Source organism: Sphaeramia orbicularis, chromosome 14 (genome assembly GCF_902148855.1).
Source record: "Sphaeramia orbicularis chromosome 14, fSphaOr1.1, whole genome shotgun sequence".
Classification (NCBI taxonomy): Eukaryota; Metazoa; Chordata; class Actinopteri; order Kurtiformes; family Apogonidae; genus Sphaeramia; species Sphaeramia orbicularis.
In genome coordinates this window covers 1,281,348-1,349,851 of record NC_043970.1, presented here as the reverse complement: position 1 = coordinate 1,349,851, position 68,504 = coordinate 1,281,348, and the positions used below count along the sequence as shown (strand labels likewise).

General features: G+C 39.3%; 1 protein-coding gene across 1 annotated transcript; it reads left to right on the top strand.

Annotated features, from left to right (window-relative positions):
- Positions 1-16,911: 16,911 nt before the first annotated feature.
- LOC115433208 (Krueppel-like factor 8) lies at positions 16,912-44,666 on the top strand. Its single transcript, XM_030154494.1, is given in 10 exon segments — positions 16,912-16,944; positions 22,904-22,990; positions 22,992-23,072; positions 23,074-23,178; positions 23,282-23,309; positions 23,312-23,352; positions 23,355-23,517; positions 32,571-32,682; positions 39,831-39,970; positions 42,528-44,666. Coding segments are annotated over 10 exon segments (972 nt in total). The 3' UTR covers positions 42,710-44,666.
- Positions 44,667-68,504: the final 23,838 nt, after the last annotated feature.

Sequence of the window (68,504 nt, the reverse complement as noted above, 5' to 3'; positions counted from 1 at the left end):
AGGAAAAAAAATGCCAATGGTGCTGAAATAAATTTCCCTGGCTCCAAAAAAAACCCAACAGACTGTTTCCTGCGTTAAGCGGAGGTGTAAGGAGCGTGACAGCTACTGAAGGATTCACTGCTGGGATGTCTGAGCCACAGACGTCTGCTGGTCTGTTTATAGAGGTGATGATTTGAGAATAATACACTGGTCAACAGATGTATCTCAACACAGCGTTTTTTTTTTTTTTTTTTGCATTTTTTTTTCAATTGGAGAGAACAGAAGAGTTAATGTCTTCATCGCCCTCAGCTGTTCTTATCAGGAGGGAGGATTTTAGCACAAAGGAGTCACAAACAGTTAAAAAAACAGTTAATGGCATCTCGTCACGTCGTGCTTTTTGATCAGGACACCAATAAAGCACTTGATTATCGACTGAAGGCTTCTTTTAATCAGTGAAAAGGTCATTGTGTCGGCTAATGGTGGCCTTTTTCATGCTAACAACATAATGATAGTGCAGACTGGCCTACTGTCTGAATACAAATGAAACGGACTTTAAAAGAGAGACTGTTGTTGTTTGGGAGCTCTGCTTCCAAACAGCAGATGTATAGATTATGTAATCAGTGCAGTTGAACTGCTGTAACCTGTGACATATTGGAGACTCTATCTTCATGTGTGTTCTGTGCAGTGTACACACAGCTGGACACAGCTGGTGCAACAAGTTCAGGAACATTCTCACAGGGTTCCACACATGGACGTATGCTCTGAGCTGGGAAACATGGAAGGTGGAACTGTCAGACAGAAGTAGGCAAAGCATGATGGGAGAAAAGATGTCAGGTGTTAATTAACCCCGAAGGGGAGGCAAGGGCTATTGTTTTTGATTTGTTTGTTTGTTTAGCAGCAAAACTATTGGTTGAATTCATTCCATATTGGGTTTACAGATTGCCAGTGACCCAGAATAGATGTGGTTACATTTTGGGAAAAGTAGGTCAAAGTTCAAATTTTGTATGAATTTTTCAAATCTTTTCTTTTTTTCCCCATTTACTTATGATGAGTGAAATGTGTCTATGTTGTCTGTGTCTATGCTGACATCAGAACACGCATAGACATAATGACATCAGCTGGATTGATGCCAAAATAAGCTACAATATGTGTAAGGGGCGGGGTTTGTTGTGCCTGGGTACTGAGTGAAGTTCTGCAGGTACTAATAGGACATTTGTCATACTTCCAGTGCCAATCAGCCAAACTGGTTACACTCCCAAAGGCAGAAAGGGTCTATTTATATCTAGATTTATTTGTGGTTACCATAGCGACCCTTAAGTTGGTCCTTAAACTCCTGTTGGATGTCCTGGAACAGACCTGGACTATCAGAAGTTTCCATTGGTTTGTCGTGTAGGTGTCGTTTCCCTGCTGCCATACTCAGTTCAGTTAGTTCAAACTATGAGTCAACAGTTGAATCGACTGTGAATCAGTGCAATCAATGCATGGACCTGATGTTTAGATGGAAAGCACTGGAGCTGATTTTGGTGTGTTTGTTTTCTCCCACAAATGTGATTTGCTCCTTGGACCTTTTCGAATGATTTTCAGTCAGAGTTAAAACAACCGTCCATTTGTCACCATTTGTTACAATGTAGAAAGTCAGTAAAACAATTTAGAGCTGAAATGATGAATCGATTAGGTGCTTGAAGCGAATGCAAAAATTCTTGATTCGATTAATCGACTCAAATTGATTGAAGGGAAATATTGTATTGCAGGTTTCCTGAATTGAAGCTTCTTTGTGCATCACAATAAGCGTCCGTGTGAAACACAACAGTGGAACCAATGTTTAACAGCAGAGAAATGAAGGAAACAAAGCTTTGATTCAGGAATATTGTGGTTGAATGATTTTTTTGGATCACATTGAGTCGATTAATCGGTTCAGCTCTGAAACGATTCAATGCTAACATTGTTCCGTTGGAGGACTGTGTACGACCTGACTCCTTTTCATTCGTCTGATTTTATGGTGATATTTTATTCAAAATCATATTTATTGACACAGGGAGTGGAGACAGACTGGTTTAGATGTGATGGAACACACATCAGACAGGTTTAAGGCACATCCAGACCTGAAGAAGTCTGTTGGATTAGAGACCAAACGTTTTCAAAAGAGTTAAACCGGTCCAGTTGAACTGAAAACTACCAAGAACAGTTATCAGCAGTTTGCTCCTACTGTTTAGCTTCAGCACTTTCTTTGTTTTTAACATTCCCAGATTATCAAACCATAACTTTATGTGCTCGATTTGGAAGACAAACAGAGCCTCAAATACACTTCTGTGTAGGGAACGTCGGTCAGGTTTTCATGGAAATCCTCGTTGACCATAGAATGCTTCAGTTTCACTCCTCTGCTCCTACCTACCTGCTACAGGTTACCACATTAGCATGGTGTTCGCATTAAGATGGAGCTGCTGGAGGCTAAGGTCAAAACCAGTGCTGAGCAAATTACTTTAAAAAAGTAATTAGTTAGTTACTAGTTACTTTTAGTAATTGAATTAGTAACAGAATTACTCCTTCATAAATGTAATTAGTTACCAGGAAAAGTAATTATTGCATTTCTTTTTTTTTTTTTTTTTTTAAACCTTCAAATATGTAAAAGAAAACTGATTTTTGAGCGTGTTTCATGGGCCAGTTTCATACAGTAGAACAGCAGACAGGTACTTCATTTAACTACATATTTATTGGAGTGTGAACAAAATTAAAGACATCCCTGAAACAATAAAGCAGTGTCATCTGAGGCCGGCGGTAGGCATGGGAATTTTTACATCTGAACCTCCTCGACAAAACCATGGTGTAGTTTTGGGCTGTCATCATGTGGATTAACCTACCGTTATATTTACTGTAAACTTCTGCATCTGTTTTTTTAAAAGGGCGGTCACAGAGACGACTCTGACCAATCAGTGGTCTGCAGTGTTTACACCTTTTTAGTATCTGGTCCCCGGTCCTGGAACCTCAGCGGAGGTGATACCAAAAAACTAGTACCAGGTACCAGATTCCAGGTCCTTTTTCATAATGGAAATCCAAAAAGGCCGAATTGAGTTGAGTCGAGCCGAGTCGAGCTGATACCACGTAGTGGAAATGCAGCATAAGACTCATGAATGAGCTGAAGAATGTGGTCCAAAGTTCAGGTTCCTGTGTCCTCACACCAGTGAAATCCAGAACCAGACTGTGATCCATGGACACATCTGAGTGGACGTTTGGACTCGGGGTTGGTCTTTACTCTTCAGGTTGATTTACTCATGTTATTTATTGTGTAATTGACTGTATCATGGTCCTCTTAAATCGAGTTTAATTCAGTTTAGAATCAGAATCAGAATAGTTTTTATTGTCATTTGACAGCACAGTACAATGTGTAGTACATGAAACGCAATTAATAATTATTAATTAATTTTGGGATGCACTGATACCACTTCTTTCCAGACCAAGTACAAGTACTTACATTTGAATAGTTGCCAGTACCAAGTGCCGATATGAGTACTTAATAATCCCATTCCAGTTGTTGGTTCCTTTTGTAAATGTGCTTTATTGTCGTTGTCATTAGTCCGACTGGAACAAAGCGCTGCTACTGACATTTAATGTGTTGGAATGAGCGTTTATCAATTAATCCACCAGGGGGCACCGCTCTGAATTAACCATACTGGACAAATACCACGTTACTTTCAGTCAGCATTACTTTTGTCACTGTCAGTTATTTTGTTAAATCTCCACACTGCTGACATTACTCTTCCTCCTCTACCTGCTGCACTGAACTGTGAATATCACGCTGCTGTAAGTGGTACTGGTGCGGTTGTATCAGAGTACTTTAACGAGTATGAGTACAAGTACACACGCTGAGTATTGGACCCGATACCCAATACTGGTATTGGTATCGGTGCATCCCAAAGTTATAATAGTTTTGGATTTTTCATTATAGTTTAGTTTTATTTAGTTTTGCTTTTTTTTTCTCTAATTCAGTTAGTTTTAATTTGTTTTTAGAGAAGGTTTGCTAGTTTTTATTAGTTTTCCTTATTTCTAAATGCTTAGTTTTAGGTTTTTTGTTTTTTTAATCTGTTTTCTTCTTCTCCGTCGTATTCAAATAAATCCCAGACAGGACTCTGCTGCTTTCTCCCAACTTTAGTCTCCATGTTTCCAGGTAGAGTGGGGACCAGAAATGACGGACCGTTAAATATCATATGGTGACAGCAGATAAAGTTGCTTGAGGGAAATAAATCAATTTCGCATCAATCCAACATTGACAAAGATGAAAATGAAGGGAATTTTATCCATAATTTTTATCCGTTTGAGTTAGTTTTGTAACACACAATACAGTTTCAGTTAGTTATCATTTTTTTCTTTTATTATACTTTTTATTTATTTCAGTTAATGAAAATATTTTTACAATTCTTTTTTGTTAGTTTGCACCAAGGTTAATAATAACCTTGGTACATCTCTAGTTTAAATCACTGTTCTTTTCATTATACATATGAGGATCATGTCAAATCAACAGCCATGTGGTCCTTGAATATGTGCAGTGACTTAAATACAAGTGAGGCATTGACCAGAGTGAAACTAATGCTTTATATAAACACCTATTTCCATTTTGCATTAACCACTTTAGCTTTTTCTGTGTTGTTTAAGCTCTACAATGCCTATATTCCCCATGTAATTAATAACCCATCTCTGTGTTTTAAACATTTTAATGTATACAAATAAAAATAAGATGCCACAGACTGTGCTCATGAAATTCCAGTGCGTTAGCATCGGGGCATTATCCACTAGGAATAGAAAAAGAAGAATGTATATGTATGGGAATAAATACAGAGTAACTTTTAGGCAAGTGTGCAGACAGATGTGGAAGGCTAATGCCATGGAAACAAATGGTGTTTAAGTAAAGACACTGTGGAGAAAGGTCAACTCATTAAGCCTATAAATGTTACTGAAATAGTGTTAATTATATCCATAAACATTTTCACTGCAGAGGCCTAATTACAATCATCATGATCTGCACACTTATTGGATCCTGTCATTTACCTCCATCTATTCATTTTTGAGTGTGTTTTGGTTTTGTGTTTGATGCTGTGTTTAGTAGTTAGATTAGTCAAAATGAACAACTTTGTGCTAAAAGTTCAAGCAGCTGATCAGACGCTTTATTCTGTTAAAGTGGAAAAACAGAACTCCTCCGACTCATCAGGTTCTGTTCAAAGACATTCTGCAACACTAAGATTTGGAGAAAATCAAATTTTCACTCAAAGATAATGTAAAGTTATTTATTCAATTTGGCAGCCCTTTGTAGATTACATTAATATTAAGTAAATAGGCAGACCCCCCCTTTTTTCTTTTTTTTTCTTTTTTTTTTACATGAAGGCAAAGGTTCTAATAGTTTTGGATTTTTCATTATAGTTTAGTTTTATTTAGTGTTGACTTTTTTTCTCTAATTCAGTTAGTTTTAATTAGTTTTTAGAGCAGGTTTGCTAGTTTTTATTAGTTTTCATTTTTTTCTAAATGCTTAGTTTTAGTTTAGTTTTAGTTTTTTTTTTAATATCTTTTCTCTTCTTCTCTGTCGTTGTATTCAAATAAATCCCAGACAGGACTCTGCTGCTTTCTCCCAACTTTAGTCTCCATGTTTCCAGGTAGAGTGGGGACCAGAAGACAACTGGAAACCACAAGTGAACACAAGTGACGGACCCTTAAATATCAGATGGTGACAGCAGAGAAAATTGCTTGAGCGAAATAAATCACTTTTGTATCAATCCGACATTGAAAAAGATGAAAACGAAGGGAATTTTATCCATACTTTTTGTCCATTTTAGTTAGTTTGTAAACACAATACAATTTCAGTTAGTTATTGTCTTATTCTTTTAATTATAGTTTTTATTTATGTCAGTTAATGAAAATGTTTTTACAATTCTAGTTTTTGTCATTTTGTTAGTTTTCGTTAACGATAATAACCTCGCATGAAGGACATATTTAGTTTTACTTGAATTATTCCAGTTCTCAATAATTCTTAAAATTAGAAAATAACAAGTGTTCAGAGAATGCAAACCTCTGCCAAGCACCCCGAACAGTGTGCACGTGTGGATCGACTATTTCTTTTTAAATTAATCAGTTTTAAGGTTGTTCCATACAGCAGAAAAATTACGGTCAACCATGGTAATACATTTTTACAGGTAATTTAACATTGATAAATGTCAATGTCCACAGAGTCCACATTCCACAGTGGATGTGGACAATTTTGTACCAGATACAGACTTGTTCTAAGCTACAGGTGGATCCAATTGGAGGCTAATCAGAGTTTTTGAATTTTCATGAATTTTGGAAAATTTCTCAATGATGACAGATGGAAAATTGTAGATGTTGTGACCTTGCTGTGACCTTGAACTTTGGCCTACTGGGACCAAAATGGACTGGGTTGGTCCCAGGGCCTAGGCCTATCTGTGGGGAAGATTTGGGAAAGATGGGTGGAAGAGTTTTCCCCTAAAGTTGCTAACAAACACGCAAACAAACAAACACACAAAGCAAAGTGATCACAATACCTCCTGGCGGAGGTAAAAATTCACGCAATGTCCCTTCTGTTGCAGAAGCATTCAAATATTAACCCTTAGTGGTCTGAGCCTATTTTGTCCGTTTTTCAGTCCTTTTGATTTTGCCTTTATATACTTTATAAACAAATGTTTACTATACCCATGTTTAGGATCTGTTTTTCAGCACAACTTCCTCTATTTCATCTGTCTGTTATTTTTTTCACTTTAACCTACGATAAAAACATAAAAGGACAATAAACACAAAAAAATATATAAAATCCGATATGAAAAATGTATATAATTTATTGCATAAATAACACACAGATGCTTAACTAACCTTTTCAAAGACTTTAAAAGTGAATATTGGTTCCAAATATTAGGTATAGAAAATTAAAATTGTAATAAATTAAACTATACTCAAATATTTGACATAAAAGCAGATCTTTACATAGGGTTTTTCCCCTAAAAGTGCAGTAATCAAACACGGTTATCATGATCATTAGAATTTAAACGGTAATACTAACCGTCTGCAATTTTACCGTAGTTTATCATTATACTGTTAATTGTTACATCCCTATTACTCACTATAATAAATTAAAAAATAATAAATCAAAGTCTGGAGAAAGTCAAAGGTTTTTTGGGTTTTTTTGAGGTTTTTTTTTCTGATCAGTTGGTTTTAAATCCACTATTTGATTAAGCTGAAAAATATTACTAAAACAAAAAAATATTTTTTCCAGTGAACTGATCCATTGAAACTTTGCTTCAGGGTACGACTCAAACCAGTTACTAAGCAGCTGGAGTCAACACACGGCAACAAGGAGGAGCCTCACCCTTCAGTGGAGGGTGGAGGCAGTTGGTGTTACACTGGGTGGGGTCACTGGGAGGGAGGGGTGGAGCCGTGTGTGTGTGTGTGTGTGTGTGTGTGGGCTGGATGGGTGGGGCTGCATGCTTGGTGGTTAATATCTGTCCCAGCTGTTGCCCTTCCTCTGACTCTTCATTGTATCGCACACACACAGACGTATACGTGGATCTGTTCCACGCACTAACATTGTGGACGTTGAAGCCAGACGTTCCCAGCAGCAGGTGTGTTTTGTGTGTGTTTGTGTGGAGGAAATCGATGCCATCCTTCTCCTTTCTGTCGTCATCTCCTCTTCTTCTCCATCCCTGTCCTCATCACTCTCTCTCCGCCCTCCACATAAACACAACATTCACATAATGGCATTGTTTGTCTCACCTTGTGACCTATTGATTTCTGTTTGGAGAAAAACAATAACTGATGTGGACTGGACTCCAGTCCTTTAGCTTGACTGACTCTGTCATTTTGTTCCTCTGGGTTTAGTTACGATCATTTTCTTTCTTCCTTTCAACATGAGATATTCCAAATTAAAACCATTTAATTGCAGTGGAGGTTAGGGCTGTGTATCGGCAAGAATCTGGCGATATGATACAAATCACAATGCTAGGATCACGATATGATATATCACAATATATCATGATACTGTTAAAAAGGTAGTTTTTTTGTTCGTTTCTTTTTTTTAAATGATTATTTCCTTAAAGAATTGAATTACACCAGATATCTGCACAAATACTAAACACATTTTTATTTGATCCCAACAGGATCTAATGTTCTATCACAAAACGTTCCTGTGTTCAAACTGAAATTCTGTTTTACAGACATTCCAGTTTCAGATCCTGTTCAAATGTTCATATTCTATTAGTTCACAACTAACATCAGAACAGGATTTGAGTTCAATCCCAACAAAGGAACTCACATTATTTAATAAAAGAGCCTTAAATATATAAATAAAATATAAAAAAAAAAAAAGAACCTCCACAATATCTGCATTTGAATAAATGCCTAAAAATATCTATGCAGTACTTTTTAATACCGATACAGAATTGTGAAATGAAATATCACAATATATTGCAGAACCGATATTTTCTTGCAGCCCTAGTGTAGGTACAGTATCATTCATTCTTTTCATATTCAGTTGAGAATCCAAAATTGGAAAATGAAAAAACTCGTTATTCCATTATTCATGTACAAATCAAAAATAAAAAAAAAATTAGTTCTTTGTCATTCTTTCGATTGTTCGCACAAATTAAAAATTAGAAATAAACAAATGGACCAGATGTGGGGTTTCATGTTGACATTTCTGATATCTGATTTGGTTTGACCCAGAAGTTACTATATTAGACTAAACACCACCTGGAAGATCCTGTCAATTTTTTCAGTTGTCGTGTCGTCCTCCTTCACAGTAGTGGGTTTGTTTCCTCTGAATAACACCAAATTCTCCATTATGGCAGAATGCATTGGACAGAATACTAACAAACCCACCACTGTCCACAACAACACACCAACAAGTCAGGAACTAACAGGTCAAACCAAATCAGATATCAGAAATGTCAACATGGAACCACACATTTGGTCCATTTGATAATTTCCAATTTTTAATTTGTACGCACAATTGAAAGAATGAAAAACAACTCCTTTTTTTAATTTTTGATTTGTACAGGAATAAGGAAATAAGTCATTTTTTCATTTTCCGATTGTGGATTCTCAATTGAATATGAAAAGAACGAATGATACACAGATTGTGGTTTTGTGGTTCAATTAATCGATCAGATTCTCCAGTTTTTTGCAGTTTTCTTCATTGGTTGTGATGTTGGGTGTGTTCAGTCAGGTGTGTTTGGCCTTGTGTTGTTTCTGTACACGGTGGACGGGGATGTGCTGAATAAGAACATATAAGTAATGACAACTCCAAATGTTTGTTTGTAAATGTAAATATTTTCATGTAGTTACACTAAAAGTATAATCTAGCAAAAAAATGTGAATAACCTGAAATGTCTTCAGAGAACTAAGTACAATTTTAACAATTTTCTGCCTGTTACTCAATGTTTTGTGTGTTTGTAGATCCACTGTGATCTGTAAGTTATAATGTACATGTATAAGTCGTAAACTGAGACAGAATATTGTTAAAATTACACTTATTTTTTTCAGTTTGTTCATGTTATTCACATCTTTTGAAAGGATAGTTTATAGATGTAACCTTTTCATAATGTAAATTAACTTTCTTTGCTCTTAAACGTAGAGAAGAGTTTGGAATTGACATTATTTATATAATTATGTTCTTATTTTACCGGTTCGGCCCACTGCAGATCAAATTTGGCTGAATCTGGCGCGTGACCTAAACTGAGTTTGACAGCCCTGTCGTATAGGGTCAGACATGTCTACTGTCTGCAGGAGGCACTGTTCTAGGAGGCTAAATACACTCCATGTACTTAAAGGCATTTTACAGCTTTAATGAACTGAAATCATGGAGACAAATAGGAGATCTGGAGATCACACACGCACGCACGCGCCACACACACACACTAAGCATCTCTTCCATGTGATGGAGTCTTGACAGTAATGGCTGTTAGCAGCTGTTTATCATCCCTCTGTGGAGGACACCAGTGACTAAGATAAGATAAGATAAGACTTTATTTATCCCACCATCAGGGAAATTTCACAGGTAACAGCAGCAACAAGACAGGTAGAAAAACCACACGAGTCAAAATGAAAAATATAAAGAGAAAACATTTAAAATTTGGTATTTATATAAATAAAGAATTTGAATTATTTGTGTCAGTTGTCCCATGTGTCATGTGACAGTACTGACTCAGACCTGTTCATACATGGATTAAACAGATCAGTTATTGAGTTTAAACACAGACACTATTGAACAGGACATGGGTCCATGTGGTTCCACTGGATCTGGACCATATATGTTCAGTTCTTAATAGGAGCTCTCACCTGCTCTGTTCACCTGGATGAGAAGGTTTTCGTGTTTTTTTCTGATTTGTAGTTGCTCATCTGTGACACGATTTTCCTTCGACTAACGTACTTCTAAGACTCGAGGTTATTATTGTTAACAAAAACTAATGAAAAGATGAAAACTAGAATTGTAAAGACATTTTTGTTAACTGAAATAAATAAAAACTAGAATTAAAAGAAAAAAACGTAACTAACTGAAACTGTATTGTGTGTTTACAAAACTAACTAAAATGGATAAAAATTATGAATAAAATTCCCTTCGTTTTTCATCAGTGTTGATATGAAATCGATTTTTTTTTCGCTCGAGCAATTTTCTCTGCTGTCACCATATGATATTAAAGGGTCTGTCACTTCTGGTCCCCACTCTACCTGGAAACATGGAGACTAAAGTTGGGAGAAAGCAGAGTCCTGTCTGGGATTTATTTGAATATGACGGCAAAGATATGAAAAAAATAAAACTAAACTAAAACTAAGCACTTACAAGAAAACAAAACTAATAAAAACTAGCAAACCTGCTCTGAAAACTAATTAAAAGTAACTAAATTAGAGAAAAAAAAGTCAAAATTAAATAAAACTAAACTAGAATGAAAAAGCCAAAACTGTTAGAACCCTGCTTAGACTCACTCAGTTTTTTTGCCTTTCAATCGATGCTACACGATAGATGGAAATTTTTTTCCCCAGGTCTCAGTGTTTGTAGCATGAGAAAGATAAAAGGACAAATATAAAATATATAAAAGGTAAATAGGATAGAATAAAAACTACCATAAAATATGAAAAAAAATAACTTCTTAATATGTACAAAATTTCATAGTATACAACAACAATACAGCTCAGATGTATGAATGAAACATCGTTCATTTGCCGCTGTTTTTAAATATAAAAATAGAAAAGCAGAGTTCAACGCAGTGACCTGGGTTCAGGCCGTGGCGTTGGCGCTGCTCATGTTTGACCATAACAGGACAAAGAGGATCCTGAACATGAGTCTGAACATGAGTCTGTGAACGCTGCAGCTCTGCAGTGCACACCAGGGCTCCGTCCACACTGCAGGTCCTAACGCACAATTCAGATTTTTGGATGAAATACGATTTTTTTGTGTGTGCTCGTTCATATTCCACATTAAATGCGACTAGGGATGTAACGATTACTGGTATAACGATAAACCACAGTAAAATTGCAGACGGTTAGTATTACCGTTTAAATTCTAATTATCATGATAACTGTGTTTGATTAGCGCACTTTTAAGGGAAAAAACCTTATGTAAAGATCTGCTTTTATGTCAAATATTTGAGTATAGTTTTAATTTATTGCAACTTTGATTGTACATACCTAATATTTGGAACCAATATTCACTTTTAAAGTCTTTGAAAAGGTTCGTTAAGCATCTGTGTGTTATTTATGCAATAAATTATATAAATTTTTCAAACTTGATTTTATATATTTTTATGTGTTTTCTGTCCTTTTATGTTTTTATAGTAGGTTAAAGTGAAAAAAATAATAGACAGATGAAATAGATGAAGTTGTGCTGAAAAAACAGATTCCAAACATGGGTATAGTAAACATTTGTTTCTATAGTATATAAAGGCAAAATCAAAAGGACTGAAAAACGGACAGAATAGGCTCAGACCACTAAGGGTTAATATTTGAATGTTTCTGCAACAGAAGGTGCATTGTACCAATTATTGTATTTTATTTTATTTTTATTTTTTAAATACAACTTGGTTAAATTATTTCAGTGTGTGTATCAGTACTTTTTGAACATTTTGAGCACAATTTCAATAATACTGCGATAATAATGATAATTGTGATAATTTTGGTCACAGTAACCGTGATATGAAATTTTCATGTGGTTATCATATATCATCCCTAAATGCGACTTCTGTCAGTTTTGAGTCTGAACTGAATGTGACCCTGAAATGACCCACATGCACTAAAGAGGTCCCGAAGTGGCCCACATGCACTAAAGAGGTCCTGAAGTGACCCACATGCACTAAAGAGGTCCTGATGGAATACGAGACCACACAGACACACACTGTGTTTATGGAAGGAACACTCCTGGGATGCAGAACTGTGACGTTTGTCGCATTTCAATGACGTAAAGGTCGGATAAATGCAACATGGCAGGTCAGACTGAAGTCGCATTGAAAATATCAGATACACATCGGATTTAGGACCACATATGAAAGTGGTCCGGGTCAGATTTAGGACCACATATGAAATTTCATGTCACGATTATTGTGACCAAAATTATCACGGTTATCATTATTATCACGGTATTGTTGAAATTGTGCTCAAAATGTTCAAAAAGTACTAATACACACACTGAAATAATTTAACCAAGTTGTATTAAAAATAAATAAATAAAATAATTGGTACAATGCACCTTCTGTTGCAGAACATTCAAATATTAACCCTTAGTGGTCTGAGTCTATTTTGTCTGTTTTTCAGTCCTTTTGATTTTGCCTTTCTATACTATATAAACAAATGTTTACTGTACACATGTTTGGGATCTGTTTTTTCAGCACAACTTCCTCTATTTCATCTGTCTATTATTTTTTCACTTTAACCTACTATAAAAACATAAAAGGACAGAAAACACAAAAAAAAATATAAAATCTGATTTGAAAAATATATAATTTATTGTATAAGTAACACACAGATACTTAAAGAACCTTTTCAAAGACTTTAAAAGTGAATATTGGTTCCAAACATTAGGTATAGAAAATTAAAATTATAATAAATTAAAACTATACACAAATATTTGACATAAAAGCAGATCTTTACATAGGTGTTTTCTCTGGAAAAGTGTGGTAATCAAACACGGTTATCATGATAATTAGAATTTAAACGGTAATACTAACCATCTGCAATTTTACCGCAGTTTATCATTATACCTGTAATTTTTACATCCTTAATTGTGATATATCGTATCGTTATCCTAGTATTGTGATTTGCATCGTATCATCAGATTCTCTCCGATGCACAGCCCGCCCTAACAGTCATTCTAATTGTCTATTGGTCCATGTGATAGCAGAACAGTAAGCCCATCAGTGCTGTGGATAGTGTGGATGGAAACCCGGTGGTGAGGTGCAGTGGATGCGTCCCCTCTTCCTCTGCATGCCTTCCTCACCACTGCAGTCACAGATGCTACCCGCTTCCATTCAACTTAGAGATCACATGAATTAATTGCAAGGAAAAGACTGGATGACCCATTTTATGGTGGAGCAGTCGAACTGAGAAGTGCCGGGGGTGGAGGGGCGAGGGGTGGGGATGGGGCGGAGGGGTGGGAGAGTGGGGTGTGGTGGGTTTTACTCTGCAACACGACGAGCTCAGCAAAGGCTCATTTCATGTTGCATTCAGGCATGTTGAGTTGATTGTTTTAAGGCGGACTGTTGTGTGTTTCAACCCTTTGTTTGACTCACAGTAACGGTCCAGTTTGACCTCAGGGAAACCAAAAGGGTTTGGAAGCAGGGTCTCAAACTCATGTTCTTTCAGGTTCCACATTCACACTAAAAAAAAAAAAAAAGGTATTATTCCAGCAGCAGGGGTGCTGAAAAAATACTGGAAAATAACCATCTCATAAAAATACGGTAATTTTCCATAATTCAAATACAGTTTTTTGCCCTAACTTTACATGAGATTTTGCTTTTTTTTTTTTCCTTTTTAATGTTTAAAGAACATTTTCATGTATTAAAACAACCAAATTACCTATAAATAATAAATATATTATATATATATATATATATATATATATATATATATATATATTATATTATATATATATATATAATTTTCAGTGAGACTCAGTTGTCCAATCCACTGATAAAAACTGTATTTGGACAGTTTATCAGGTGCTTATACATGTTATACATTCACAAAAATACATTTATTCACCATTTTGTTGTGAAACCTCCTGTAATTACACAAGATATTTGTCAATTAACAACAAGTCTGGTTAAACTGACAGAACAAATACTTGTTTTACGGTTAATTGTCAGTAATTTTATATCGTTTAATTAATTTATTTATTGTTCACAGTATTAAATTTTAAATAAACAGTTTAATCTCATAAATGGAAAAGAAATATTTGTGAAATTATGATACATTTGCAAATGTATTTTAACTGTATTTTTCTGTGAAAAAAGAAAAAAAATTCTTTTAAAAAATTGAAATTTTACGGTTATTCACAGTTAGTTTTTTCATGTTATTTTACATTTGACATGTAAAATCACAGTCTATTTTTATAATTTCATTGATATTTTCCTGTATCTTAAAAATACAGGAAAAATCTGTAAATAAACAGTGAAAATTCTGTTACAAAATTCTGTCCTCACGGTTAGTTTTATACCGTTAAATTCTAATTATCATGATACCATGTTTGATTATCGCACTTTGAAACTAATGGTACTGCACGTTTCCTGGAGAAGCAGCAGCGTTCCAGGTGCTATCTATTTATCTGTCTGTCTGTCTGTCTGTCTGTCTCTGAAAAAGAAACTCAAACAACTCAAACTTGATCTGTAAATGGTCAAACATTGGCCATAAGGTTCCATCTTTAATGCACATGTGTATATTTGATTGTTTATATGTTAATATTTGAATGTTTCCGCCAACAGAAAGTACATTGTGGCTATTATTTAATTTTATTTATTTGGTTATTTGTTTGTTTGTTTTTCAAAATACAACTTGGTTAAATTATTTCATTGTGTGTATTCGTACTTTTTGAACATTTTGAGCACAGTTTCAACTAAAAAAGCACTTGGAGAGCGCAGATCACTGCCCACCCGATCACTACCGAAATTTAATCATTTGTTCCTTGTGCCAGTATCAACATTTCCAGAAATTTTCAGCCAAATCCGTCCATAACTTTTTGAGTTATCTTGCACACAGTCAGACAGACAGACAAACCAATGCCGACAAAAACAGAACCTCCTTGGAGGTAACAATACTGGGATAATAATGTTAACCATGATAATTGTGGTCACAATAACCATGATATGAAATTTTCATATCGTTCATCTCTACTTATGTGACAGACTGAGCATCAGGAAAGACCAGAACACTGACCCTGGCATGAATGGAGGCTTTGACCACATCAGGTCCAAACAGACCCCACCAGGTCCAAACAGACCACACCAGGTCCAAACAGACCCACCAGGTCTAAACAGACCACACCAGGTCTAAACAGCCACACCAGTCCAAACAGACCCCACCAGTCCAAACAGACCCCACCAGGTCCAAACAGACCCCACCAGGTCTAAACAGACCACACCAGGTCTAAACAGACCACACCAGGTCCAAACAGACCCCACCAGGTCCAAACAGACCCCACAGGTCTAAACAGACCCCACCAGGTCTAAACAGACCACACCAGGTCCAAACAGACCCCACCAGGTCTAAACAGACCACACCAGGTCTAACAGACCACACCAGGTCCAAACAGACCCCACCAGGTCTAAACAGACCACACCAGGTCCAGACAGACCACACCATGTCCAAACAGACCCCACCAGTCCAGTTGAACACTGTCAAAGCTTCCATTTCTTCTAAAGGGGTGGAATCCCTCCAATCTGTTCAAACATTTTCTCCACATCATGTTCATTCAATACGCTAACCGCTACTTAACGGTGCTTGTGAATCTAGAGCGGCAGAGTGAACACCAGGCCGTCATCTGGGCCCAGTTCCGGTTCCGTGCGGGCAGCAAACGTCGTACCCCCTCAAATACAATTTCTGAAGGTAGGGGAAAGGAAATGAGGTGCACAACAACGGGAGATGAGCAGAGTCGAACTGGTTCCATGTAGTGGAAATGTGGTGATACAGGAATTAGTAAACAGTCTTAGTTTCACTTTCACTGTACCCCCCCCCCAAAACCAGGCCGGTATCATCTGTTATTATTATTTGTACATACTGTATATGTTCTATTTTCGGTGCAGGATGGAAATATAAGACAGTTATGTGACACACCTGTATGTACTCTTTTAATTCCCTCAGCCAATGAGAATCAATAAACAAAATTGATAATGGAATCGGAATTGTTAAATTCTTTTATCAGTTCCCATCCCTAGTCATATCCAATGACCATGAAAAGATGAAGAACTGTATTTGACACCAATTATTGACATGGATTAATAGGATTAGTGGATCAACAGGTATTAAACAGTTCAGATCAGTAGATGGTTGTGGTCGTTGTCTGGGTCTTTAAGGGTTAAAAGAACAAAATGAGTGACTTTAATGTTTGGAACCCAGTGTATAATTTTACCCTCGATTCTGAACTGGACGTGTTCGTCTGCTCCCTGTGGTTCACTTTTTTCTTTCCTACACAGATTGTTCGTCTTCCTTTTTGAAGCCGCTCTGCTCGTCCTCAGATCAGAAGTTTCTCTCTCTCTCCGTCTTCTTCTGTTTCTTCTGTGTCTGTGTCAGATCACAGAATCTGCACTAGTCCAGTGAGAGAACCACCCCCACCCCCCCACCCCTCCGCCTTTATTCACTCTCTTCATTTGGGGGATTTTGCTAAAGAGTTGTGGGTTTAATCTGAGTGACTGTGGAAAGAGAGGAGAGCGAGGGGGCGAGCGAGTGGGTGGAAACGAAGGGATGAGGCAGAGGGATGCTGAGGGAGAGGTGGAGGTGAAAGGGTGTGGTCATGAGGGAGGGAGGAGAAACAAAAGGGAGGATGGGGGGGGGGGGGGGGGGGGGGGTGAAGTAATGGAAACATGTGTGGAGCGCCAGGGGAAGAAGGGATGAAGGGAAGGGATGGAAGGGTGTTGGTGGTGGGTGGGGAACCAGTGGAAAACATGGAGTCAGCTGATAGCTCCCAGTTTCCATGGCAACGCTAGGCCTTTCCCACCCACCCACTCTGTTTCTGTCTCATGGCTTTCTCTCCTCTGTCCCTCATCCACTCCCTCACTTCTTTCACACTTCATTTTCTTTCAGTTTTTTTTTTTTTTTTGAGGTTGTGTCTAATCACATTATGGCCTTTTTCCTCCTCTGCTGACATGTGGTCTGTTTTTCACTTTGCCTTTCCTCATTGCTTAATTGTTCTTTTCCTTTCCTTTCCTTTCCTTTCCTTTCCTTTCCTTTCCCTTTCTTTCCTTTCTTTTCCTTTCTTTCCTTTCTTTCCCTTCCTTTCCTTTGTTTTCCTTCCTTTTTCCTTCCTTTCTTTTCCTTTCCTTTTCTTTCCCTTCCTTTCCTTCTTTTCATTTCCTTTCTTTTCCTTCCTTTCCTTTCCTTCCCTTTCTTTTTCCTTACTTCCTTTCTTTTCCTTTCCTTTCCTTTCCCTTTCTTATCCCTCCTTTCCTTTCTTCTCCTTTCTTTTCCTCTTTCTTTTCCTTTCCTTTCCTTTCCTTTCCTTTCTTCCTTCTGCACCTTTAGCTCAGATGGTTTTTGTCAACAGCCCCAAAACTTTGAAACTTAAAACTAAATGAATCTTTGTATAATTTCCATTCAGCGTCTTTTAACTGGACTGTATGTGTTTGAGCGCAGACCATCCAATTTATTTAAAAAGAAAAAACTGATCATCTGTTTATCCTCCTCAGACCCAGCTGTGGGTTTTCTGTTCACATTTGTGGACAAGAGTTTCACAACTTTATACAAAAAAAAAGAAAAAGAAAGAAAACTGTCCACCACAAAGGACATTCCATAAAAATTTTAAAAACTGCATCTGAAAAAACTATTGCATCATGATGTTTCCAATAGAGGCACTGATTACTAAAAAATCAAAAAAGCTGGAACTTTGCTGACATTTCCTGGTCGGAGGAGGTTAAGTAGTAAACAAAAGGTGTATTTAAAGAACTAGTGACAGGAAGATGCATGTTCTGCACAGACTACATTGTGCTGCTGAAGAGTCCTTCTGGAAAACCGCTTAAAATCTAAAAGTTGCTGCTAAAGGTCAATATAACTGATTATTTGTCCATTTGGGATGAAGTGCATAGTATCATATCATTGTATAATATGTATTATATTAAATGATTATGAATAATGTATGACGATATACAGTGTATATCATGTATCTTGGGCAGAGGTTTTTTTTGATATGTCTAATATTTTGGAGCGTCGTGGACTGGGTCAGTAGAATAGATGGGGTAAGTGCCAAGGTTATTATCGTTAATGATGACTAACAAAATGACGAAAACTAGAATTGAAAAACATTTTCGTTAACTGAAATAAATAAAAACTGTAATTAGAAGAAAAACAATAACTAACTGAAACTGCATTGTGTGCTTACAAAACTAACTAAAATGGATAAAATTATGGATTAAATTCCCTTTGTTTTCGTCTTTGTCAATGGTGGATTGTACGAAAGTGATTTATTTTGCTCAAGCTTTTTTCTCTGCTGTCACCATCTGATATTTAAGGGTCCGTCACTTGTGTTCACTTGTGGTTTCCAGTCGTCTTCTGGTCCCCACTCTACCTGGAAACATGGAGACTAAAGTTTGGAGAAAGCTGCAGAGTCCTGTCTGGGATTTATGTTGAATACGACGACAGAGAAAGAAGAGAAAAGAGATAAAGAAACTAAAACTAAACTAAAACTAAGCATTTAGAAAAAAATGAAAACTAATAGAAACTGGCAAAACCTGCTCTAAAAATGAATTAAAACTAACTGAATTAAAGAAAAAAAAGTCAAAACTAAATAAAACTAAACTATAATGAAAAATCCAAAATTATTAGAACCTTGCCTTGGTGTAATACATAAACTGTGTGGGAAGAGTCAGTTGTATTCTGTATTTTCACATAATATTCAAAGGTTATTGTCGTTACATATGAACTTAGAAATACCAAATACGTTTTAATAGGAAATTTAAACTGCAGAAAAAATATGTCAAATGTTGTGTAAATGTTACTTAAATATTGTCCATTAATCTAAGTTGGAAAAGTATCGTAGTGAGCCCACTGGTCGTAATGGGGGCAGTTCGTGCTGAGTCATGTGACACACTGGTTTAAACCAGGGCTCTCAAACTCATGTTCTTTCAGGTTCCACATTCAGCCTGATGTAATCTGCAGTGGACCGAACTAGTAAAATAAGAACAGAATAACATAAATAATGACAACTGAAAATTTAATGAAAAACTATAATGAAAGTCCAAAACTATTAGAACCTTGGTAAGGGGGTGGGGCTATGTAAGTTGTACTTCATTCTCCTTTTAGATATGTTATTTTTTTCTTTCTTAGTCTTTGTTGTTTTAGTTGTTAAATTCAAAATAAAAAACAAAACAAACAAATAACCCTGCACGTCCACCTGCAGGACATTTTGGTCATGTGTTGTCGTCACATGGTCCGTCCTCCAGCTGAACTGTGTGACCCAGTAAAAGGCGTAGCACAGACCCCCACCCTCTGTTCCTCACCCTCAGTCCACTATGCTGAGCTGAACTGGACCCGGGCCAGGTTCTGGACCCAGGCCAGGTTCTGGACCGGAGGCTCGCTCGCTCGCTGCTCTGCCCTCCCTCCCTCTCTCATTACATTTCTGCTGTCTTCTCTCTTTCACTCGTCCTCTTCTCTCTCTTTTTCTCAGGCTGTACCAGTCTCTCTCTACCCCCAACCAGCCCCCCCTCTCTCTCCCCCGTCCCCCCCCTCGGGGTCCCACACAGCAGCCATTGTTCCCTGTTTTGTTTAAGCTACATTGCAGCGGAGTCCTGTTTGTTTCTAGAGCGAACAGGAAAAAAGCTGGAAAAAACTGGCCTTAAATATAAAAAAAATCCAGTTCTATGATGAACACACTGACTGAGATTTAAACTGCAGCTGAATTAACATGTGCTCATCTCATTTTACAGCACAGTAAATTCACATTTAAGTTTTTCACAATTGTCCTGAGCAATGCTATATTTGATGGCATAAAAACCACTCCTAACCACCACAAGCCTTTGCAGCTGCTGTGGAAGACAGAGCCAAATCAGAGCTCTGCTACAGCTAATTCAGTGTCGTGTCTCAATTGTAATGTTCCGCTGAAGTTATCCCATACACTGTACATAAATACACAAGGAGACAACATGTCTATCACCCCCTGGTGGGTCTCTGCAGCATAGATTACACTCCTGCTCCACTCATGTTACTGAGTAGGGATGGAACCGTATGAACATTTCATATCACAGTTATTGTGACCAAAATTATCACAGTTATCATTATTTTCGCGGTATTGTTGAAATGTGCTCAAAATGTTCAAAAAGCACTAATACACATACTGAAATAATTTAGCCAAGTTGTATTTTAAATAAATAAATAGACACAATGTCCCTTCTGTTGCAGAAACAGTCAAATATTAACCCTAGTGGTCTGAGCCTATTTGTCTGTTTTTCAGTCCTTTTGATTTGGCCTTTATATACTATATAAACAAACGTTTACCATACCCATGTTTGGGATCTGTTTTTTCTCAACGTTTTCTTAATGGTCGGTCACTTCTCGTCACTTGTTTAGAATCATCTTCTCATCTCCACTCTACCTGGAAACAGGGAGACTAAAGTTGGGAGAAAGCGCAGAGTCCGTCTGGGATTTATTTGAATACGACGACAGAGAAGAAGAGAAAAGAGACGACTAAACTAAAATTAAACTTAAACTAAACTAAAACTAAGCATTTAGAAAAAAAACAAAAACTAATAAAAACTAGCAAACCTGCTCTAAAAGCAAATTAAAACTACTGAATTAGAGAAAAAAAAAAGTCAAAACTAAATAAAACTAAACTAGAATGAAAAATCCAAAACTATTAGAACCATGGAAAGAAACAACTATGACTATTTAAGTCCTGAAATCCCAAAATAACTCCTCCTACTTTGCAGTTGGATATAAATACAAATCTGCTGTACCTTTTGGCAGTTTTTTGCTGTTGCCCGAAAATGCAGACACAGACTGCTGGCAGTGATTTCCAACTCAGCTTTACAGATCTGGAGAAAAATGATGGACTTGGCTGCTGTTGGCTTTTCAGACATGATGCACCCTGTATCAGCATTGTCTTGGCATCCTCCCTGTACCTTTACCAGTCCAGCCCATTTATACTATGGCACTCCACCAGTGAATGAGGCTTAAACAGGCTTTCATACACCAAATCTGAGTCTATATGATTCTACAAAACCTAGCTAATTTCTGGGAGTTACAAGGATTTCATATGGGCAAACTATTAGGATTTTGTCATTTTTCTGTCATGAGAAGAAAATATCAGTACAAGTCCGGTTTTCAAGGTTCTAATAGTTTTGGATTTTTCATTATAGTTTAGTTTTATTTAGTTCTGACTTTTTTCTCTAATTCCATTAGTTTTAATTAGTTTTTAGAGCAGGGTTTGCTAGTTTTTATTAGTTTTCATTTTTTTTCTAAATGCTAGTTTAGTTTAGTTTTAGTTTTTTTTATCTCTTTTCTCTTCTTCTCTGTCGGTCGTATTCAAATAAATCCCAGACAGGACTCTGCTGCTTTCTCCCAACTTTAGTCTCCATGTTTCCAGGTAGAGTGGGGACCAGAAGACGACTGGAAAACCACAAGTGACGAGAAGTGACGGACCGTCAAGTGTCGTATGGTGCCAGCAGATAAGACTGCTAGAGCAAAATAAATCGATTTTGTATCATCCTACATTGACAAAGATGAAAACAAAGGGGATTATTATACATAATTTTTATATGTTTTAGTTTTGTAAACACACAACACAGTTTCAGTTAGTTATCGTCTTTTCTTTTAATATAGTTTTTATTTATTTCAGTTAACGAAAATGTTTTTTCAATTGTAGTTTGGGTCATTTCGTTAGTTTTCGTTAACGATAATGACCTTGCTGTGAAGACGTCATTAGATTTCATTCTAAGTGTGAACAAAGAAGTGTTGAAAACACAAAGGTGTAATTTATTCGGTAGTGACAACAAGTCAGCAAGACCTGTAGAGCTGCAATAAAGTAATAGAGCAGATTATAAAGAGTTATCCTTTAACCCTTTCATGCATGAATTATGAAAAAAAGTATATTTTTTTTAGATTGATTTTAATACTCAAAATTAGGCTAAAGTTGAAATGCATTTTGAATTTAAAAAAAAAAAAAGAAAATCTACATGGTTTTATTAAGAAGATATTCAAGTGTCCGTATGTGGACACCATGCAAACAAAGGGATAAAAATGTTAAAAATCAATAGCAACATTATGAGAGTTTAATGCCTTTATAGATAAACAAACACATAGAAGAGAGAACAAACGGATGTTCCATGTTTAGAGGGAGAATCCTCCTGTTGGTCTGAATCCTGGATCTGGATCTGGGTCTGGGTCTGAATCCTGGATCTGGATCTGGGTCTGAATACTGGATCTGGATCTAGGTGTGAATGGATCCATCAGAGGAGTCCAGTACCTTAGAGCTGGGATGAGGACACCTGAGAGTTTTATTGGAACTGGTGACAGGTTATTCCTTTATACCCACAGATCTGAACATTATCAGACATGTACAGATGAATAAACCTTTTCAGTGAGATATTCAGTCTATTTTACCTCCGCCAAGGAGGTTATGTTTTTGCCGGCGTTGGTTTGTCTGTTTTTACAGTTCCAGTTTTCGTCATTTTGTTAGTTTTCATTAACGATAATAACCTTGCCGGTTTTGTGTGTTTCATCAGTGACTCATCATTGTCTCTTTCTCTAGCAGGCAGATGTTGGGGACAACTGTTTGCAGCCGACAGATCTTAAAGTGAAGACGGAGATGCCGACTTGCAAGACGGAGCCGTCGTCCCCCCCAGCCGTGTCCCGCCGAGGATCAGACCGAACCCGTCGACCTGTCGCTCAACAAGCCTCGCGCCTCACCTCACCCCACCTGCTGCAACCAACACCACAGTCAAACCCTGCACCCAGCAGTAATGTGAGCCAGCCAGCCTGTCAGCCACACCGGTCCCCACCACAGTACAGTCCATAGGCTCCATGGTAACCGCTAACACCCACCTCTGTCCTTTGTACTGTTTTTTTTTTAAACATTGTGTACGGCAGGTGCACAGGGATCAGATCTAAGCCTCCCCTCTGCCTCCAGGTCTTATCTCCAGGCTCCATCTTGGCCACACGGGCGCCGGTGGTCAGCAGATCCTCCATGTCATCACAACCACATCCCCTCCGTCAGCATGCCCAGTAAAGTGGGCCAGTTGCAGACCATCCCTGTGGTGGTGCAGTCGCTGCCGGTCGTCTACACGGCCATGCCAACGGACGGCGTTGCCACAGCGGCGATCACGGTGCCGCTCATAGGCAGCGACGGACGCTCAGAGGGGTCAGGTGAGTCGAACAACAAACACCTTCAGATCGACACTGATGGTGGACAGTACAAGGTTAGCGCTGGTGCTCTTAGTGTTCAGTATTATTTGTACTTTAAAAATTAGCTCAGACATGTTCCATGGCTTGGACCATCCATGTTCCTTCAAAGTTTTCAACAGTGAGTTCAGGTCTGGAGGTTGGACTGGACCTGACGGGTCCTGCATCTGGTGGTCCGTCATCCACAGTGGGTTCAGGTCTGGAGGTTGGACTGGACCTGACAGGGTCTGCATCTGGTGGTCCGTCATCCACAGGGGTTCAGGTCTGGAGGTTGGACTGGACCTGACAGGGTCTGCATCTGGTGGTCCGTCATCCACACCTTCATGGACCCAGCTGAGGACAGGAGCATTGTCCTGATAGAAAAACCAGTCCAACTCAGAGTCTGGGAACATTGGCACAGCTCAAGTCCAGTAGTTTTACACAGTTACTGTTGGATTACAGTTACTTTTGTGGTACTAATAGTACTGTTTTAGCCTGTTGGAAGAAAATAGTGATGGATACAGTAGTGGTTTTTATACTTCTGCTTCTGAAATAAGACATGGAGCAGGTGTTTATTAAGTAGAATAAGGTGTGTTTGGGTTGGAATTCAACAGACTTTCTCTCTCTCTCTCTCTCTCTCTCTCTCTCTCTCTGTCTCTCTCTCTCTCTCTGTCTCTCTCTCTCTCAAGGAAAGTTTTAGGAGAGGAGGAGAGACCTTCACCTCTCAGACCTTTGACCAGTAGTGTATATACTGAGGTTTTGCACATATGTCACATGATCACGTGGTTTGCTGTTTACGACGCTGTATTGGTAGGCAAGCTTCCTTGGATCGTACAACGTGTTAAAGGATGGACCTGCTAAACTCCTGTGTGCCGTTTATTCCTCAGCTTTCACCAATTATCAGTTCTGCATACAGACCGCTGGGTTCCATTGGTGGCAGCGGTGGTTCTGTTCTGCCGACGTCTGTTTAGAGTTATTACCGCGGTTAGCGTAGCTTCTCAGTATAGTTAGCCTGCGTGCCTGTTGCGCTTAGTAGCATGGAAAAAAAAGAATTGTCATCATGTGGTACAGTGATGCAGACCCCTATGAGATAGCCTTCCCCATGCGGTCCAGTCAAATTATGCGGCCGTGAAAGAGAAGATGGGATGGGCTTTTGGACACAGACAGTTAATGGAGCGTTTTACAGCTAACATATCGGCTCGTTCACCAGTTCTGGGGCAGAGCCTGGAGGTGTACGGCTGATGTGAGCCGGCTGGAGCTGGTACTGGTGTTTTTGTCTCCGAGTTGTACGCATCACTGTTGTAAGTAAACACTGAAACTCATGTATGGTGCCTTTATCACAAGCAGACATACTCACAAATAACAAAACACGCAAACACCAGTCCAAAGAAAAACACGATATAAAGCAACAGCTGTGACTTTCTGGATCCAGATAGTGTGCCTACCAGATGGCGGGTGTAAACAACAATCACATGACCATGACGTCAGCTGCAAGTCCCAGTAGCAGACCATTGATACTGACCAGCTTCAGTAGTTTGATAGTGGACGCCAACACCACAACCTTCTAGTAAAAAATGCTCCCTTTGCTTTTAAAGTAAACTTTTAAAGTAAACTTTAACAATAGTGGGAAGAAACATCAGTGTTCAAGATGTCACTGCATTGTGATTCAAGGATTACTGTTGATGCTAACCACGCTAACCATGCTAACCAGACAACCTGAACAGAGGTACCACTGTTAGTCTGGTACAGTTCATGGACCCAAAGCTGCTGCTGCTGTAGAACTGTGAACGCACCACCGTCTCCTCATTCAGGTGCATGTTTTGGCCTGATATGGCCTGAGGTGTGGTGTTGACGTCTGTCCACCTTTGGTTTCAGACGGGTTAAACATTGTTATATTTATATTACACTTGCGTGACATGTCACCCATTTCTTCTGTCCTCCATCAAATATTACAGGATGGACCTGTAATTTGAACCTGCAACACTTCAACACAGGCATTATACACAAACATACGAATTATTAATGCAAGTTTTCATCTTCAGTTTAATGATAACTAATAACAATGAAGAATACAGTGTAAGACATGAAATATATTTTACTATTTACATTTCTTCCAACAATTTGTGAAGCCTGGCAATATCATCTGAATTATTGTACATTTTACTACTAAGAGTGTCCACATCTGAATCAGACAACATTTTTTACAGCATCATATTTCTTTAAAATCATACTGAAAAAGGATGGTGAAACTGGAAATATCAGCGGACAGTTTGCTCTGTACCAGTACATATCTGTAAATGCTACAGCAGATAATCAGGTAGAAAAGCTGACCCAAATGTGGGACTAGAAGTACTAGTAATGAGGAAAGTATGAGTATTGCTCAGATCTTCACCCTCGTATCTCACATGTTCCCTTATACGAGTAGGTTCAGTAACAGTAGCAGTTGTTGAATAACTGATTTTTAGTCACATTTTAACTTGAAGCACTTGAAGCCTTTGCAGGTCATTCCCGTTAAACAACGGTGAGTTGGGGTGTGGGGGGGTAATTCATCCCTGAGTAAACATGAGGGGAAGCTGGACATTTGTTCAGGCGCTGTGGTAAAACAGGCCTCCACCCCTTTGACAAACTGCACTACAGTGCCTCAGTGAAGTCCGTTTAGTTCCCTTTAGTTTCTAATCCAAACCAGTGCAGTGTCCACTCAGGAATGTAAACAAGGGAGGCGACAGCACTTGGAAACCTGTGGAAGAATCTGCAGCAATAAGATCCTTTTCTGTTTGTCATGCCAGGAGTTTTTCTGTCACAGCGATGTGATTTACATGTTTCACTCTCTCCACTTGAGTCTCAACCTGCCTCCGTCTTTTCTCTTCATGCAAATGTCCAACAGTAGGACATAAATGAATCTGCAGCATTTATGTCCTTCATACTTGTTTCTGCCAGTACTTTATAATATGGATTGCTTGTTTTTTTCAGTACTGTTTTCTTTTTTATAGTTGTTGTTTTGCTATTTTCTTGTGGTATTTCTTGTGTGTATATTCGGTGATTGTGCTGCTATTGGAAACTCATTTTCCTGGTTTTGCCAAAGCATCAATAAAGGTCTATCTAATCTGATCTGATCTGATCTGATCCGATCTAATCTGATCTAGTTTAATCTAATATCTGCACTGATCTGCCTTGGCAGAGGTCTGTGTTCTCCGACTGCTTTTCTAGTTAAAATTGCACTTAAGACATTTAAAGTTGTTCATGTTATTCAGATTTTTAAGGAAACGTCGTAGATGTAAACATTATCATAATATAATTTTACTTTTTTCACTGTTATTATTTTCCTGGTCCAGCCCACTGCAGATCATATTGGGCTGAATGTGGAACTGAACTTTGTGAGTTTGACACCTGTGTACTAGACAGTCTGGAGGACATTCAGAGGCTTCAAACATCCTCAGTCACAGTCTGTTCTGGTCAGCTAGTCCTGTTTTTTTGTTTTTTGATGTGATAGAAAAAGAACCACAGAGTGAGAACGTCAGCCAGAAAAAACAAAACAAAGTCAAAGTGGAGTGAGAGGAGCAGACAGGAAGTGTGAATGTGGTGCTGGTGGTTCTACACCTGCACAGGGAAAAGGCAGGAGGATGAGCTGCAGTGGGGAGTGGGAGTGGACACCGGGGGGGGGGGGGGGGGGGGCTGTAGGGCTGGAAGGGTGAGGAGGAAGAGAAGGGTTTCAGAGGAGATGGGTGACTTTTTTTTTCTTTTTTTTTTTTTGCCTTTTAAGTAAAGACTGTGTGTTTGTGTGTGTATATATGTGTGTGTATATGTGTGTGTGTGTGGGTTCTTAATTGTCTCCAGAGACAAAAAAGAGCACTTCTTTAGGTGACTCTCACTTGCACACACACACGCATGCACACAAACACACATTCGCACGCACACACACACACCCTCAGCCACTCCACCCCTCTCACTCATACACACACACACACACATGCACATACGCACGCACACACACACACACCCCCCTCTCACTCATACCCCCACGCACACACACACACACACACACACACTCTCTCTCTCTGCAGGCAGTGTGGACTTTGAACAGTATGGCCACCACATTCCATCAGATCCAGCGTTAGGGGAGGGGAGGGGCTTTACAAACTGCACAAATAAATAACCCCACACACTCACATGTGTGTGTTTTATCAGTTGTGTTGTTTCTGTCAAACAGCAGCCGGTGAAGTTTTCAAACTGTGTAATTAGGAAAAAACAGGCACAGACTAACAAACAGAAACGGACTGAATTATGGATGAATAATCGGATACAAATGATCCAAACCTTCAGTTTTATCAATAGTATCTGCTCAGGAGTACTAACCATGTCTTTTGGCTGTTTTTAATAATTGTGTGCAGATTAGGTGTCAGCCTGTAAATAACCAACTATTCTAGTTTTTAAAACGTTAACTTATTTGTTTTGTTCCTCTTTTGAACTGTGAGTTTAAGCACAGAGGGGTTGGATGGTCAGTGGGTCTGTTGGTAATTGGATTTTCTTTTCAGAAACAAAAGAAAAACTAGTGGTTAATTGATTTTCATTTTAAAATAGAAGAATTAAAAATACGAATCTTCCAGTTTATATGAAATCTGAAGTTCGTAGACATACCGAAGTAATTATTGTTAACGAAAACTAACGAAATGATGAAAACTAGACCTGAAAAACCATTTTCGTTAACTGAAATAAATAAAAACTAATTAAAATAAAAAATAACTAACTGAAACTGTATCGTATGTTTACAAAACTAACTAAACCATATAAAAATTATGGATAAAATTCCCTTCATTTTCGTCTTTGTCAGTGTCAGATTGATATGAAAGCCATTTATTTCGCTCTAGCAATTTTCTCTGCTGTCACCATCTGATATTTAAGGGTCCGTCACTTGTGTTCACTTGTGGTTTCCAGTCGTCCTCTGGTCCCCACTCTACCTGGAAACATGGAGACTAAAGTTGGGAGAAAGCAGCAGAGTCCTGTCTGGGATTTATTTGAATATGACGACAGAGAAGAAGAGAAAAGAGATTAAAAAAAAAACTTAAACTAAAACTAAGCATTTAAAAAAAACGAAAAAAACAAGAAAAGCACTCAGAGAGTGCAGACCTCCACCAAGACAGACCTGCCCACCCCTGATCACCACCAAAATTTAATCATTTCTTCCTCGTGCCAGTATCAACATTTCCTGAAAATTTCATGAAAATCCATCCGTAACTTTTTGAGTTATCTTGCTAAAAAACAAACACGCATGCATGCACACACACAAAGCAAAGTGATCACAATACCTCCTGGCGGAGGTAACTAGCAAACCTGCTCTAAAAACAAATTAAAACTAACTGAATTAGAGAAAAAAAGTCCAAACTAAATGAAACTAACCTATAATGAAAAATCCAAAACGATTAGAACCTTGGAAGACATTCATAGAGCGAGTGTGTCTACGATGTCCAGATTTCATACAAACCCATCGTTGGAACGAGTCTTTGAGGCATTAACGCTCTTTCCTTAAAAATGACAACATTCAGTCTGAGAAAATAAAAAAAAAAAAAAAAAACAGGTGTTTTTGGTCTGTTTTCCATTTCTGTCAGGTAGTGACTTTCTTTGTTGTAATTAGAAAAAGAAAATGAAAATCAGTGTTTTTTTTTTAATTTGGTTTATCTGTTTGACACTGAAAAAGAAAAATGCCTTGAAATTCAATTTTAATTCTTCTATTTTTAAAACAAAAATCAAATAAACCACTAGTTTTTCTTTTGTTTCTGAAAAGAATATCCAATTACCTACAGATCCACTGACTGTTGTGTGTTTAATTTTCTGTTTTTATTCAGTTTGGACATTTATTTCAGTTATTACTAGAAAATAATTCGTACCCACAGCTCTTTTTACATTAGCCATCCATTTCTCTTTATCCTTTGTTATAGTTTCTCGCTTTGTTACAAAAACTTTCTGTATAAACGTCTGGTCTGTGACAAAAGATCAAATTCATAACAGAAACCAAAAGAAGTTATGAAACATCAGAAGGTGCTGGGGATGATGAGCAGAGACTTATATGACAACCTGCAAGGATTTGTCCTCAGACTAATTGCTAATTAGCATTTTCTATGTTAATTAGCAGGCGTGTTTTTTCATGAACATCTGGGCGTTTTTTTTTTTTTTGGTTGTTGTTTTTTGTTTTTTAGTTTTTTCCTGATGCTTTGACATGTAGAAGAGATGGTCTTTACAAAGTGGACATTTGAACGGATACACACACACACACCTTTTTTTCTCTTTCATTTTACTTTCATTCAACAGTTTATCTTTTTCCTTCCACAAATCCTTTTCATCCCCCTTCGATCTCTGTCCAGTTCAATCCAACTTTATTTGTGAAGCACTTTAAAACAACCACAGTGGACCAAAGTGTTGTACAGAAGAATAATTAAAACCAAAATAAAAGAATAAAATACAAGAATAGATTTAAAAACATAGAACTGTACAAAAAAGAAAACAGTGCTGCACAGAAGAAATAAAAGCCAAATAAAAGAATAAAATACAGAATAGATTAAAAAACATAAAAAGCCATACAATTAAAAACAAAAAAATAAGAACAATAAACCACTACCAAATAAAAACAATAGAATAAAAATAATACCTTCAAACATCTCCCATGGTTTTACTAGTCAATGAGAAAAGATGGGTTTGAAGAATGGATTTAAAACAGACAGAGGACGTGTGTCTGATGCAGAGGCAGATGGGTCCATAGTTTAGGACAGGGCTGTCAAACTCTGTTTAGTTCAGTTCCACATTCAGCCCAATTTGATCTCCAGTGGACCGGACCAGGAAAATAATAACAGTGAAAAAAGTTAAATTATATTATGATCATGCCAACTGGGAGACCCTCGCCGAGGACCGAACTGTGTGGATGCGCACCATCACTCAGGGAACAGCCCACATGGAGATTCAACGACGTTCTGAAGCAGAGGCCGAGAGACAGCAACACAAAGAGCGGCTCCTCCCTCCTCGATCACCACCCACCCTCCCTGCACGAAGTGTCCCTGGCTTTTCTGCTCTGCTCTGGGCCTGAGCAGCCACATCAAACATCGTCACCCCCTGAACAGCTGAGGTTGATTCTGACACGGACCCAATGCTCGAACATGAGCTACTGCCGATCTCTCATATTCTGATCAGGTTTACATCTACAGTTTCCTTAAAAATCTAATTGTCTTCAGAAAAACAATTGCAATTTTAACAATATTCTGCCTCAGTTTATCAGTTTATCATTTACACGTGCGTTACAATCGCACCAAACATTTAGTAACAGGCAGAATATTGGTCAAATTAAATTTACTTTTCTTAAGACATTTCTGTTTGTTCATATTTGTTCAGGTTATTCCAAGGCAGTAGGTTTTATTCTGACACTGGTGTGGACACTAAAGTGCTCCAAGGCAGCACTCCTGAAAGCTGATTTTTTTTTTTGCATTAGCAATTGTAATTTCACATCATGTCAAGGTGATCAAACAAATAGTCAGAAAAAAAATCAGTAATTGACAAGTTTATAATGCATATCTGAATATCTAAAGACAATACAAGAATTTAATGCATTCTGCAAAGTTATTCTAATGACAAACATATCCATTATTATTTAACCTCACCTGTGAATTTACAGCCTCTCCTCCTCTCTCCTCTCCTCCTCCTCCTCCTCCTCCTCCTCCTCCCCTCCTCCTCCTCCTCCTCCTCCTCCTCCTCCTCCTCCTCCTCTCTCCTCTCCTCCTCCTCCTCCTCTCTACTCTCTGTCTCCTGACATAAATATGTTGATTCATGACATATGAACAGATTCTGGATACACTGATCATACAGTTTGATGGTTCAGTTACTGTCTGAGCAAAAAAGGCTTTTACTTTCAATTATTACACTGGAATTTATTCCCAAAAATATGGAATAAAATCACATCTAGAATCACATTTAAAATCTGAGGTTTTGTTGTATTTTCCCCACAAATTTTCTTCATGTGTGTTTTTTAAACACTTGCTCTTCTATAGAAATACATGAAAATAATTTTTAAAATAACTTTTAAAAGTGTATGTGTTTGTCATTAAATAGTGTCTTTTATTCAGTATCTGTGTTGAGCCTCTACAGTTCTAGACCCACTTACACTTTACTCGTTATACTTACACTGTGACTCCTATAGAAGTGTCTTCTGACCAGTTTTCTTTGACATCCTTTACATCCTAATTACTGAGCGCACACTCACACACACACACACACACACACACACACACACATATGTCCAAATGCACATGTAAATGACATCACTGATATTCTAATCCGTCTAGCTGATGTGACCCAGACAGAACAAATACAAACAGACTGAAAACTTACGTTAGCGCTCCAACTAACAGGTTCCTTTGACAAGTAGATGGAGTGACAGCGGGGACGGCCAATCACATGTACGTTAGCAAAACCACAGAGCCAATCAGAAAGCGACATTTATGTTAGAGGCGGGACTTCTAGCAGAGACCGACTGTTAACCCTTTGTGTGCCAGAATCATTGACTGAACACTACGGACAGCAGTTGGACTGATAGTGAGTACACAGTATTGGATGGGTATTGGTAGAGGTGTGTCCCTACGCAATTCTACACCTCTGGGTTATTCATGTTTTTTCATGACAGTATATTTTGGTAATGTAAACATTTTCATGTAATTTTACTGTTTTACACCAAAAAACACAAAGAGAGAATTTGGGGTTGTCATAATTTATAGGTTATATTGATAATATTTTACTGGTTCTGACCCACTTGAAATCGAATGTGTCTGTATGTGGAACCTGAATTAAAAGGAGTTTGACTCCATTGATTGTTAATATTTTCAGTGTAATTTTTGCATTTCGGATTGGACCCTTTGGTGGGCCGGATTTGGCCCCCGGGCCGCATGTTTGACACCTGTGGTTTAGGTGCTGCTGCAGCACATGCCTTCCTCCTGTGTGATCCACTGTGTTTGCAGTCCAACCCTTCTCCTAACACTTATTCTTCCATCTTTTCTTCTCCGCAGTTCGCATTAAACCAGGTTCCACATCTCCAGTGGAGTATCAGAGCGACAGTGACGCAGAGAGCGGAACAGAGTCGGGATCAGCCTCCCTCAGTGCCCAGAGCCTCGACGCAGGGTGAGTCCAGACGCACAGCACACACCTGAAAATTAATGCAGGTATACAGGGTAAGTGAAGGCACCAGCGACCCTAATCAACTGATTTACTTCCATGAATGAGGCGGACTTTTACAGCTGTCAGTGGTACACCCGTATTCACAGAGGTTCACAGACCTGTTCAGAAGACTTAAAGGTCCTGTTCAGACTTTGTGTGATCTGTAAAAAGTCTCATTTTTTTATATATATATATATATGCCTGATCGTAGTCTGGAATTTAAAATGACATCAGCACCAAAATAGGTTATTTCCAAATGCTATTTCCATCTTCCCTGGTCAGGTCAGACAAGACTGGACTGATTTATGGCAGACTTACGTCACTATGACAACAACACACCAACCGGCAGAGTTTAGTAGTAAGATGAACGAGTGAGGAGTCAGATCTGTCCTTTAACTAAACAAAGGGATGAGTTGGATTAGTGTAGTTGTACTGGTGGACACTGGAACTGGAGCTGGACTGGCACAAAGAAACAGAAAACTAAAGGGTAGAGTGAACGAGCCCAGACTGAAACAGAAATAAACCTGTGCATTAGACCCATGGATAGAACTGAGGATAGAGTTAAAGGAATGAAAACACAGCTGCAGTCGGCCCTCTGCCTTCTCCACAGCTGGAGAATGCTTCTGTTCTTTACACACATGCATGGGAACATTGGAATGAATGAACGAGTGAAAGTTTTTCTTACTGTGTCTTGCATACAGACGTGTCCAGCCCTTCCATGGGCTTAGAAGACACCATAAATACAAACCAAAGATCAGAAACCAGACGACAGGCCCAGTATATAAACAAAACAAGATACTGGCCTATTTAAACAGACATATCTGCTGCTTTTTCCAGGCTTTACAAACAAATAATGCTAATTTATATACATTAGAACTAGGGATGTAACGATAACCGGTATAATGATAAACCGCGGTAAAATTTCCGACGGTTACCATTACTGTTTAAATTGTAATTATTATGATAACCGTGTTCGATTACCGCACCTAGAAAACTCTGGTACTGTTCATTTCCTGAAGAAGCAGCGGCACTCCAGGTGTGTGTGTGCAGTTTGTAATGTTTGGCCTCTGGAAACATGGTGGAAGGCACCTGCACAGACAGAGCTCCAGAGATTCGGGGATAGGGGCTCCCGCATGGACCCGGTCTCACATGGACCCGGTCTGTCGGCGTGCACGCACGGACCCGGTCCGTCTGACTGCGGGTTGGTCCGAACAAGCACGCGCATGGACTCAGTCCATCCTAGCAAGCGAGAGCACAGACCCGGTCCTCGCTAGTGTTAACCCCTTCCTGGCCCCAACATTGAAACCGTTTGAATATAGAGACTGAGGACACACTCCTGTCAGTTCAAATGAGCCCAAATGAGTGAACTACAACTGTACAGACACATGATGTGTGTAAAAACCAAAGGAGAGGAGGATTTATGAACTGAAGGAACTTCAACAGGAAATCCACTGACGGACCTCCAGAGGAACTGGACCACAGGACACTGTTGTGGTTTGTCTGTGTCTCACCAGGACTGAACCACTGACCAGTCTGGATCAGATCAGCCTAACATGTTTTAAATGCTCATTCTTTCAGAATATTTACATTTGTTCATCAAATAGTTCAGGAAGATCTGACTGTGTTTCACTTTCTGTTTGTGTGTACAGCAGTGTATATGTGTGTACAATAGTGTATGTGTGTACAATAGTGTGTATGTGTGACACTGGGAATGATTTGATCTGGAAAATGTTCAAACAAATTCCACTCTGACCTGTCCAACTACTTTTTTTCACACTCAAAAACACCACAGGAATCAATAGGAGAATTGATAAGGAATTGGATTGATAGCGAACTGATAATAGCATTGATATTGATCAGATCCTATCAGTTCCTCCCCTGGTGCAGATATCTCTTGTGTCCATAAGGTGCCAGCTTTAATGCACATTTGTATGTTTGTTGTTTACATGTAATTACTTGAATGTTTCTGCAACAGAAAGTACTTTGTGCATGCTACTTTATTAGTTTTTTTTCAAAATACAACTTGGTTATATTATTTCAGTGTGTGTATTAGTAGTTTTTGAACATTTTGAGCACATTTTAACAATACCGTGATTAAAACGATAACTGTGATAATTTTGGTCACAATAACCGTGATATGAAATTTTCATATCGTTACATCCCTAATTAGAACTAAACAACCATTTCATCTTGTCATCATCAGTGCTCCAGAACAGATCAGGATTTTGGATAAACATGTCATCAGACAAAGGGGCTCTCAGTTCATCATATAGAGGACAATACAAAAAAAAACATGATTCATTTTCTACTTCCCCAAATCACACAGTCCACAGTCTGTTTTCTTCTGGGGTTTTGGTAAATCTCCCAGTTTCTGAGGCCAAGGGAAGGATTCCTGTTCGCAACTGAGCAATTAGGGACCTTTGGTTCCTGGTCAAATTGGTGCTGACATAAAACTCTGTTTTATGTGTTTTTTAGTTGAATGTGTGTCCACAGCTTCGGTTTAGTCAGGATCCCATTTACCCATTTTTTGTTAAAAGCAGACATTAGGTTCACTCTGATCTTGTTAATGCTACATGAAAGGTTGTTGTGAAATATATATTGAAGTTGTGCTTCTGCAAAGACAGCTCTAATCTCTGCCGCCCAAGGGGACCTCGTCCTACCCCAGCCAAATACTTTTTTGGTTATTCGATTATCTGTCATGTTAATAATTCGATTCCATAATCTAACCATCACATTGGATTGGACTCCAGTGTCTGTTGGTAGCTCAGTCCAACATTTAGTAAACACTGGTGTTAGCCACAGGGCTAGCTCTGAGATGGACCGGGCTAATCTGTTGGGTTTGGAGCGCTGGTTCAGTCCAAACTAAGGGCTTTGGAAGGTCCCACTGAAATGGTTCTGGATGGAGTTGAATGTTCCTGCCAGGGCCTGGACGCTAAAGTGTCCTTCAGGAACAAGACCATTATAAAAGTAGAATTCTGTGAATGCAGAAGGCTGAAGCAGCTGGAGCTGAACAATGAGGAAGATGAAGAAGGACTGAAGGCATTTAGGAAAAGGACTGAATACTGTGGGTTAAAACTACGGCAGATGGGTATTATTGGGACACGTTTTAGAACAGCGGTCTGTGAGGAACACTGAGGAGCTCCAGAAGAAAACACACATAGAAGCAGGAGTCGCACTAACAGTATGGTTCACCTGTGGTTTTCACTCCAGTTCCTAACTATGACACAAACAGACTTTATGAAGTTGGTTTGTCGTCTCGTTTCAAACGTCACTTCACACCTGAAAGCTACTGTGTGGAAAAAAGAAATAACGAGTTGGAAAGAGGATCCACTCTAAGTCTTTAACTTCAAAACGCCTTGGGCACAGTTCTGCCTTTATGACAGTAGGTGCAAGTGCTCATGGGAAACAGAGTCTTTGTCCCTTAAATACACCAACGATTCCAGCCAAAGGTGTCGCTGCAATCCACTTTAAATGAATTCTCTGTACAGGACCTTTAAGCCCAGGACCCAAACCTACAAAAACATGTTTTAAGTGGCCAAAAGGTACATATTTGACCTGTTTTAGCACCATCAATACTATTTTGAATATATGCAGAAGGCTTTGTAAAAAGGATGGGAATTGATAAGAATTAAGCAAATCCAGTTCCATTATCGATGTCACTTATCGATTTGTTTCCCTATCAATTCTTGCATTGATTCTCCTTGTATTGAGGAACTGCTGACTTGTATGTAAGTTATATTTTGTTGTTTCTAGCAATTTCAACTCCCTTTGGTGCTTGGAGCTGCAGGTGTAGCTTTACCTAACTGACGGCCATGCTAGGCTAGAAATGTTTTGTTAAGAAAGCGCCTCAGTTTGAGACTGTAACTGGACAGGATGCATTTAAAGCCTTTTCTAACACCACAGCTTTGTAAAGAAAACCCATAAAAATGTTAATGTTCGTCAAACTTTCATGGGGCCTTTTATGTGTAATGACATCTTAGCATTAGGTCTGTGATATGAGGACGGAGACGCTAACACACAGCAGGGTTTATGGGAAATGTGGTCTGGGAGTGGATCACTTCCTTTGCCTCAAGTCTCCTGACTAATTACATTAGTGCAACGCTGCCGTGACCGGACACTTACGTAAGCGTATGGAAGCCCACAGCACACACACACACACGGACGCCACAGTGGGTTTGAGTGTGTGTTCATTTAGTATACACTGGAATAAGGGCTGGTGGGTACTGTCGAGGAGAGTGTTGTCCCAGGCAAGGCTTTTATGTGTGTGTGTGTGTGTGTGTGTGTGTGTGTGTCCAGTGTGGTTATTAGTAAATCAGGGCAGAGCTGGTGCCACACCCAGTGGGCGAGGCCAGTTGGCTGTAACTGAAGTTTAGGGTGTGGGCGTTAACGGTTAGTGTTGTGCTTTTGTGTGTGTGTGTGTGTGTGTGTGTGTGTGTGTGTACGACAGACTGAAGGAGTTTGTTTGTGAGTCTGATGAAGTGACAGACAGGATGAAGACAAGAATGGATACAAACGAAAGAAGTGTATTTACTCTGTGTGTGTGTGTGTGTGTGTGTGTGTGTGTGTGTGTGTGTGAGGGTGTGCGTGTGTGTGTGTGTGTGAGGGTGTGCGTGTGTGTGTGTTGCTGGGCAGGGCTGTCCCAGAACTGGAGTGTAAACAAGGTTACGTAATGCAGTTTGCCATCACACCTCCTCAGAGAGAGAGAGCGAGCGAGTGAGAGAGAGAGAGAGAGAAAGAGAGAGAGAGAGAGAGATGAGGAATGAGGAGGCAATGGGGTTAAAATGTAAACAAGAAGAGAGACAGCACTAAGCCTATGTGCAGCTCTCTTCAGTACCATGTGACCCCCTGCTGCCCTCTAGTGGTTAAAACTACAAAACCATTCTCCAATTACCTGGACCTCATAAACAACAAGAAAAGCACTCGGAAAGCACAGACCTCCACCAAGACAGACCCCCCCCAAAATCACCACCAGAATTTAATCTTTTCTTCCTTGTGCCAGTATCAACATTTCCTGAAAATTTCATGAATATCCGTCCATAACTTTTTGAGTTATCTTGCTAACAAGCAAACAAACAGACAAACACACAAAGCAAAGTGATCACAATACTTCCTGACGGAGGAAATAAAAAAAGAAGGAAGATCATTACATGTTAAGTACCAATACTGATTCATATTTGAATATGTATAAATGTGGTAGGACCGTTCAGAAATGACCACAGTAAATCACAAAAACACACAAATATACTTCACATATACTCAGTGTTGGGGACTCTGAAACTACATGGAATTCAACTCTGTAGTTCAACTCCATTTGGCTGTAACTTGCTGGTAGTTCAATTGTATTCATATTTTGTGTCGCGTCAAGTAGGTCAAGTACTTTTAGGTAATTTTTTGTCGTTTAAACGACTCAATTTGCAAAGTACAATTTTGGGCAACAACATAAAATTAAGGATTTTTTATATTTATTGTTTGTATATAAAAATTATTTGTCCATTGCACACAGACTGTCCCTTTGTTTTTCCTCCTGAATTTTTGTTTTTCTCTCAACTATATTGAAAATATTCAGGTATACAAAACACATAAATTATGAACAGCAAACATCAAGCTGTCAAAAAGAAAAAGCATTTGAACAAATAAATTTAAGGAAAAAAGCATAGATTTAAAGACACAAGGCAGAATAGACAAATAGTATAAAAAAACAATATATCTAACACAAATAAATAAATAAATGTATGAAAGTTCAGTCTATTTTAAAGAATTCTTTATAAATTGTCAAGGTGCTAGTGCTTTTTTTTGTTAATGATAAATTCTAAAGATTTAATATATTTTTCAAATTCCATCAGGAAGATTTTAAAATTTGGGTGTGTTTTGGAATATTTATTTTTGTGTATATGAAATTTACCAAATAAAATGATCAAATTTACAACAAATTCTAAATTATGAATGTGTCTTTCCTCCTGAATGTCTTTGAAGACATGATCATGTCATGACATCACAGCCAACGCTGCCTCTGATTGGCTGGCCCTGGCACCACTCCAGTTCTTCGCAGATGTGCGATCATTACTAATATCATGTGGTCGTCACCACCATGGACGACCCCCCCACCAGCCCCACCCCCTATAGCAATGTGCCGCCCCAACCATGTCCATATTTGGTTTCATATTCACCACTTGTACATTCACTGTTTAACCCTGGAAATAAAATGGAGTTGGTTTGAACTACGGCCATGATGAACGACTGGAGTTTTACAAACTACATCTGCAAAGTAGCTTCCCCAACACTGCCTATACCATATATAAGTGATAATAGCATAATCAGTCTAGTTTAGGAGTGTAAACTTAATGTAAATGGGTGATTAATAAGTAATACTGATTCAACTATGCATATGACTCCACTTAGCGAAGTCTGATTAAAATGGTGTTATTCAAAAGAAATCTTAAAAGTGAAACCGGTTCTAAACTGTATTAAATTCTTTATTTTTACCTCCGCCAGGAGCTATTGTGATCACTTTGCTTTGTGTTTATTTCTTTGCGTGTTTGTTTGTTTGTTTGTTTGTTTGTTAGCAACTTTATGGGAAAACTCTTCCAACCATCTTTCCCAAATCTTCCCCACAGATAGGCCTAGGCCCTGGGACCAACCCAGTACATTTTGGTCCCAGTAGGACAAAGTTCAAGGTCACAGCAAGGTCACAACATCTACAATTTTCCTATCTGTCATCATTGAGCAATTTTTCAAAATTCATCAAAAATTCAAAACAACACCAATTAGCCTCCAGTTGGATCCACCTGTAGCTTAGAACAATCTCTTGTATCTGGAACTAAACTGTCCACATCCACTGTGGAATGTGGACTCTGTGGACATTTACATTTCACATTGAAAATCCCATTTACCACACATTTAAAATTAGAACTCAACAAATATTGATTGGAACTGAATATAATTGGACAGACACATGACTGGGACCAAGCTTCAACTGTTTCTGCTGTATGGAACAACCTGGAAACTGTTGAATTTAAACAGAAATAGTCGATCCACACATGAACACTGTTCGGGTCCTTGGTGGAGGTTTGCGTTCTCTGAACACTTGTTCTTTCTTTTCTCTCGTCTGACAGGTCAGTTATGGACTTGGAGCCCGTTGATCCAGATTCGCCAGACATCAAGCGGAGGCGGATCCACATGTGTGACTATGAAGGCTGTAAAAAAGTTTACACGAAGAGTTCACACCTCAAAGCCCACAGGAGGATACACACAGGTAGGACACACTGACAACGCAAACATTAGCACAGACGGTTCAGGAGGTTTGAGTCCTCAAACTGTGACCGGCATCAAATGGAAATGTTCACATATGGTTCTGGGTGGAGGATTAGATGGTTATAGTATGGAAGTAAATCTGTCTCATCAGATTTTGAATTTTAAAAGCCACTGAATTTCTAGCACTGAATTTTTTTGCACTGAAATTAAGTATCTGAATTTTTTCGGCATCACATGACCAACCTAACGTAACTTGATTGACTGGCTGTCAGTTCGACTTGAGATAGACTCATTGCTTATCCTTGATGTCCCCGATGTGTGATCGGAATTTCTTGCTTCTGAATTTTTTGCCTCTGAATTTTATTATTTTAAATTTATGAACATAGTACAATTGAGAGACAAAAAATTCAAATACTTAATTTCAGTACAAAAAAATTCAGTGCTAGAAATTCAATGACATGAATGTAATCTGCCTGGTTTGACTGAGCAGGTCCGTCACTTCCTGTTCTGCACGGTCATTTAACCAGTGAAGGCAAACACGGTGAAAATATAGAATAAACCCATATGAATAAATAGGTTTAATTACAAAAAAATCACCTACTCATATATTTCCATTACCATAGAAACATAGAGCATAGTCCACAAAGTTCACCCTTGCTTTGAAAAGTGACCTGCTTTGTTGTAAATATTGTAAAACCTTCCAGTTCTATTGAGAAAATGACTAATATCCCTTTTGCACCAATGTGGTTTAAAAGGACCACTTCAGTCACAAACTGCTCTTTTCAAAAGCAGAGAACCGTCTCTTGTCCAGGAAAACCTGTTCAAGAACGGCACGGACCTTTGAGGTGGCCATTTTGAAAAAGTCTGCATAATACAAAGAAGAAAAACCAGAATTTTTTGTTGCCCACTTGTTGAAGTTGGCCGTAGCATTGTCAAACCAACACTAACTTGGTGCTAGGTCTTGTTCGAGGTTGGGTCAACTTGTAGACCTTCTAGGAACACATCTGCTTTTCTGCAGGTTAGAGAGTTTCCTGCTTCGATTTCATGGAAACTCTGGTATTTCTTCTTTTTTGATTCATCTAGAACAGTGGTTCCCAACCTTTCTCAGCTCATGACCCCCATTTAACATTACAAATTTCTGGTGATGCCAGAACGGGACATTATTTTTTTGCTAAAATTAATTTGTTTTTGATCCTGTAATAGTTTGTTATACTATGTCTCAAATAAATGTTAATTTTAGAGGACATTTAGTCTATATAATGTATATTATTGTGGACAGAGGCAGTAAATCCAGGTGTAGATTACTGCACAAAGGGAGAATGTGATTTTCCTTGGTCAGGATCTGTCCAGTCAGTCCAGCTGTGATTTACAAGGAGGACAATTAATACTGAACAAACAAGAACTGAAACTATGAATTATGAAAGAGCTGCAGCATCTGAAACTGACCACAGTGCTGCAGTTTCACAACCACAGTTTGTCTGATATGGATTGGGACTGGATCTGTCAACTCAACACAGATTTATATTAGTAAGTCCTTCTTAATTTTTATCGATTACTGGAAATTCCAGGCGACCCCAAGGTTGAAAAACACTGATCTAGAAGCTCCACTTGCTTCTATTGTGGTCAGTAGATGATCGCTGCTGGTCCTGCCAGTCCTGTCTCCTTTCCTTGATGTAAACAGGTCTTGGTTATAAACCAGCCTAGTCTTGTTTTAGCACCAAGCACTAAGACCAGTTCTTTAATACTTGAACCTTTACCTGGAATCGGGGCTCAGGGGGTAAAGGGTTAACTATTTAATTATAAAGAACTGGTTTGAGGTTAAACCCTGGAGCTGGACTAGCCTTACGTTGCGTTTTCAGTACATGGAACCGACTCGACTCGACTCTGGTACCAGGTCCTATTCCAGACCGTTTCCATCACAGGATACTACTGACTTTACAGTAGCTGGTCGTCATAGCGATGCGGCATGTTACTTCCGTGTCGTCTGCTCAGAGAGTCGCTGATAAACTCACTCGTTGCCTGTTCTCTCGTCAAACTCCTGCTGAATTTTTACGTCTGAACCTCCTCGACAAACCATGGTGTAGTTTTACAGACTGTCATCATGTGGATTCACCTACCGACAGATTCACTGTAAACTTCTGCATCTGTTTTTTGTACAAGGGTGGGGCACAGAGACGACTCTGACCAATCAGTGGTCTGCAGTGTTTACACGTCCCCTTTTAGTATCTGGTCCCCAGTCCTGGAACCTCAGCGGAGGTGATACCAAAAAACTAGTACCGGGTACCAGATTCCAGGTCCTTTTTTGTAATGGAAATACAAAAAGGACCGAGTCGAGCCGATACCATGTAGTGGAAACGCAGCATTAGTGGAATAGAGGTAAGTAACGTCCAAACCAGCGCTAGCATCTGCCCACAACTAAAGTCTACTGAGCTAACACCACTATGAACTTGCTGCTCCATGTTGGTGGAAAAGGGGTTGGAATTAGCTGAACTTCCTTGCGTTGTCTCCTCACCCCTAACTTTTATCCTTGTCTCCACCCCCCCACCCCCACCCCCCAGGAGAGAAGCCCTACCACTGTACCTGGGAGGGATGCACCTGGCGCTTCGCTCGCTCTGATGAGCTGACCCGACATTTCCGCAAGCACACGGGAATCAAACCTTTCCGCTGCACTGAGTGCGACCGCTCCTTCTCCCGGTCCGATCACCTGTCCCTGCACCGCCGCCGCCACGTCATGATGTGAACTCTGACCTCCCCTCCCCTCCTCAACCCCACCCCCTCACGCACCCCAAACTAACCTCCGACCCCTTACAGCACATCTTGTACCAGTCCCCCATCCCATATGAACCTGGTCCACTGACCCCCTTCATCAGGACGGCAGTAGATTGAAACATCGACGCTGCTCCTTCCTCTTCCTCCTCTTTACCTTGAAATGGCAGGAACATCAGGAATGTGTCTTCGTGTGTTTGTGCTTTGGGGGTTCCAGGATTTTTGCTGTGTTTTAACAACATCATCACCGTCCACCCATCATCCCCCCAGAACATTAACCCCAAATATCCTCCATATTTGGGGGGAAAACGACATTTCTCCTCAGAAAGACAAAGAGATGGACCGAAGGACAACAGCAGGGATGTTCATCCATCCATCCATCACACACATCCATCCATCTGGAGGAAAGAGGACGAATTCCATGTGTATATTGTTTTGAAATTGAAACAAGAGGGGATGTTTTTGCCACTGGTCACTTCAGCTGCTTTTATTTTTGAACTATCCAGAGGTGGGAGGTCGGCCGAACCGTACATCTGATAGACAAGACTCACATAGAACAGAACAGAACCTATTTTGGGCTGGTGGGGTGTAAATTATTGTCCAAATGAAGGGCTGAATGTTCTTTTGAAATGTTGAAGGTGTAATGTCAGCAGTATTTCCCCACCTGCACATGTGGCATTTCAAAGTATTTCATGAGCTGTTGATGGAAACCTCCGTAAACGTCCATCATCCCACCGCAGATTTAAACAAAGCACACACCCCCACCCCCCCACCCCCACCCCCAGACTCTGCATGTACGTCTGAGACCGTTTGCATGTTGTCACCTTTCAGAGCAGCTGAAGTGACACCAGTTACAATAATTTTTGGCAAACTTCTGACCAAGGTTGAAATTTTAACCCAGTTCATTATGTCCTGAACACCCCCCCACACACACACACCTTCCCCCACTCCGGGTCCTGATCCCACCCTCACCTCGACCCAGCCCTGGTACAGGGAGCTTCAAGACTGTGAACTTTCTAAAGATTCTTTTTTTTTTTTTTTTTTCTCATGTATCAATCACATTCTTGTCATTTGCGTGCCCCCCCCCCACACACACACACACACACCCCTTTCTGAATCTTCTTTGATAACAGTATTTGCTTTTTATGCGTCGTTGTTGCTGTTTTGTTTTGTTTTTTTTCGAAACAAAGCCTTTTAAGTTCTGTCTTTTTATTTTCTTCTTTTGCCAGGTTCGGCGCTTGTAACAGAACTGCTTCCTTTTTTTTGTTTTTTGTTTTTAAATATAATTTCGGATCCTTTTGGTTGAGTTTTGAGGCTGTGAAATAGACAGGAGACACAAATAGTTTGAGATTACAAGTTTAAACTCTCACGCAGGGAATAGAGGAGCTTTTTCTGAGTGTGTGTTTTTTGGCGTGTTGTTCACGTGTGTGTCCGTGGGTGAGTGTGCATGTTTTGAGACAAACACATAATCAGAATTTAAGATTTTTACGAGTGTGTGTTCCGGGCACTTGTTCTTTTACCTCTTGCCCGTTGAGCCTTAATAACTGAAGTCAATCTGTTAAGGGCGAAACCAGAACCACTGACAGAGGACGTTGAGCCGAAGTTGAACTGTGAGTTTCTACTTATGGAAACGAAGCCACCGACGTAAATGTCAACTCTGTCAATGAAACACTGGAGATGGGAAATATGCCAGTCTTTTTTTTTTTTTTAACACAGTTTTAAAGGTGCGATGAGTAAGATTCAGGGGGATTCATTTGCAAATATTTGTCACCCACCTATGTTGAATTTGGGCTAAAACTAATGCTGTGCAGCAAAAATCCAAATTTTACCAAGTGTATTTTTCTCATTTCTAGTCCAAATATCTCATCACACTTAAAATCAGACAAAATCACCCACAGAGGAACTTTTCAGCGAGATAAAAGAACTGATTGTAAGACAGTAGATCTGGAAAATCTGATTTCAAGAAATCTTACCAAGGTAATTTTCACTTGTTCCATTGGCAGATTTTTTTGTTTGAATTAAGCAAAAAAAATCTTGAATTTAAAAAAAAAAAAAAAAAATCTTGAATTAAGAAAAAAAATCTGGAACTAAGAAAAAACATCTGGAAGTAAGAAAAAACTCTTGAATTAAGCAAAAAAAAAAAACAAATCTACAGCTAAGAAAAATATTTTGAATTAAGCAAAGAAAAAAAAAATCTGGAATCAAGCCAACAAAAATCTTGAATTAAGCACAAAAATCTGCCAATGGAACAAGTGAAAATGACCGTGTTCAGATTTGTTGAAATCAGATTTTCCAGATCTGTTGTCTATAAATCAGTTCTTATATCTCTCTGAAAAGTTCCTCTTTAGGTGATTCTGTCTGATTTGAAGTGTGATGAGATATTTGGACTAGAAATGAGACAAATACACTTGGTCAGATTTAGATTTTTTACAGTGTGATGGTAGATTTAACAGTTTGACTGCCAGCTAATGGCAACACCAATGTAGTATTATTTATTTGCTCACTTTGTTTTTATGCTGTTTTCTTGCTAACTGCTGCTGTGCTAACAACTAGCTAGACTAAATTCACAGTTTACACAAACGAACTTATGCTGTGTTCCAGTCCACCCATAACTCGTGCTTTTCCATCCTTCTACCAGTGAAAATGCACTGGAATGTCAGTCAAACCTGGGACTTCCCACCCGTGAACTTGTACTAGATCCATGTTCTCCCAGTTCCGAGTTCTGACGTCACGTAGCAATGGCGCCCCCCCGTGGATGTGGTGTTCATGCAAATTGTTTATTAAAACAAGGTATTGAAGGTATGTGACATTTATCTGTAAATGTTCTGCATAATCAGCAGCTGCTCTATCGTTAGCTAGTTTTCAGTCCAATGAGTGCAAGAATAAATTAAAACCAAATAGGAATCCAAATATATGAATAACATCAAAGGTAGAACAGCTTCTCTTGCTTTATGCACTGTTTTTCCTCCTCTGTTTCCCTCAAACGAGCAACGAACAAACACCTTTGGTGATAGAAATGACTATAAATGAGCATAAAGTACGGTCCACCATGCTGGTTTGTTTACATCTAACTCCCACAATTCCTTGCGCTCAGGCAGTTGGGCGTGACTTCCTGGAACGTTACAAAGTCGTGAGTCGTGGTTTGAAGTCGTGACTTACGGGCTGAAAAAAATGGCCTGAAACGCAGCATAAAATTAACTTGTACAACAACAATCAACCAATCCAATCAGAGAATCTTATTTGCTGATGATGACGGTCTCAAATCGGCTAAAATATAATAGATTAGCGAATCCCTCGTAATGTTTCCATTAATGCTATTTTTTTAAGTGACTTTGAGTCTTACAGACACTTGGAACAGGAGGCTGAGGTGAAGGCTATCAAACGATTTGTGATCTGTAACTTTATTACAAGATGCCACTAAATCCTACTCAGTGCACTTTTTAAAGTTTTTTTTTTCTTTTTTTCTTCCATTTTTTAAAGTTCAAACCAGTGTTGGATTTGAATTGAAATTAGTTTGACTGCTGTACGGCACAAAAACTGAGGTGGAAGAGGGTGGTGATATAAAAAAAAACAACACCTTTTCTGTATAAGTGAAAGATTAACATCATTTTGCTTGTTTTTAAAGTTAATGGGAAATGTGGTTTTTAGCTTTTGAAAATTCTAGTAGCAAACAGTAAAATAAGATGCTACATGTTTTCTTCGTTTGTTTTTTTAAAGAAACACCCTTTTATACTTTTTCCATCAGAAAGTCCATTGAATGCTTCAGTGTGGAAACTGTTTGACACTGTATTAATATTTGCTGGAGTGTAAAGGTCATTTTCAGTGGTTTCCATGTGTCAGGGCCGTGCACGGAGCCAACATGGCTGCCGTTGGACGTCATCTGTCAGTGGTTCTGGGTGAAACCAGGCACTGTGTCGGACTGTCAGGGTCTGCTGTGCCAGGGTTGAAAACATGGGGGAAACTAAGCACTCTCCTCACTAGCATTTCTATCAGGGTAAGGGCATGAGTTCACTTTCAACTGTCCACAAAGTTTGGAAATTGTATTTACAAGTATTAAATTCTAAAGGAAAGCTGAAGTCCTGACGCTGTTATTATCCTGTCAGTAAATCTCAGTGTTGTCGAACTCTACGTTTGGGCCATCAGTTATTATCTCATTCAAAGTTGTCTTCATAAATGTACAATTATTAATATTTTACAAAAAGAAATGTTAAAGCCATATCCAGATGAAGGATTACTCTGCAAATTTCTCAAAACTTCACCTTCATCGTTGTCAAAGTGGTCATTTATGAGAGATGGTGTTCTTTAAAGCAGCGTCTGCCTTTGGTCCCAGATGTTTGTCCACATGTGTCCAACCCCAGTCAGATCCCAGTTATCTCTAATCCATTAGTCCAGTGGTTTCCAACCGTTTTTGGCTTGTGACCCCATTTTAACGTCACAAATTTCTGGTGACTCCAGACATTCCAAACAGAGCCTTTTCAAATGTATTTATTTATTTTTTTTACTTTTAAAATTAATTTGTTCTTGATCATGTAATAGTTTGCTATACTATGTCGCAAATAAATGTTAATTTTAGACACATTTAGTCTATATAATGTATATTATTATGGACAGAGGCAGTAAATCCAGGTGTAGATTACTGCACAAAGGGAGAATTTTATTTTCCTTGGTCAGGATCTGTCCAGTCAGTCCAGCTGTGATTTACAAGGAGGACAATTAATACTGAACAAACAAGAACTCAAACTATGAATTATGAAAGAGCTGCAGCATCTGAAACTGACCACAGTGAACATTTGACAGATAAACAGAACCACAGTGCTTCAGTTTCAGACTCACAGTTTGTCATGTCTGTTATGGATTGTGATTATCTCTCTCAACTCACCATATATTTTTTATTAGATTTTTTTTTGTTTTTTTTAACTTTTATCAATTACTAGAAATTCCAGGCGTCCCTACGTGGGGTCCTGACCCCAGGGTTGAAAAACACCGTTCTAATCTGTTAGTCTGCTTGTGTTTCTGCACCTGAATCACTTCCCATGTAGGTGACTCCATCATAAACACGGTCCACTTGTTTACAGAACAAACCCAAACGTCACTTGGGTCTTTTAGGAAATGTTGTCGCTAAGTGCATTGTGGGAAGCAAAAGCAGTTTCTCATAGAGTCGGCAAGAATTTGGGTTCAACACTCACCAGCAGACAAACTGCTGCTGCCTGGAACTCACATTCCCACAATGCACTTCGCGACAAAATTTCCAAAAAGGCCCGAAATTACATTTTGGTTTGTTCCGTAAACCAGTGGACTGTGTTTGTGATGGAGTCATCTACGAAGGTGTTTAGTGTGAGAGAAGTGATTCAGGTGCAGAAGCACAGACAGACGAATGGATTAGAGCAGGGCTGTCAAACCCATGTTAGTTCAGTTCCACATTCAGCTACATTTGATCTGCAGTGGGCCCAACCAGTAAAATAAGAACAGAATAATATAGACATAATGTCAACTCCTAAACCTTTCTCTATGTTTTAGAGCAAAAAAAGTAAATTTACATTATGAAAAGGTTTCCATCTACAAACTATCCTTTCAAAAGATGTGAATAACATGAACAAACTGAAAAAATAAGTGTAATTTTAACAATATTCTGCCTCAGTTTATCATTTCCACATGTACATTATAATTTACAGATCACAGTGGATCTACAAATACACAAAACATTTAATAACAGAGAATATTGGTAAAATTAAAAAAAAAAAAAAAAAACCTTAAGGCATTTCAGGTTGTTCAAATTTTTCAGGTTATTCATATTTTTTGCGAAATTATACTTTGTTTTAGTGTAAATACATGAAAATATTTACAGTTACAAACAGAAAACTTTGGAGTTGTTGTTATTTATATGTTATAATGATAGTATTTGACTGCTCCTGCCCACTGGAGGTGGAACTGGTCTGAATGTGGAACCTGAACTCAAAGGATTGTTCATATCTTCAGTGTAAATTTTTGCATTTCACAGATTCATGCCCAGGGCCGGATTGGACCCTGTGGTGGGCCGCATTTGGCCCCCGGGCCGCATGTTTGACGCCTGTGGATTAGAGAGAATTAGGATTTGACTGGGGTTTTTTGAATTCGAACAAACATTAGTGATGAGAGTCAGACGCTGCTTTAACCGTTTTCCAAAAACATGAATGTTGCTTTGACATTTGTATCAGTGAAGAACCACATATTATTGAGTTAGTGGAAACATTTAGAACAGAAATGAGCATGTGGTTGTCTTATTCTGAACAGGATAGGTTTTTTTTTTGGTTTAACTTTGGCTTTTCTCCATCCAAACTGAACTAAAGCAGCTTTTGGGCAGTTGGGACAGAACTGACCCTGCTCTCGAACCCGCGGCGTCCATGTCTTAAGTGGGCTGTTTATCAGCTCCAGATCTGGGCTCAACTTGAATATGCAACAGAAACTCAGACCTCGCTCCGAGCGTGTTCTGAACTCAGTCGTAGAGCACTATTATAGCTGGTAGTTGGACTGCTAACCCGCAGCTCACAACAAGAACATGTAACAAGAACCTTTAAAACAAAACAAAAAGGAAGTTGGGGTTTTTTTTGGAAGCCTGTGCTGGTGATCACTAAACGGAAAGGAAAATCAGGATGTGTGTTCCAGCCCGCTGTGCCACTTTAAAATAGAGTTTATTAAAAAAAAGAATCAAACAAAGCACAGACGGACACCTGCTGCCATGTCTGAAGGGGTGATCAACCCAGCGGGCTTCGCACTCCGGATGGATTCCTTTAAGACTTTTTGGCCTAGCTGTTCTCATTAGAGTTGTTGTTATTATCGTTGTTGTTGTTGTCATCATTTCAAAAGCTAGTAAGTGAGAGCAAAATGTTAAGACATGTGACTTTTCATCGAAGACAACCGAGAAGGATGTGCTGGCGTCCTCTGAGCTGAGTGCATGTCACGAACAGGGCAGTGTCGTCTGCAAATGGCAATAAACAATCCACCTCAGCAAGTCACTGAATTTAGAGTCTGTCTGTGTCCGAATTTAATTTGTGTTCAAGGAAACGCATCAGACTCATCAAGAGAGAAAAAAATTCCATCTTTTCTTTCCCTAAATCTCATAGGAATAGGATCTAAACTAAATTGAGTCTCTTGTCTGAAAGGATTGTTTTTGCCGAGCAGAACTACACAATATTCCCATTTCTCTTATCAGCCCCTCCTGCTTCGACATAAAAAAAAAAGTTAGTAAGCACATCTTTCTAGAAGAATATATGCATTTGATTGCAATTTTCTCTCTTTTGTAAACTGTTGATAAGACATTAAGGACAATGACAAATAATTAAGAGAAATCCATGTACATAAATGTATATAATCAAAAAGTGCAGAGTAAATGTAACGGGTGAATTTCTATTTTTAACACTGACTAGATAATGTGAAAATTTCTTTTCTTCTTTCTGTGTTGGTTTGATGAAATGTGTTTTCATCGTGTTTTTCTTTCCTCTTTTTATATATATTTTTTTCTTCTCAAAAATCTAATACATTTGTTTTGTAGTTCCTTAAAAAACTTGGTCCCACTTGTGTTGTGCACACTTGTGTTGCATGGAGAGTAGCCTTCTTGTTTTTCCTATAGTGACGTTGGTGAGCATGTCAGTGTGTGTCCGACAGTGGGGTTCCCTTCACATGAATGACCTAAAGGAAAAAAAAAGACTAATCCCACTGATCAAATCACATGAAAAATGATCAGTAGGAAGTGATTTATTACAACGTTGCTTGATATTTTGTGCAAAAAAAGTAAGGTCCTAAAATGTCAATTGATGTGTGACAATTGACAATTAACATGTGGGACGTAGCTGATGTGGTTTACAATGTGCTTTTGAATTTAGACAGAACATTTCAGAGCAGTTGGCTTCAATATCAACCTTAAGATCAACATGTTATTTGATCATCTGGAAGGTTTATGGTGTTAAGTGACTAGGAATTAGCAATTAGTGAAACTTTACATCCTGTTGAAATCTACATTTTTCTACAACAAATCCTTCCTGCAAATATTTTATTGCAGCAAAAGTTAGAACTTCACAAAAAGTAAATGTACAAATTCAAACAGATGAAGTGACGCCGTCTGTTTAACACTGAACTTTATAAAACTGTTTTCGCTAATGGATCATCTTGAACCTATTGGCTTCTCTTTGGGTTGTTAGAAAGATAGTTTGCACTGTCAAAACATCGTAGCCTAATATTTCAATATTTCATCATTTTTTCCATTTTTTCTTATCATTCAACTGTGATTTGTGAATTGCTTTTTCGTCACTATTTAACAACTTTAAAAACGATCCTTTACTGAGGCTTTTACCAGTAGCTCAGACTCTTAACCCTCCCTAAGCAGTACGATGTCACAGTGTTGTCATCGATTTGAGATGCGACAAAATCAGTAAAATATTCATTTGACCACAAAAATCAAAACATCTCCATTTTTTGTGTTTTTTTTAGTTCAGGGGCCACATACAGCCTAATATGATCGATAGTGGGCCAGACCAGTAAAATAATAGGATAAAAACTTACAAATAATATCGACTCCAAAGTTTTCTCTTTGTTTCTGAGTGAAAAAAGTAACATTTCATAATGAAAATGTTTACATCTACGAACTGTACTTGAACATAACATAAAAATATATGAACAACCTGAAAATTCTTAAGAAAAATAAGTGCAATTTTAACAATATTGCACCATAGTTTATCATTTATATATGTGCATCACAATGTACAGATCACAGTGGATCTACAAATACAGAAAACATTTAGGAACAGGCAGAATACTGGTACAAGTCCACATAATTCTCTCAAGACACTTCAGGTTGTTCTTATTTGTTCAGGTTATTCACATTTTTTGTAAAAGGCTAGTCTGTAAATGTAAACATTTTTGTGTAATTTTACTTTGTTTACGCTGAAACAAAGAGAAAAAAAATAGCTTTTTTCATTATTTATAGCTTATTATGGTAGTATTTTACTGGTTCTGACCCACTTCAGATTGAATTAACCTAAAATGATTTTAACATCTTTGACTGTTCATATCTTCAGTATAATTTTTGCATTTCACAAATTTATCCCACAGGCCAAATTGGATCCTTTGGTGGTCCGGTTTTGGCCCCCGGACCGCATGTTTGACACCTGCGCACTATAGCTAGAGTAACCTCATAGAAATGACATTTTATCATTTTATCCATTATGGAAAAAAAAAGTTTCATTTCAGGAGCGGTTTATGCCATTGCACCTTTGGTGTGTGACATACATTAGTTCAAATGCTCGGCCTCATGAGACGAACGCTAACAAACTGTTGTTTTAACTTTGCTGAAATAAAATGTTGATTTCAGAAACAGAAATCCATGGTTAATACCACGTCCTAATAAGTGGAATGAAACAGGAAACCAACAGAGACTAACAAACCAAGGTAACCAGGCGCAAAAATAGACCTACCCTGGCTAAACTGAGCTTTATACTTTTAAAAATGGCCCCTTTTAATCCAGGTCCATGTACCCCCCCCCCCCCCCCCCCCCCCCCCGCACATGCATCCCATGTATGGAACTGAAACTGAAGTAGCCTATCACTTTAGAAGTACACTGCTAAAGGCCAGTGGGTGGGTTCACATTGGTCCACAGACAGATGCCCACTCCAACATCTGTTTCACACTGAGGGTTGTCAGCTGTTACATTTCACATTCGACACACGTCAGTGTTTGATCTCGTTAAATGACCCAGATTCAGTCTTTCGGCTGCTTTTTGAGTCGTTGCCAGGAGACTGATGCATGTGTTGTTATTTTCCTGCTTCCTGTTGTTTTTTTTTTTGCTGTTTTAGTTTACGTGTGCAGGCTTGTTTTCCTCATTCTTCTGGATCTTCTGTTCATGTAAAAGCAGGATCGATGCGAACAGACAGTGCTGTGGTTTTCTCCTGGTTCATCCTCGGTGTCTGAGGGTGACGTCGCTGACTGTGTCCGTCTGTGTGCGAGTGCCTCGACTCACCACAATTCAATTCCTCTGCAAAATTTTAGGTATTTTCTATTGAATGCAGTAACTTATGGGCCAGTACTATATTTACTCAGTGCAATGCAGTTATCATTATAATAATACAGTTATTAATAATATTTTTCTTTCTTTTTGTATTTGTACAGAACAAATGTGTAAAGATCAGTGAGGAAAACGTGAGCTTTTTGATACTGTGACTCATGGTGTTTAAAAGTCAGTTTCTCCCTGTACAGTTGTGATTATTTCCCCCTCCCTCCCTTCTTCTTTTATAGAATAAAAAATGTTTTTGGTGCAATTTACCTTCTGGCATCTATTTTTTTTGTTTGTTTTTTTAAAGATACTCCTGCAGGTTCAGTCTACATCACACTGTAAAAAAAAATCTGTAATTTAACAGAATTTTCACTGTTTATTTTACAGATTTTTCCTGTATTTTTAAGATACAGGAAAATATCAATGAAATTCCAAAAACAGACTGATTTTACACGTCAAATGTAAAATAACATGAAAAAACTAACTGTGAATAAGCATAAAATTTCCATTTTTTGAAAGAAATTTTTTCTTTTTTCACAGAAAAATACAGTTAAAATAAATTTGCAAATGTATCCTAATTTCACAAATATTACTTCTCTATTTATGAGATTAAACTGTTAATTTAAAGTTTAATACTATAAAAAATGATAATAATAAAATGAGATAAAATAACTGACGATTAACCGTTAAAGAAGTTATTAGTTCTGTCAGTTGAACCAGACTTGTTTGTTCATTGACAAATATCTTGTGTAATTACAGGAGGTTTCACAACAAAAATGTTGAATAAATGTATTTTTGTGAATGTATAACATGTATAAGCACTGATAAACTGTCCAAATACAGTTTTTATCAGTGGATTGGACAACTGAGTCTCACTGAAAATTATTTCTATATATATTTATAGGGAATTGGATTGTTTTAATACATGAAAATATTCTTTATTAAACATCCTCACATCCAACCAGTGTCCACACTCCAGACGTTCCCCACAGGTTTGTGAGTGCACAGGCGCAGGCAGAAGCAGAATGCTTCTATTAATGCCTGTCCTACAGAACACATTCAGTTACCCAGCATTCAATAGAGGAAAAAGAAAAAAAAAAAACAATGCATACAACCAAACACTCAAGCACAAACATAGAAAGTGAAACTAAACCAGAAAAATACTAATCTTAACCAACCAAATTAACCGTGATTTAATGTAGAGTCAAAAATAAGTTATTTACTTATTACTTATTAGATCTGAACAACTGTATCCTTCAAAAATTGCCCTACGTACCATTTTTTTAAATATCAAAAATGGGCTCCACATTCTTAAATCCATGCTGGACTCATTCCATAGTTGAACTCCAACAACACATATACGTCTGCTTTTAATTTGTTCTCTAGGTTTTTGTACAACAAATTTACAAACATCTCATAAATCATATTTAGACTCGTGTTGAGAAGAACCTTTGTACACACACAGGGAGTCACTTCAGTTTTACTTTATACATTATTTGCATTATTTTATAGTAAACCAAATCATTAAATTTCATAATATGGGATTTCATAAACAATTCATTAGTATGTTCATAGTAACCGTCCTTATTAATAATACATATGGCTGGTTTTTGTAGGAGGACTCTCGTATTTACAGTTGTTTTATACGTTCAGCCCCACACTAACACACAATAGGACATAGAAGGAAGTAGAAGTCAACAGTACATTATATGGACTGCCTTATGGTTCAGTAGATTTCTGGACTTATACAAGACTGCCATTGACTTTGCAATCTTTCCTTTTATATATCTAATATGTTGTTTCCATCTTAATTTGTGATCAATAACCCCTAAAAATTTTATATCTACACTGAACAAAAATATAAACGCACCACTTTTGTTTTTGCTCCATTTGTCATGAGCTGAACTCAAAGATCTAAAACTTTTTCTGTGTACACACAAGGTTTATTTATCTCAAATATTGTTCACAAATCTGTCTAAATTTGTGTTAGTGAACACTTCTTCTTTGCTGAGATAATCCATCCACCTCACAGCTGTGGCAGATCAAGATGCTGATTAGACAGCAGGATTTTTGCACAGGTGTGCTTTAGGCTGGCCACAATAAAAGGCCACTCTAAAATGTGCAGTTTTATCACACAGCACAATGCCACAGATGTCACAGGTTTTGAGGGAATATGCACTGGTCATGCTGACTTCAGGAATCTCCACCAGAGCTTCTGCCTGTGAATTGAATGTTCATTTCTCTACCATAAGCCATCTCCAAAGGTGTTTCAGAGAATTCATGAAGAAGACTGTGCGAGGGAAATGGTGGTCACACCAAATACTGACTGGTTTTCTGACCCCCCTGGACCACCCAATACAGTAAAAGTGCACATTTTAGAGTGGCCTTTTATTGTGGCCAGCCTAAGTCACACCTGTGCAATAATCCTGCTGTCTAATCAGCATCTGGATCTGCCACACCTGTGAGGTGGATGGATTATCTCAGCAAAGGACAAAGGAGAAGTGCTCACTAACACAGATTTAGACAAATTTATGAACAATATTTGAGAGAAATAGGCCTTTTGTGTACATAGAAAAAGTTTTAGATCTTTGCGTTCAGCTCATGAAAAATGGGAGCAAAAACAAAAGTGGTGCGTTTATATTTTTGTTCAGTGTAGATGCAGCGGTCCGATTCTCCATCATCAATAATCCAAAATTAATGCAACTATGGATGGAACAAATATTCTGACCCTTATTGTGACACGACAGAAGCATTATGTGGAAGAACAGATGTGACAGTGAACGTCTCCTGGAACCAGAACCAAAGGAGCTGCAGTCAGATGTGACCTGTGGGAGTTCCTCTTGGTGGGTCAGTGGACGGAACAGTGGTTTCACCTGTTATCTGTTTGTGAGAACGCTGTTGTGTTGACGGTCCGAATGCCTCTGCAGGAAGAAGCCAACAGGAGCTTCCATCTGCCGTCCTCCACATTTAGTGTTTGTGTCCAACATGGATCGTCTGGATCGCTTTGAGATGGGATGTAGTTAACTCCAGGTGGGATAGATCCTTCCTCCCTGCACTTTGGAACGGGCCGTAAGGATAAGTGCAAATACTGAGATAGTAATTCCCATCAGCAGTAATGAACACAACCGTAGCACTGCCATCAGAATACGAAGTGACTAATGTGACTCTGCTGTCCAAAGTCCACCCCCACTTCACAGACGTTATTTCTGGAGCAGAGGATCCATGGATTCACAGACTGAGCATGAGTTCAGGTTCCTTCTCCGTGGTCAGAACAGTGGACTAATGGTTGGAGTGAACCTGATCCTCTGGTTCTCTGACTTGGTCGTCCATCTTGGACAATGATCCTGCCTGATCTGGACCTGACCTGGAACCTGATCTGGACCTGATCTGGACCTGACCTGGAACCTGATCTGGACCTGACCTGGAACCTGATCTGGACCTGACCTGGAACCTGACCTGGAACCTGATCTGGACCTGATCTAGAACCTGATCTGGACCTGATCTGGACCTGATCTGGAACCTGATCTGGACCTGACCTGGAACCTGATCTGGACCTGATCTGGACCTGATCTGGACCTGATCTGGAACCTGATCTGGACCTGATCTGGAACCTGACCTGGAACCTGATCTGGACCTGATCTAGAACCTGATCTGGAACCTGATCTGGACCTGACCTGGAACCTGATCTGGACCTGACCTGGAACCTGATCTGGACCTGATCTGGAACCTGACCTGGAACCTGATCTGGACCTGATCTAGAACCTGATCTGGACCTGATCTGGACCTGATCTGGACCTGATCTGGACCTGATCTGGAACCTGATCTGGACCTGATCTGGACCTGATCTGGAACCTGATCTGGAACCTGATCTGGACCTGACCTGGAACCTGATCTGGACCTGACCTGGAACCTGATCTGGAACCTGACCTGGAACCTGATCTGGACCTGATCTAGAACCTGATCTGGACCTGATCTGGACCTGATCTGGACCTGATCTGGAACCTGATTTGGACCTGATCTGGACCTGATCTGGAACCTGATCTGGAACCTGATCTGGAACCTGATCTGGACCTGACCTAGAACCTGATCTGGACCTGACCTGGAACCTGATCTGGACCTGACCTGGAACCTGATCTGGACCTGATCTAGAACCTGATCTGGAACCTGATCTGGACCTGACCTGGAACCTGATCTGGACCTGACCTGGAACCTGATCTGGACCTGATCTAGAACCTGATCTGGACCTGATCTGGAACCTGATCTGGACCTGATCTGGAACCTGATCTGGACCTGATCTAGAACCTGATCTAGAACCTGATCTGGACCTGATCTGGAACCTGATCTGGACCTGATCTAGAACCTGATCTGGACCTGATCTGGAACCTGATCTGGAACCTGATCTGGACCTGATCTAGAACCTGATCTGGACCTGATCTGGAACCTGATCTGGACCTGATCTGGAACCTCATCTGGAACCTGATCTGGACCTGACCTGGAACCTGATCTGGACCTGACCTGGAACCTGATCTGGACCTGATCTGGAACCTGACCTGGAACCTGATCTGGACCTGATCTAGAACCTGATCTGGACCTGATCTGGACCTGATCTGGACCTGATCTGGAACCTGATCTGGACCTGATCTGGAACCTGATCTGGAACCTGATCTGGACCTGATCTTGGACCTGACCTGGAACCTGATCTGGACCTGATCTGGAACCTGACCTGGACCTGATCTAGAACCTGATCTGGAACCTGATCTGGACCTGATCTAGAACCTGATCTAGAACCTGATCTGGAACCTGATCTGGACCTGACCTGGAACCTGATCTGGACCTGATCTGGAACCTGACCTGGAACCTGATCTGGACCTGATCTAGAACCTGATCTGGACCTGATCTGGACCTGATCTGGAACCTGATCTGGACCTGATCTAGAACCTGATCTGGACCTGATCTGGAACCTGATCTGGAACCTGATCTGGACCTGATCTAGAACCTGATCTGGACCTGATCTGGAACCTGATCTGGAACCTGATCTGGACCTGATCTAGAACCTGATCTGGAACCTGATCTGGAACCTGATCTGGACCTGATCTAGAACCTGATCTGGAACCTGATCTGGACCTGATCTGGAACCTGATCTGGACCTGATCTAGAACCTGATCTGGACCTGATCTGGAACCTGATCTGGAACCTGATCTGGACCTGATCTAGAACCTGATCTGGACCTGATCTGGACCTGATCTGGACCTGATCTGGAACCTGATCTGGACCTGATCTGGACCTGATCTGGAACCTCATCTGGAACCTGATCTGGACCTGACCTGGAACCTGATCTGGACCTGACCTGGAACCTGATCTGGACCTGATCTGGAACCTGACCTGGAACCTGATCTGGACCTGATCTAGAACCTGATCTGGACCTGATCTGGACCTGATCTGGAACCTGATCTGGACCTGATCTGGAACCTGATCTGGAACCTGATCTGGACCTGATCTTGGACCTGACCTGGAACCTGATCTGGACCTGATCTGGAACCTGACCTGGACCTCATCTAGAACCTGATCTGGAACCTGATCTGGACCTGATCTAGAACCTGATCTGGACCTGATCTAGAACCTGATCTGGAACCTGATCTGGACCTGACCTGGAACCTGATCTGGACCTGACCTGGAACCTGATCTGGACCTGATCTGGAACCTGACCTGGAACCTGATCTGGACCTGATCTAGAACCTGATCTGGACCTAATCTGGACCTGATCTGGACCTGATCTGGAACCTGATCTGGACCTGATCTGGACCTGATCTGGAACCTGATCTGGACCTGACCTGGAACCTGATCTGGACCTGACCTGGAACCTGATCTGGACCTGATCTGGAACCTGACCTGGAACCTGATCTGGACCTGATCTAGAACCTGATCTGGACCTGATCTGGACCTGATCTGGAACCTGATCTGGACCTGATCTGGACCTGATCTGGAACCTGATCTGGACCTGATCTAGAACCTGATCTGGACCTGATCTGGAACCTGATCTGGAACCTGATCTGGAACCTGATCTGGACCTGATCTAGAACCTGATCTGGACCTGATCTGGAACCTGATCTGGAACCTGATCTGGACCTGATCTAGAACCTGATCTGGAACCTGATCTGGAACCTGATCTGGACCTGATCTAGAACCTGATCTGGACCTGATCTGGAACCTGATCTGGAACCTGATCTGGACCTGATCTAGAACCTGATCTAGAACCTGATCTGGAACCTGATCTGGACCTGATCTGGAACCTGAACTCATGCTCAGTCTGTGAATCCATGGATCCTCTGCTCCAGAAATAACGTCTGTGAAGTGGGGACAGATTTTGGACAGTGGAGTCACGCTGGTGAGTTCGTATTCATGATGGAGAAAGAACAATCGTACAGTTTGTGATTTCATGTTTGTAATTCTTGATCTTAAAACTTATTCGTATTCTAGAAAAAATATAGGAAAAATAAACCTGGGCCCATGGTCCTAAAGATTCTTAGTGCAGAGTTGCTCCTAGTGGCCAAATTCTAAGAAAATTCTTAGAATCGTGATGTTTTCTTAGTTTCCGCTAAAAATGAAGAGTAGATCCTAGTAAAGATAAAAGCTATTCCTAAAGAATCCTCGCCCTTAAGAGAGCTCCTAAGGTGAGCTCTGTTCAGAGCAGGAAGAGGACTTTTAAGGGGAAGAGGAGTTCCCTAAGCAGAGGACCAAATGGAAGAGGCAGGAGGGAGATTCTGCAAACACTGGAGGACAGGGAATTAATTAAACACTACAGATTGCACTGTAAAAAAAAAAAAAAAAAAGGTATTATTCCAGCAGCAGGGGTGCTGAAAAAATACTGTAAAATAATGGAAAATAACCATCTCATAAAAATACAGTAATTTTCCATAATTAAAAAACAGTTTTTTGCCCTAACTTTACATGAGATTTTACTTTTTTTTTTTTTTTTTGACTTTTTAATGTTTAATAAGGAATATTTTCATGTATTAAAACAATCAAATTCCCTATAAATATGTATATAAATAATTTTCAATGAGACTCAGTTGTCCAATCCACTGATAAAATCTGTACTTGGACAGTTTATCAGTGCTTATACATGTTATACATTCACAAAAATACATTTATTCAACATTTTTGTTGTGAAACCTCCTGTAATTACACAAGATATTTGTCAATTAACAAACAGGTCTGGTTCAACTGACAGAACTAATACTTTTTTAATGGTTAATTGTCAGTAATTTTATCTAGTTTTATTTATTTATTTATCTTCTACTGTATTAAACTTTAAATTAGCAGTTTATTATAAATAGAAAAGAAATATTTGTGAAATTACGATACATGTGCAAATGTATTTTAACTGTATTTTTCTGTGAAAAAAAAAAATTTCTTTTAAAAAATGGAAATTTTATGGTTACTCAGTTACAGTTTTTTCGTGTTATTTTACATTTGACATGTAAGATCACAGTCTGTTTTTGTCATTTCATTGATATTTTCCTGTATCTTAAAAAAAAAAAAAAAAAAAGAATTACAGTGTGTATCGTGCAGGAATCCTGTTTGTGGTCGATCTCATTACAGATGCTCTTACTTCTCCAACCCAGCGCCACAATGCAACATCACCTGAAATGAAAGTCATCACAACACTGAGGGATTTGACAACAGGGGAAAAGCGACAATGCAGCAGTGATGACCTGGGGCTGTCCTAACCCTCCATCTGCAGGGTCAGGGTTAGGGTTAGGGTTAGGGTTAGGGTCAGGGTTAGGGTTAGTCCCAACCCTCCATCTGCAGGGTCAGGGTTAGGGTTAGGGTTAGGGTCAGGGTTAGGGTTAGTCCCAACCCTCCATCTGCAGGGTCAGGGTTAGGGTTAGGGTTAGGGTCAGGGTTAGGGTTAGTCCCAACCCTCCATCTGCAGGGTCAGGGTTAGGGTTAGGGTTAGGGTCAGGGTTAGGGTTAGTCCCAACCCTCCATCTGCAGGGTCACAACCTCCTGAAGATGCTCAACAATCACAGACACTGATGAAAGCTCAGACATTTTACCCTTGTTAAAACCAAACTGAGTTGAAATGTTGAAAGTTGAAAGTGCAAAAATTACCAACATGCTAATTAATATGAGCAAATACATAGAACTATCACTGTGTGAATACTGTGCAAGTGAGTTTTTTCACACATTTTGTCAGATAATTTTAAAGTATATCTTACTATTCATTTAACAGATATTTTCTTTTATGTGAAATATTATTTACAGTTACACAGTCTTCATAAGATTAGATTCTATGATTAACTTTATCAGTTTGAGGGTCCATCCCTTGCCCATTATCACCAAAAGTATATATTTTTTCTACCTTTTAGGATCAACCAATCACAGCTTTTGAAATGATGACTCATACCTAGCAGCAGGTCGACCACACCTCCTCATTACGATAGGACTTTCTGTCCATTCCTTACTCAGAGTTCTCTGAGTGTTCTGGAATCACTCCTAAGCTCAGACTCTGTGAGGAATTTTTAGGTGAAGTTAGGAGCTGAGAGAGGATTCTCAGAATCTGTAGGAATACGGGCCCAGATTTGAGAACACACAAAATACAGAGGATAATATTAGAGTAAATGTTGATAAATCACTTTAGAAAAGTTACGCAGAGACAAAACTCCATTTGTGAACTGACATAAAAGCAGCTCTGGGTCTTTATGGGTTAAAACACTGACGCGTTAACGCTTCCTGCAGTTTACTTGCAATATACTCTTTTGGCCACATGAGGGCGGAGTGTGACAGAAAATGCCAAGACAGCTGTAGGAATCTGAGCGTTGAGGAAGCAGTGATAAAAACACTGAGCTGAAGCAGGAGAAGCTCTATGAGCAGAGGTTAAAGGTCACCTGTCCACATGTGGCTGGATTTACACCCGTCTGTACGAGGTGGTGAGCGGAGAACACAATCCATTTAATTAGCACTTCAGATAGAAACGGAATAAACGGAATCCTCCCAGAATAAAGTTCATGAGGTGACCATAAACAGCCTTTACCGTGTGAGACTGAAGCAGAGGCTGTGGTGTTCACGGAGGCTGTCGGCTCTAGATGGTTTTATTGGCCTTATGCAGTCAGCTTCAGGACAATCATTAACACACACAGCAACGCACTTCAGGGATTCACAGACGACACAGAGACGCATTATATCAAACAATTAACACAGAGAACCATCAGCTCATGGTTTCATGTGTTTTTACCTGTAGAAACCTGTAGAAGAGTGTCAAACATGCAGGTCAAAACTCACCCACCAAAGGAGCCAAGCAGGTCTGTAGGATTATTTTACAAAATGCAAAAATTGTACTAAAGATAGCCAAAGGTGTGAAAGTCATCTCAGTTCATGTGCCACAGACAGCCCATTGGAACCGCAAGTAATAACACAATACCCTATAAATAATGATAGCTCCAAATATGCTTCATTTAATATGAAAAAATTATGACAATTCAACTGAATTCAGTTTTATTTGTACAGCCATATATCACAACAAGGTTGCCTCACAGGGTTTTACAGAATGAGTTGGATATGAAAACAAACAACAGTCAAATAAACAGTCGATGAAGGAAATGGATGAATGTCCTGGTCATCCCCCGTCCTCAGACCATCCTTCTCACCAAAGAAAAACTCCAAAAACCCAGAGACAAACAAGTGTTCAGAGAACGCAAACCTCCGCCAAGCACCCAGTGTGCATGTGTGGATCGACTCTTTCTGTTTAAATTCAACAGTTTCCAGGTTGTTCCATACAGCAGAAAAAATTGAAGCTTGGTCCCAGTCATGTGTCTGTCCAATTAGATTCAATTCACATCAATATTAGTTGAGTTCTAATTTTAAATGTGTGGTAAATGAGATTTTCAGTGTTAAATGTAAATGTCCACAGAGTCCACATTCCACAGTGGATGTGGACAATTTAGTTCCAGATACAAGAGATTGTTCTCAGCTACAGGTGGATCCAACTGGAGGAGAATCAAGTCGTTTTGAATTTTTGATGAATTTTGGAAAATTGCTCAGTGATGACAGATGGAAAACTGTAGATGTTGTGACCTTGCTGTGACCTTGAACTTTGTCCTACTGGGACCAAAATGGACTGGGTTGGTCCCAGGGCCTAGGCCTATCTGTGGGGAAGATCTGGGAAAGATGGGTGGAAGAGTTTTACACTAAAGTTACAAACAAACAAACAAACACACAAAGCAAAGTGATCACAACACCTGTTGGCGGAGGTAAAGAGAAACCTGGAGGAGAACCACAGTGAAGGACAGATCTACTCCCATGGACGGACAGACTGTAGATGAACCAGGACTGATGGACGTCCATGTGATGATGTAGTTCCAGTCTGTGAGGATGTGTACATACAAATGATCCTTTTACAATCAAATGTGAAAAACCTGAACAAATCTGAACCACCTGTCCGAAGAAAAATAAGAGCAGTTTTTACAGTGTAATAGATCTGGTGTGATCTGCATGTTGTGTTAATAATGAACTGAAATTTAATGTGATGTGACTTTTTTCACATTAAAACAAAGACAGCAGCTTTGATCATTCTTTGTAGGATGTTATTGCTATTGTTCGTCTGCCTCCATATCAGACACACCTCCTCTGTCTGCTTTTAAATCCCTTCTTTAAACCCATCTTTTCTCTTTGGCTTTTGAAACAATGTGAGATGTTTGAAGGTATTTTTTTTATTCTATTGTTTTGATTTGGTAGTGGTTTATTGTTCTTTTTTTTTTGCTGTTTTTAATTATATGGCTTTTTAAAGCTCTACCTACCGATGTGGCATTTCTCACAGCACTTAGTAAAAGTTTGAACATGAACAACCCGCCTCCCTCCGAAGCCCCGCCCCCTTCCCTCTGCCTGAGCTCTGAGGCTCCTCCTCCTCTCTCCTCCTCTCACCTGATGCGCGATGGAAACGGAGGAGGAAGCAGAGGTGGAGGTCCGGTCCGTTTTGGTGTGTCCGCGGACCCCTCCCTCAGTAATCAGACGCATCATCCACCTGCCGCGGGCCCGCGGCTCCTGTTCCATCAGTAGACCTGTTCCATCAGTAGACCTGTTCCATCAGTAGACCTGTTCCATCAGTAGACCTGGTCTGTGCAGTACTGGGTCAGGGTCTTCACTGCAGTGCCCAGGGGATGGGCGCGCGCACTGTGAACGCGCGGCCTCCGCGAATTTTCCGTGGACATTTGAAGTTTCATAGTCCATACAGTTATCATCCTACATCATCTTACATGTGTGACACCATGTACATGTACCTGTATGAGTCCCACCGTCAGAAAAGCTGAGCTTTATGCAGACCTGTTCAGTCCAGTACAGCTGACTTCCGGACTTTTATCTCCATCCTTCATTCATCAGACTCCTGTTTGTGCCCCTCAGTTGTTGTTTCTGTTCATAAATCCGTTTTTTCCTTCCACATGTGCATGTCAGTTCTATCCAAACACATCCTAGACAGTAGACTGTGGTCAGTGGTCAGTAGACTGTGGTCAGTGGTCAGTAGACTGTGGTCAGTGGTCAGTAGACTGTGGTCAGTGACAGGAGAAGCAGCGCCAGTGAAGCGTCAGATTCAGAGGGACACATATCAGATGTGAGACGGCGATAATGGATCGGATGCTGGACGGCCGTAATGGATGATTGACAGGAGGCTCAGTCAGGTTCGGCCAATTATTTCATTCGGACCGACTAAAATGATTGGTCAGACTTTTATTAGAAATATATGAGAATTAAACATTTTTGAGTTTCAATACCTGGTGGATTTCTTTTACATTTTAGTTTGACACACACTTATTAGGAGCATTTTAAGATGACAAAAGAAAAGTGTAAAAATGCCACATCATACGGTAGAGCTTTAAGTTTTGTTTTGTTTTTTTTTTAATCTATTTTTGTATTTTATTCTTTTATTTAGGTTTTATTTATTCTTCTGTACAGCACTGTTTTCTTTTTTGCACAGTTCTATGTTTTGTTTTGTTTTTTAAATCTATTCTGTATTTCATTCTTTTATTTTGGTTTTAATTATTTTTCTATGCAGCCCTTTGGTCCACTGTGGGTGTTTTAAAATGCATGACAAATAAAGTTGGATTGGATTGTTTTGTTTTTACTGGTCCAGGCCTTGAAGTCATTGTGAGCTGTCTGTGGCCCCAGAACCAGAATGAGTTTGACCCCCCTGACTCTGATCTAAACCTCTTGGTTAATCTGAGCATACGCTGCAGGTTCTTTTCATTCGGAGCATAAACCTGTTCAGACCTGGTGTGTTACATGTGCAGGAAACGGGTCCAAAACATTATGTTCACAGTCACATTGAGGAGAAGGTTCATGTTTCTTATTTGTCTTCTGAGGATGAAGAGAAGGCTGCTGCGTGTGGACTGTGTGTACGTGTGTGTGCAGTGGGACGTGGATGGGATTCATTCAAGAACAGATGGATCAGATCTGAGCGTCACAGTCAGCGGATCAGAACCAAACTGAAGGTCTGGGCTGAGACTGTGGACCCACATGTTCCACAGCTCTGTTCACATCCATCATCCAAACAGCCAAGAAGGCAAATGTTGTGTTACAATGAACAGACGTCTGTAATATGTCAAAACCGAGATCTTTCTCTGTGTTTGTGTTGTGACCCTGGGTCATAATTTGCCTATTTTTGTGTTTGTGTATATGTTTTCTGTTCAGTGTGTGTTCTCCTGTCCTGTAGGTGTGCTGTGCCCTTTCTGTGTCTGTTTGTTTTGCAGGAAGCTGATTGGTGGAGTGCGATTGCCCGGCCCCTTTAAAAATGGTCCTGGATCTCCAGTTCGCTCTCTCTTGCCTCCTGCCAGCTTCCAACCGTTCTCCTGCGTGTGTGACTGTCAGTCTTCATGTGTTCATGTTTATTTGAGATTGTATACAGCTGTAAATAGTATTTTTGTACATTTGATCCTTTTTCTGGTAGGGGAGGTCGGCTCTGTTATTTTCGCCTTTTCTCCTGTTTTCATTAGTGAGTTTAGGTTAGTTTGCTGTATTTTATTTCTTGCATTTATTTTGGTCTAGGCAATTTAGTTTTGAACAGTGAAGAAGACATTTTGTTTGTTGTTTTAGCCGCGCCCTCCCCTAACCCTTCTTTAGTTGTAAAAAATAAATACTGTGAACTTTAGTTTTGACAGACGTGTGTGCTTGGGAGCTGGGAGGGGACAAAAGTAGAGAAATATTATGTTCGCCCTGGTGAACCCCTAGGCCGGGTCGTAACAGTTTGTGCCTATTGTTTCCACGACAACGATGGCCACACCCACAGAAAACATTGGTTTCTAAAGCCGGTCAAAGTGGACATTTGGGCAAAAGTCAGCTTTCAGGTCATTCCATCCCAAATCAACCAGATTTCAGAAAGTGCCCCACATGACCCCCTCAGAAAATTCTGAAAAAATTCACACTTGTTCACCTAGCAGATAAACGAACACATCCAACATTTAATCTTTCCTAATCTTTCTGTGACATTCATCCTTTAAGATCAATCCAACAACACATTTTTCCTCCATGATGAATAAATTTGTTCAGGATTATGAATAGAATTCCCAAAATTAGGCTGGACAGCATCATAAATATTCTGGGAAATCTGAGCTCCATTTCTGTCATTGACCCTGGTGAAACTGGGTCAGCTGACCCTGGTGAAACTGGGTCAGCTGACCCTGGTGAAACTGGGTCAGCTGACCAGCTCCATCCAATTTCCCAGAAGTCTCTACTACAGGCATCAACCTGAGCCAGTTCTGGGAAATCTACAGTTCTTCAATCTGAACCATCCTGCAGTTCCACAGCCTAGTCCAAATATCTCCAGTATTATCAGAACTGGTGCAATAATCAATGCCATTCTACTGTTAAAAATGTTATTTACACATATGTTTGCTTACAATTTGAAGAAAATATAGTCATGCAGTAAAAAAAATACTAAAAATAGAGCCAGTTCTATCTTAAAGTTAAAATTTTGTGCACAACATCTTGAAACATATATGTTTATGTTTTACATGGTAAAAATGTCAAAATGTTCATTAACTGTCCACATGGTCATGTGGGTGCTCAAATAAAGAGTATTTTGTGAAAATTGAAATCGACCCATTTTATTCACTACCTCACAGCAACACTTTTCATGCAAATGTGGTCTTTTTGCAGTAGATTGTTGCATCTTGACCATAAGAATTCATGTAAAAAATGAGGTCTGTACATTCATCCATTCTGTCCCAGTGCAAACCTGAAGACAGAGGACATCTGAAGAATGAGCCTTTGGGCCTGATTCCAAGGCCTCATGGACCAAACATGAAGGCACCTACAATTATTTTGATGCAAAATGTGGTCTTTTCAGGGGGTTTCAGCCCAGACAGTCAGTTTCAGTTTCAGCTTCAGTGTGGATGGAATACCTGAGGAGATAGAGCTGCTCAAAGTTGGACCAAAAGCAAATTTGCAAATTAAAAAAAAACATTAATTTTCAAAGGGCTGTGTCTCCTAAACTATTACAGATATGACATTAAAATTTTGGATGTTTGTTTATCTGTAGGTGAACAAGTGTGAATTTTTTCAGAATTTTCTGAGGGGGTCATGTGGGGACCACTGGTTGAATTGCTGTGGAATGACCCTTTTGTGCTTCTGTTCCAACAGTTTTATTCAACTCACATCTGACTCGACCTCAGCTGAAGTCCAGGTTTAGGACAGATCTGATTCAACACATTTAAATATTCCTCATACACACACTGTCCCACCCTCACACACACTCTTTTTCTTTTATTCCGTTTATATTTTTGTTGTACTTTGTATATTATTGTTTCATTCCTATTGTCTTTCTTTAAGCTAACGCTGTAATGAGGTCAGATTAATTCTTTTAAGCGCCTTTGGGTTTTCTGATCTCACCTGCACAATTTGTTTCTTTGTTTGTCCTAATGTTTGATTTGTTTTTGTGCAAACAAACAAACAAACAGAAGAAAACAGGGATCTCGGAGATATCGTCACAGTTTTCGACAGAAAAGCATTTATATGAAATGTTTTGTTGTGGTTTTTTTCTGGATTCTGATTGGTTAATGGTACTGGATGGTCTCACCACACTGCCGCCTACAGGCCTGGTGTGTTCCTGACGGTGCAGATGTACGGGACTGTTTAAACCAGGGTTCTCAAACTCATGTTCTTTCAGGTTCCACATTCAGCCCAATTTGATCTGCAGTGGGCTGGACCAGTAAAATAATAACAGAAGAACCTAGAAATAATGACAACTGACAATTTTTTTCTCTGTTTTAGTGCAAAAAAACCCCTATTAAATTAAGATAGTATTTACTTTTATAAACTATCCAAACAAAAAAAATGTAAATAACCTGAAAAAACTGAAATGTCTAAAGAAAAATAAGTGCAATTTTACCAGTCTTCTTCCTCCACTTCTCATTAGTCCATGTGCATTCTGGATCAGATCTACAAAGACACTAAACACTGAGGAACAGGAAGAAAAGAGTTCAAACTGGACTGAATTTAATACAGACATTTCAGGTTGGACACATTTGTTCAGGTTAGTCACATTTTATTGGTACAGGAGAGTTTGGAAATGGAAATAGTTTCATAATTCAATGTCATTTTTTTGCACTAAATCAAAGACAAAAATTGGAAGTTGTCATTTATAGACATAGTGTAATATAATTTTTGTCACATCAAACCGAGAAGAAAATAAAGTCATTATTTTTTGTAGGTTATTGTGCTGTTATTATTTGACTGTAGATCATATTGGTGTGTACGT